The sequence below is a fragment of the Scyliorhinus canicula genome, chromosome 17 (genome assembly GCF_902713615.1).
Source record: "Scyliorhinus canicula chromosome 17, sScyCan1.1, whole genome shotgun sequence".
NCBI classification, from domain to species: Eukaryota; Metazoa; Chordata; class Chondrichthyes; order Carcharhiniformes; family Scyliorhinidae; genus Scyliorhinus; species Scyliorhinus canicula.
The window spans coordinates 90,599,765-90,671,853 of NC_052162.1; the positions used below are offsets into that span (position 1 = coordinate 90,599,765).

General features: G+C 47.7%; 1 protein-coding gene across 1 annotated transcript; it reads right to left on the reverse strand.

Annotated features, from left to right (window-relative positions):
• Positions 1 to 8,132: 8,132 nt before the first annotated feature.
• LOC119952047 (sodium- and chloride-dependent neutral and basic amino acid transporter B(0+)-like) lies at positions 8,133 to 52,036 on the reverse strand. Its single transcript, XM_038775541.1, has 14 exons — positions 51,843 to 52,036; positions 51,417 to 51,570; positions 45,341 to 45,472; positions 41,162 to 41,329; positions 38,255 to 38,393; positions 34,894 to 35,026; positions 32,598 to 32,738; positions 27,592 to 27,820; positions 24,983 to 25,108; positions 22,654 to 22,772; positions 19,701 to 19,800; positions 18,272 to 18,381; positions 17,994 to 18,164; positions 8,133 to 8,587 (listed from the first exon to the last, which is right to left on the reverse strand). The coding sequence occupies exons 1-14, from the start codon at positions 51,903 to 51,905 to the stop codon at positions 8,465 to 8,467; spliced, it is 1,908 nt and encodes a 635-aa protein (XP_038631469.1). The 5' UTR covers positions 51,906 to 52,036; the 3' UTR covers positions 8,133 to 8,464.
• Between the last annotated feature and the right edge of the window lie 20,053 nt (positions 52,037 to 72,089).

Sequence of the window (72,089 nt, forward strand, 5' to 3'; positions counted from 1 at the left end):
GGGAGATAATTACAATGTGCGATACTTGGCTGTGTTTCGTGTTGTTGTCGCCTGCTTCTCCCGGACGGGTCTCGCTGCCGTCCCGCGCTCGCCTCCGCTTCTGCTGCTCCTCCAGTCCTCCATCTTTATTTTCCTCGTTCCCCGCTCCTGGAGATGTCATGCACGTTTTGGCATCCTGTGCCTTCCGTCCGGCTCCCGTTTCTCTGCCCCCCCCCCCCATCCCGCTGGTTCTCCTCTCTTGTCCCCACCCCCACCACGGTTCACCTTTCTTTCCTCAGGTTTAGCAGTCCCCCCCCCCCCCCCCCCCCCCCCTGTGGTTCACCTTTCCTCAGGTTTAGCCGTGTCCCCCCCTCCCCTCCCTCCCAGTCTATCTCTCCCTTTCATGCCTTGGCCACCTTCCCCTGATTCTTGACTAATTTCCCCTGATTCTTGGCTACCTGGCTATTCTTCCTCTTGTTCATTGGCCACAAACAGGTCCCGGAACATTCGCGTGAATGGCTCCCACGTTCTATGGAAGCCGTTGTCTGACCCTCGGATGGCGAATTTGGTTTTCTCCATTTGGAGAGATTCCAAGAGGTCGGACAGCCAGTCTGCAGCTCTGGGTGGTGCTGCTGACCGCCAGCCAAACAGGATTCTACGGCGGGCGATCAGGGAGGCAAAGGCAAAGGCGTCCGCCCTCCTCCCCAGGAATAGATCTGGCTGGTCCGAGACCCCGAAGACCGCACTTTCGGGCATGGCTCCATCTTCACCCCCACCACTTTGGACATTGCCTCAAAGAAGGGTGCCCAGAACTCCACAAGTCCAGACCAGAACATGTGGGCGTGGTTGGCCGGGCCTCCTTGGCACCGTTCCAAGCTGTCCACCAGCTCCGGGAAGAACCTACTCATACAGGTTCTTGTTAAGTGGGCTCTATGTACCACTTTTAACTGTGTCAGGCTGAGCCTTGCGCACGTGGCGGTGAACCCTATGCAGTTCTTCGCTCCTGAGTCCCCACCCTATCTCAATGCCCAGGTCCTCCTCCCATTTCTTTCTTGTTACGTCCAGTACGGTGTCAGCCCTTTCTATCAGTCGGTCATACATATCACTACAGTTTCCCTTGTCTAGTATGCTTGCGTCCAGTAGTTCTTCCAGTAGTGTCTGTCGTGGCAGTTGTGGGTACGTCCTTGTCTCCTTTCGTAGGAAGTTTTTAAGCTGCAGATACCTTAGCTCGTTCCCCCTGGCTAGCTGAAATTTCTCTGTCAGTTCGTCCAGTGTTGCGAAACTGCCGTCCGTGTATAGGTCCCTGACTGTCAGTGTCCCTCCGTCCTGCCCCCACCTTTTGAAGGTGGCGTCAGTCAGTGCTGGTGTGAATGTATGGTTGTTGCAGGTGGGAGCTTTGTCCGACATTTTGGTCAGGCCAAATTGCTGACGCAGTTAGTTCTAGGATTGGAGGGTGGCTATCTGAAGCAACTGTGCTAACCACTGTGCTACTGTGCCGCCCTATGTACCAGGAGTGCAGAATATTTAAAGATAACAGTAGAGAAGACAAAGGAAAATAGGTCGATTAACGAAAAGAGAAGAGTCTTCTGCCGACCTGCTGAACTACAGCCATTGGCGACTCAACGCAACAACCGACAGTGAAGTTGGAGGTTTAAAGGCACTACACCAGCTTCAAGTCTAGGGTAAAGTAGATGGAAGCTGCCGTGCTTTTAAGCCACAATTTGGACTTTGTTTCAGCCCTTGGCCTGCAGGAACAGCCTCACAAGAAGGGTATTGCATTGCTGCTAACGGCAGCAGGTCGTCACGTAATAATAATAATCTTTATTGTGTTATGGGCCAGGGTTTAGAAAACTCCAAAGTATATCATGGAGTTCACCTGACCTACAATTGTTTATTGATTTTGGTTACGATGAGCACAAGGGCCTGCCTTTCAGGTGTTCTTCAACACAGGCCTTAAGCACTTTTAATCAAAAACAAACTTTATTCTACAAATTTAGTTAACATTTTTATAAACACACAGTAAGCATTTTTATCAACTACAAACATAAATACCCCACACAACTACAGTAATCTATGTATAACCCTTGATAAATTCCCCCCTTTAACTGTTCCAATTTAATAACAAGATCCCATGAACCAGATATTCCTTTACGAAGGTGTGGCCCAACACACGGCACTCTTACTTTCTTTAAGACTTGATATGGATACACCTGTTTCCCTTTTCAAACAGCAGGTTTGAATTCCTTCCAAAAAACAGTTAGCTGTTTTAAGTTATCAAGTAATCTTGTAACAGCTTTTAAAATGCAGACGGAGAAGCACTCCAAGATACTTGTCTGTCCGAGTACAGCAGCCAAAATGTGAAAATGAAAGCAAAAAACTCAGAACCACCAAAACAAGCCCCAAACCAAAACAAAAGTAATACCAACTCAGAGCCACAGCCCAGCTCCACCCACACAATGACATCACTGAAGCCATGTGATAAGACAAAAGCATTTTTTAAAGGGGCACTCCCATAACAATTGTCACAAGTAGGCTTACATTAACACTGCAATTAAGTTACTGTGAAAAGCCCCCAGGCACCGCATTCCTGCACCTGTTTGGGTACACAGAGAAAGAATTCAAAATGTCCAACTTACCTCACAGCATGCCTTTCAAGACTTGTGGAAGGAAACTGGAGCACTAGGAGGAAACACATGCAGACACGGGGCGAACGTGCAGACTCCACACAACAGCGACCCAAGCCGGGAATCGAACCTGGAACCCTGGCGCTGTGAAGCAACAGTGCTAACCATTGTGCTACCGTGCCACCCGTATAAAATAGAAATACACAATACTTTTTCGACAGGGATTTAGTATTCCAACAAAAAAGATGGCCATGATTTTAACTCCAGGCTGATTATGGGTGTTTGGAAATTTGCCCTGCTGCTCCAGGAATTAGGCCTCACCTATTTTCACTCCTGGGTGGGTTGGTGCCTGCATTTAAACCTAAACTACCTGGCAAGAAACTAATGGATTTGATCATCAAGCCGTTAACCTCCCACCATATTTTAGATTAAGGCTCTACTGGTAGGAAATAGGCAGGGAATCTAATTTCAGCATTATCTCACCAATGGGTTAGGTTAAAATTACTCCGCCCTCACATAAATCTGTCAATCAGCTTCCTGTTCCAGCTTCTGGATGGAAATTTCTCAGAAACAGGAGATTGCGTGTGACCCTGGAGGCCAACCAAGACACAAGGTGGCGGTTAGGTTTGTGTGTAAAGGGCATTTTGTAGGGATTTTGGATGCAGAGAGGCTTCTGTTTGGAGCAGTTCAGGCCCCAGAAATGTGAATAATGACCATTTGTTGCCAGTCCTCCCGAGCGCATCCCGTAGGTTTCCCACTCAGCTGTGAGTTAACGTTGCAGTGAACTCTTAACAATGCCATCAGAACTGGATACATAGATGGAGAGAAAAGATTCCTGTGGCTTCGAGTTGGTGCCCTGAGGGAGGTAGGCATCTGAGGGTGAAGGGAATTTAAATGTCCACCCATCTGGTTTATTTTTCAAAGTAAAGAAAGTAGGACAGGAATCAGAAACATTTGAGCAGGACTTTAGCCTTTTTGTGACTTGCCTTTGATGTTAGCGTCTGTTCGATCCACGGTAAGCAGCCGCGCGTAAACAATACAGTGCAGAAGGAGGCCATTTGGCCTATCGAGTCTGCACCTGCCCTTGGAAAGAGCACCCTACTTAAGCCCATGCCTCCACTCATTCTTGTAACCCAGTAACCTCACCTAAACTTTTGGACACTAAGGGGCAATTTAGCATATCCAATCCACCTAACCTGCACATCGTTGGACTGTGAGAGGAAAACTGAGGAAGAAACCCATGCAGACATGGGGAGAAAGTGCAAACTCCACACAGATAGTCGCCTGAGCTTGGAATTGAACCCGGTCCCTGGAGCTGTAAGGCAGCAGGGTTAACCACTGTGCCACCGTTTAGTTTAGAAAAGCGCTAAAGTTCAATAGTCGAACACCACCACTCCCCAGAGGGTCCCATCTCTGAGCTGCACCCAGGGTCGGGGCTTTAATACTAGACAGGCTACTCCTGTTAGGGGGATGCCCCGCCCATTACAAGGGAAGTTCATATTTCATAAATGCTTCACAGCTCCAGGGTCCCAGGTTCGATTCCCGGCTGGGTCACTGTCTGTGTGGAGTCTGCACGTCCTCCCCCTGTGTGCGTGGGTTTCCTCCGGGTTCTCCGGTTTCCTCCCACAGTCCAAAGATGTGCGGGTTAGGTGGATTGGCCATGCTAAATTGCCCGTAGTGTCCTAATAAAAGTAAGGTTAAGGGGGGGGGGTTGTTGGGTTACGGGTATAGGGTGGATACGTGGGTTTGAGTAGGGTGATCATGGCTCGGCACAACATTGAGGGCCGAAGGGCCTGTTCTGTGCTGTACTGTTCTATGTTCTATGTTCTATGTTCTATTCCCTGGAGGGCACGGGAAACCTGATGGTTTCTTTCCCTTGACCTCTGCCTTAGCTATAACAGTGTCAAATGGAAGACATGACCCTGTAACTGTGAATTAGCCACTTAATTGTCAGAGGCCAGGCTCAGAAAGACTCTAAAATCTGGAGGGACAATGGGAAGTCGTCCACCTTGGGAGAAGCAACAGCCTGCAATTCAGGTAAGAGATAGCGGGCTCCTCCTGAGGTGTTTATGCTGTCTATTTTAAATTATTTTAATTATAAAATGTCCTCCCTTCTAGAGGGGCTCTCCCTCCACAGGGCAGCGTGCTGCAGCTGGTGCACCCAAATGGGTGGGAAGAGTACCTCAAAGCTTGTCTTAAGCATTGGTCACACTTTGTTCCTACTCCAGTTGATAGCCTAGTCCCAACACCTCCGGTAATACCACTTAGTTTCTGACAATAGGCTTTAGTAAACACCAACCCTGCCTTCCAGAACACGGGGTGCAATTCTCCCCCCCCCCACGCCGGGTGGGAGAATTGCGGGGGTGCCGGGCGAGTCCCGCCATGCCGCCCCGGCACCCGCACCCGATTCTCCCACACCAAACTGGTGCACCGAGATTTACGGCTGGCCGCTCGGAGAATCTACGCTCGCCATTTGTAACGGGCGACCAGCGATTCTTCGACCCAGATGGGCCGAGCGGCCTGCCCAATACGACGTGTTCACACCGGCGCCAACCACACCTGGTCGCTGCCGGCGTGAACAGCGCGGGAACGCTACAGGGGCGGACTGTGGGGGGAAGGGGGGATCGAGCACCGAGGGGGGGGGGCGCTCAAAAGGGGTCTGGCCCGCAACCAGTGCCCATCGATCGGCGGGCCGGCCTCTCTGAAGGAAGCACTCCTTTCCTCTGCCACCCAGCAAGATCACTCCTCCATTTCTTGCAGGGCGCCCGCGGGGAGGACAGCAACCGCGCATGCGCGGGTTGGCACTGGCCAACCTGTGCATGCGCTAGTGACGTCATTTACGCGGTGCCAACCGCGTAATTTACACGGCACCACGTTTACGCGGCGCCAAGGCCCGGCGTGCGTAAATGACGCTGCGCCGCTCCTAGCCCCCCGTGGGTGGGAGAATAGGGGGCGAGGAGCGACCTCCGACGCCGGAGTGAAACACTCCGGTTTTCACTCCAGCGTCGGCACTTAGTCTCCCGTTGGGAGAATCCCGCCCATGATCCGGGAGCTAGATTGTGTTGGCAAACTGACATGCCGAATGACGTGCTCATCCTGATAATGGAGCAAAAGTCTCACCCTTTAATACATAGAACAAAAGCACAGAAAAAGGTTGACTTGAATTTATTTATTTTAAAAGTTGATTACATAAAATACCGTGCAAAAACAGGCCATTCAGCCCAACAGGTCTATGCCAGTGTTTATGCTTTACTTGAACTTCATTCTCGGAGTATAGCGTGGGAATCACAATGTTGTTACGGACACTGATTGAAGTTTATAGCTTAATTGGTGTCCATGCGGCCCATCTCGTCAGTACTGGCTCTATGCTAAAGACATTTAAACTAACCTCATTCTAAATTCCATTGTTTACACCATTTTCTCAGTTGAATTGTTACCAAAGTGTCAACATATTGCCACGCAGCAAGCACCACGGCGTTCTTTTAGAGTGACTGAAGACATCAAATTGTGTTTTGATTTTAAGAGATTTTTTTGCTCCATTGGGATGGCAGTCCACCACGCCTTCTTCCACAAGGAATTCTTAGGTATTTTCTGGTTCTAGGAATTATTTGAAGCGATTCATTTTTTTTTATGTCACCTGCCTGATAGTGACTGAAAAGTCATGGAATTCTGTCTTCATCACTTGGGAACTTTTGGCACTTTTTCAAATGATTTTTGGGGTGTGTTTCACTTCTGTTTAATTTTAATGCGGAAATTGTGAACTAGTTGGCTCTGACATTTACAGGTTAATGAACAATTCTGTCCAGTAATATGAGATGAGTTACATTGTCAAGTGTAAAATACAAATTGCATTGTTTGGCCTTCAAAAAGATATAAAAATAACTGCTTTCTACCAGGATCGAGTCTTGGAAGAAGCAGAGGAAACACTTTATGAACAAACATGAATAACATTTTCTTCACTTAGATATAAAAGAACCTTCTGATTCATATGGGAATGCACTTAACTAAACCAGCCTGACAGGATGTCAACTTGACCTGATCAATTGGAACGTGGAAAGCCACCAGGTTGTGAAACATGTGGCCCATCCAAATGTGTTGGTTTACTGCCAAGCGGAGTAAATTAAGATCACCCACATAATCGTGATATCATCTGTGTTCATCAGTCCATGAACTGAATAGTTCTAAACTGTACTGCAGTAACTCCCACGCTTGTTGCCCCATCATTTGTCAACACACCGTCCAGTCCTCTGGGAACTAACTTGGACGGGAGCAATACTGGGTTGTCAAAGAGCCTTTGAGTAATTTAAGGAATCTTGTGGGATCAACAGACAATGAAATTAGCTATCAGGGTGAGACCCTAACTCTGTAATGGCCTCCACTGGAGTTGACTAAAACACAGAAAAATAATTAAATGAGACGCACGGCTCAATGCTTCTCATACTAAGAATTGGAATGAACATTTGGAAAAGCAACCTTATATTATAATATTCGGGCTGGATTTAACAACCCAGTCACAGTCAATTTGTTAAAAAAAAGGAAGAATGTATAAAATGTGATAGTCGCGTTTCTGGTCCTTTCACACGTCTTGAACTTGCTTGCACAAACATCATTTTTACATTGGCATGTAGGCATCTCTCACTCCAAGATCAAAAGGATTTATTTGCATCACTAATTTACTGTCCTCTGCAAAATTGGGTCACTTTGCCCCTCACTGAGCGATTGCTACTCCCAGAAGCAGGAGGATGCTCCCAAATTGCTGACTTTGTTGCATCCATCGTGAATTGGCGAGTGCATTGTGACATTGGAGCAATGTCCTGACTGAATTGCAAACAAAATCAGGGATGAAGGAGATTATTGTTTAGCCAAGTAGGCAGTCAATTAAGCAGCTCCATAAACAAGGAATCCCAACAATTTAATTAAATAATTTACCTCCATTGTGTGAATTCTTTTACATTTAGAGTGGGGGATTTTGTGCTTTCACCTCCAAAGAATTATCAGTGCGTTAAATAGGAGCTTTTGATATATATGTGCAACACAAAATATGAATATTTTAGTCAGAAATATAGGCCGTAATTCTCCATTGCGTGTTCACCCTGCTACCGCTGTTAGCGTGGACGGAGAATTTGACACTCAGCGAAATCTCCCATTCACTGCAGCAGGCCCAAAGATTCCTGCTGCTGTGAACAGATGGAGAATCCAGCCCCGAATCTGTAACTCTTAAACAGTGTTGAAATTAAAGGGAATAATTTTAACTCTTCAAAATGGGTGTGTTTGGTTCAGGTGGAAGGATAAAATCTGGAATGGGAACAGCCTATTTTGAGCCCATCCATTTCTGGTTCCTGGGAGGTCTTCTGGCTGTTAACGATGGTGGGATCTTTCTGTCCCACCAGGCGCACACCCCGCCATGGGTTTTTGGCAACGGAAATTCGCATTGACTGCGACGGGCGGGACCAGAAGATCACATCCTCCGCCAATGACGGGCTCCCTCCTGCCAGTGGGAAACACATCATTGGGGGAGGGGGGGGGGGGGGGGGGGGGGGAGGGCAGAGAATCTTGATGTTTTTAAGAGTAAAGCTGAAAAGAGATAATTTTATGAATATATACTCCCAGTATAGAACCTTGCTGATTGGGAGTGTGCAATGGGAATTCAGCCAAGTGGCTCCAAACGATTTGCCATTGGAACACATTCCTATTAAATGCTCCGTTTTGGCAAAGCAGAATAATTATGCATTTTTAAAATTATCCCTGTCTTCTGAAAGATTTGCAGAGAGAAAAAATTTCCAGTTATTTTAAAACAACAGTTTCTTTTAAAATTCTTTGACTTTGAAATTAATGTGTAGAAATTGAACTGGAAATGTCCCCTAACGTTTTGCCATTTCAGGATTACAAGTAAAATCTTGATTTGTCTTGTCGTATCTTCCAGTTCTGTGTTGTTTCAGATATGGGCCCCAGTCTGGAGTGGGCTTAGAGGCTGCAACAATTTTCTGCAGAAAGAAAATTTACATTATCAACAACTCCTGTGTATTTTACAGCAATCACTAATGCCTAGCTAGAAAAATAACTTTGATCCTAATCAGACTGATAACAGATCTGCAGAGGTTAAATTATGAGGGCAGGTTGCATAAACTGGGCGTGCATTTTCCTCAGCCATAGAGGTGATCTAATTTATGTGCTTAAGGTGATTAAAGAATAGAGTATGGTAGACGGAGATCTTCCCAAAAGGGAACACTTGGCTAGACAGTTGGCTCATGATGCAGAGCAAGGCCAGCAGCGTGGGTTCAATTCCTGCACGGGATGGGAGTAGGCATGTAGATTACATATGGTGGTGGTAGCGGAATAATGGTGGAGGAGTGGGAAGACAAATCACTGCAAGTGTTTTTCTGGTTGTGACTAGTCAGGTCAGGAGGGAACCGAGAGAGTGCAGTTCCACCTAGCTGCATGAAAGCACACAGACTCTGCAGCAGAATTTCATGGTCAGGTATGTCCAAAGCTACATGCAGATTGAGAAGGACTCTTCCTTTGGAATATTGTATATTCTCTCAGTTTCTGAGGTGGAATTTATCACAGCTGTCTAAATGTGGGGCAGAGTTTTCAGAACAGGTTGTTGGATATGGATTAGCCTGAAGTCTCATCAGCAAGATGGCACCTTATACTGAAAATGTGTATTTTTTCAGCTTTTTAGCGACAGAGCAGAATGCAGGCAGGGGAAAGCCTCAGGGAAAAGCTGCTAACTTGTAATAATGTTGAGTTAATACAGTCTGTCAGAGGTATGTGCGATAGCAAGAGCCCTCTTCACTTGTTTACCGATGTCACAATCAACTAGGGCGCCATTTTGATTTTGCTAAGAGTTATAAATATTGAACTATAAATAATAAAAATCGAAAATTAAATTCGGAATATGTGACTTTAAAATTGTGACTGAACCATATTTGTTTACTTTGGTCCAATTATCATCTGAAGAGATGCCTCTTGCTTTTGATGCCCCAGATGCTACACTATGGGAGATGAGCTAACACATTTAAATGCTTTCAGAACTTACTGAATATGAACTATGTTTAATGCACAGAAAGACTTGGGGCACGATTCAACTGGAACATTTCTAAGTCATTTTGGGCAGGTTTGGCAGGGTATTTCTTGACAGCTGAGTTGGCAAGATCATCGCCCATATTCACTGGCACTTAGAGTTGAATATGAGCACCCAAGAGGTTCTCGCCATCACTGTCTGTCTCACCGTCTGATTCGCCTGACTCGTGCCTCAGCGCCCGCCGCTAACAATAGGGTGATGCTTTTAGACAGTCCCTCACCACTCACTCCCAGCCAACACACAAGCCTGGCTGCTCCTCGCTTTAGGGATGCAGACTGGTCAGGCTTCTCAATGCTGTGGATGTGAGGTGGGTCAGACGACCAACAGCAGGGTCAGCAATGCCACCTGGGAGGCAGTGCGAGGGGCTGTGCAGGCAGCATGACCAGGAGGACTGCCGCCCTATGTCGGAAGACGACCAATGACCTACACCGAGCTGCAAAGATAAGTTACCACCTCTCTTCTGGCATCAGTTCTGCTTGCCACACCTTAAATTCTGAAACACGCCCCCCCCCCCCCCTCACAAATCACTGGCTGACATCTCGCACCCTCCCCACATCTGATCTTCGTGCTTGTTCCTCAGAACCCACTTGAATCCACCACTGCACCTGAACCCCTTCATGTTCAGGTGCAGTGCCCACATATGCCACCTGCTACGCACACCCCTGACCCATCAGGTGTGCGACTCACAATGCCCTCTCTTTATCCCCACAAGAGATGATAGCCCATAATAAGTAGGAAAAGATCAAGATGCCACCCTGGGAGGATCCACTGGGCCAGGTGACCTGTCTCAAGTGAGTAGTTCATGTCAGACAAAGTAATCCTTTCCTCTCACCGACCACCTTTGTCCATTGTGTCACAGGATCTCCATCTGACGAGGTTGGGCCATCCAGAGTCGATCCCCTGTGCCAACAAAGAGACCACTTCAGAGAGCTCCGACAAGACCATATTCGAGGCGTCACAGCTGTAACCCCCAACTTCCACCAGCGCAGAGACACACACCTCAGTGCGCGACATTAGTGGACACAATATAGTTGGCACCTCACAGCTGCTGATACACATCAGATGGAGGCAGGGACATCCAACAGATACAGTAATCGGATGTCTGCTGGACAAGGTTCCCCCAGAGCTGATGCAGATGATAGGCCAGAGCCGTGACACTCAGGAGGGATGTCAGGAACTTTCTAGCGACTGCATAGTCGACTGGAGGATTCCCTATGACTTTGGTCACTGGTGATGTTGCATGACATCGAGGCCAACGCTGCTAGGGCGGCAACCACAGTGGAAAAGCTGGAGCTCTATGTCTGCGCCTTGAGTGGTGGTACCCAAGGCATGGCTCAGTCTGTGACGACCAGGTTTGAGGGCCTCATCATCATGTCCCAGTCGCTAAGACACACAGATGCAGTTGGACATTGCCGAGGTACTGCAGAGCATGCCCCAGTCACTGAGAGATGTATTTCAGATGCAGTTAGACATTGCCGAGGTACTGCAGAGCATGTCCCAGTCACTGAGGGACGTATTCCAGATGCAGATGGACATTGCAGAGACATTCCGGAGCGTGGCCCAGTCACTGAGGAGTATCGCTGAGGGCGTCGACACCATGATGCAGACAATGGGGATCCAGGACTGGCAGACCCAGATAACTCGGAGGCCTCTGAAGCTCACTCCAGCTGCCCCTCTGTCCCGTGGAGATCCCGAGGTCTCTTGGGGAGCCATCAAGGATGAAGAAGCACTGAAGGCAAACAGGGGGCCTACCTCAAAAAGGAGACAACGATACTCTCTACATATTCCGAAACCCCCTTGCTGCCACCGGGGCATCTCAAGGGTAGCAGGCAGAACAGGGTGGCATGGTGTCGCCTGTGGCATCTGTAAGTTGGCTGGGGCCCTCTCGTTCTAGGCCCTCGTGAGGACGTCCACCAACGGTATCAAAGGCCACAGGCCACAAGGTGTTGAAAGCAGCAGGCTGCCTCCACCTCTGATGTGCATCCTGGGGACACACCTAGACGTAGCAGTAGACCACAAATATCAAAAAGATTGAGGAGCACTGAGTGGGCTCTTGGGTGGAGGGGGGAAGGGGGGAGGGGGTGGAAACTATCTGTCGCTAGGGGGAATGGAAATATCAGATGTTCATTATTAAAACATGTAACAGTTGTCACGTTAATCCTCACAGCGGGCAGGCCTGCGCCTCCACCCCTGTTGCCCTCCGCTCCCCCCACCCCCCAGGCACAGCGGTCCAAGATCAAAAGCCCCCGATGCAGACCCCATTCAGAAGATGGGTGTGAGCGTACTGTCAATAGAAAGACAGGAGTCAGACTGCTGTAGAAGTTGAGGAGCACCAGAGTTTTACTCACAGCGAGTTATCAAAACTCTCCTGCCTTGTATAGTGACCCAATAACAGTGCCGACACAGACCCCCATCATCCTGGGCTGATGTTATATGGGCCCTTGGAGGTGGAACAGCGTGGTCGGGGAGGGGGGATTGGGGGAAGGAAATTGTGGGGAGGGGCATTGGGGGTAAGGAGTGAAATGGAGGGAGGGGTTGAGCTGATAACATCACCCTCATCTTATCTGAATCTGGTGAGGATGAGGCCTCGCTGGAACCTTGCCGCCACCTGTCCTCTAACCTTTCCGAGTCCACCTCCTCCTCAGATAAGGCCGCATGTCACTCCTCCTCCAGCATATCGCCCCTCTGCTGGGCCAGGTTGTGGAAGGGGTGTGGGTACTACAGGCGATCATGGGAATGGTCCAGGCATCAGAACTGCATTTTGAAGAGTCCGATGCAATGCACAATGACAGCAGGGTGGCGGCAGCATGTGCCTCATTATATCAGGTCTCCGCCTCAGTCTCAGGCCTCCATACACATGTCATCAGCCAGGACCACAGCGGATACATCTTGTTCCCCCAAGAGCCAACCCGTCATCTTGGAGTGGCCCTCGAAGATGCTGGGGATCTCTGAGTACCCCAGGATGTAGCTGTCATCCACACTTGCGAGGTAGCCTGCACACACGTGCATGATACAGAGACGGTGGTCGCACACAATCCGAACATTCAGCAGGTGGAATCCCTTCCTGTTATTGAAGGGCACGAACCCTGGAATTAACGCAGTGGCATAAAAGTTCAGGGCTGCGGTGACCTTCACAGCCACTGAACGCAGATAGACTCCTTCTCCAAAGGTTGCCGCGTCTGCCAAGGCATGGCACAGATGCCGCATTGTCTGTTGAGATGGAGTCTCCTGTGGCACCTGCTGTCGATCATCACATCAAAAGACCAACCATGACTGCATAACTCGGGCCATCACTGGAGTCCCTCTCTGGGTTCCTGCTCAGACTGATGGGCGGCCGGGTATTTAGGGTGTGGGGCAGCACCCTTTATATGGGTGACACCTTCAGCCTGCGTCGTTGCTGCTGCCTCCTCCATCTGCCTGCCATCGGCTCCCACCAGCAATGGAAGAGCAGCTGCAGCAGGACTGACACGACACGACCATCCGTTTTGCTACCTGCAAGAATTAGAGAAGCAGACACTCCCGCACCCATACCATGACAGTCCCACCTTCTCTCAGAGTGCCACCCAGCAAGCCAGTTGTGCTGGAAAACCTTGCTCTGCACACTCACGCCTGGTCACATCAGGCCCCCAGACCATTGCCGGGAACTTAGGGAGACGGTGCTCAGGTGTACTTCCCTGAAGCCCTCCCCTGGAGCCCAGCGCTTTAGTGTTTGATTCTTGGCAGCTGCCTCTATGGTGCTGGCACTCCGAGAGTTCAGGCAGTGTTCAGGCTTCTAAGTTTCCTTGGGATGCTGTGCACTAATCATCCTCTGAGGCACGGCATGTGTACTATGGAGCAGGTACGAGAGAGTTAAGAATATTTTGTTTATTAAACTATCAACAGTACTTTAGTACAAAAAGATGAAAACAAGCTACTAACAGTCCACATATCACATTAACCATTAACCAACAAGGAAAAGGCACCGTGCCATACACACAAGCAACTGTTTTTGCCACAAAATATCGGTACAAACGGAAATATACAGCAGTTCATGGCCAACACTGCAATAGTCACCAGCAATCCGAAAAAGCATTTCTTCGACACTTTCATCAAGTTGCTCATTCAAGGGCTGCATGCTGGCACAGTGGCTAGCACTTTTGCCTCACAGCACCGAGGACCTGGGCTCGATCCCGGCCCGGATCACTGTCCACGTTCCTTACTCCAGGCCACAAAAGCAAATGGGCGGCAGCAAAACAAACACACAGACTCCAGCCAGCTACAGCTACATTTGGATCAATCCGCCACTCTCTCCCCCTTCCTCAGCTACCAGCGGTAGACTCTCAACAGTGGAAAGTCACACCGACTCAGAGCATGCCAGCAGAGCGAAAGAGCACCCCTCATCCCTCTCCAGCACTGGTAGCAGGTCATCTTACATCCTCTCTTTCCTTACTCCAGGCCAGAGAAGCAAAAGAGGGGGCAGCAAACAAACACACGGCCTTCAGACATTTGCAGCTACCAGCAGGAGCAAGCAGCAAACACAACCTGCAGCACCACTTGAGAATATTTTATTTACACAAACCATTAAACAACCAGGAAACGTCACCGTTCCATATTGGTACCAATACAAAGCTATTTTCACGAAATAAACTTGGCATACGGTATCACCCCTCGCAGATTTCTCAACAGAAATGGAGGATAAGCCTGAGAATGTGTTATCGTGTCCAGGACTTTATCATTGTAATGATCTGTCCATCAATGTATGACTTGTTCCATCTATCAATGCCATTCTCCATCCAGGAATCAGAGCTGTGCAGGCCTTCTCACGCAGCCCAATTTCACTGGAACCAAATCCTGGCATCCTCACATTCTACTGGTGCTCAAGGTGCAGTTGAACATCCTTGTCTTCCAGTGCATTTAACCCACGGTGACGTGCCAGTTACATGCAGCACTCACCACGCCAGCAGCAAAAGCATCAGCAATCTGCAAAAGCATTTCTTCAATTGCGTTATCGGTTGTCCCATTTAGTTCAATGTCCGCAGCCAGTCCCGCAGAATTTTCTTGCTTCAAATGGGATTGCCTTCTGGACTCATACGTCCCCCTGAGTCCAGTGTTCCTGGACCCAGGTATCTTATAAAATTGTCCTTCTTTCTGTCTACTTGGGGTGGCATGTGGCCCAGTGGTTAGCACTTAGACTGTGGCGCTGAGGTCCCGGGTTCGAATCCCGGCTCTGGGTCACTGTCCATGTGGAGTTTGCACATTCTCCCCGTGACTGCGTGGTTTTCACCCCCACAACCCAAAGATGTGCAGGTTAGGTGGCAACGCTAAATTACCCCTTAATTGGGAAAAAAAAAATTGGGTACTTCTTTCTGGCTACAGAAAAGAAAGAGGGCACCAACAGCAGCTTCCAAGCATCTGCAGCCATCAGCAGGAGCAAGCGTCCAACGCAACTTGCAGCTCTGGAGTGCTTACATACTAACATTGCCGATTCCCCATTAGCCATAGCCTTTAGCTGTGCAGCTAGAGGCTGGTCACAGTCAAAGGGAGTGAAATTGACTTTCAGCATTGAAGCCACAGCAAGGTTCTGCCCTGGAAATGTTTGGTGGGACAGACAGGTTGCAGATTTCCCCTGTTGTGGGGCTGCACAATATTTAAAGATGGCTGAAAGCCTCACAGATGAAAAGCCCCTCACCATCTCCCAGCCCAGGGGCGACCCACGATGGCATGGAACGGTTCAGCGCCCACCTCCCCCACCTCCCCCCCCTCCCCTTGCCCAAGCCTATCTGAGTACTGGGCTAGCAGCTCCGGCGCCCTTGAGCTGCATGATGGAAAATGGAAATGGCTACTCACATCCTCACTTCTCCACAGCAGCCATTGCGCCAGTTTCACATTTTTAAAAAGGAGCACATAAACGACGCCTGTGTGATTTCTCACTGGCGAGTTGGATAATTCCCGGTAAGCCACTGTGAATTAAATCTTGCTAATGAGATTGAAATGAATGATATTCTCACTATTTCTGGGTGAGATTGGGAACTCACCATTGGAATCGGGCCAGGGGATTTACAAACCGGTTCGTACCTGACGCGAATCTCGATTTTGGCATTTCCAACCATTTTCTTTAATAAATTTAGATTACCCAATTATTCTTTCTAATTAAGGGGCAATTTAGCGTGACCAATCCACCTAACCCGCACATCTTTGGGTTGTGGGGGCGAAACCCACGCAGACACGGGGAGAATGTGCAAACTCCACGCGGACAGAGCCGGGATGGAACCTAGAACCTCAGCGCCGTGAGGCAGCTGTGCTAACCACTAAGCCACCGTGCTGCCCACTCCAGCTATTTACCTGGCGTACCCATGAGGATGTGAAGCAAGGGTTAATAGCCAGAAAGAGCCAGAATGACCGGGATATATTAGTGGAAAATCACAAATTAGAAGAATGTGTTGTTGAAGCCATTGAAGGAGAATGAATTTGCTCAGAGTAGAGGAATGTGTTATTGAAGCCATTGAAGGATGCTCAGAGAAGGGAGTGATATTTGAAGTCGTGAGCCGACTCATGACTATAAGCCAAACAGCCTTGAGAAACAAGGCGCATGGCCGGATGACGAGATATGAAATATGGGAGCCGCTTGCAACTATAGCTAACATTTATTAATTAAGCTAAAACTGCTACATTATCATGTGCCAATAGATAACCTCAAAGTCTGTAAAATCATGTACTGGAACTATTGTAATAACCAAACTATGCTTTGAAGTGTGGGCAAGCTCAAGTGAATGCAAGAGACAACCTCTTAAAAAAACATATAAAAAAGGGGTGCTTTGAGGAAGACTTTGGCACTCTCAGAGGTGTTTCTTTGGGATACCTAGAGAACGGCCCCGATCGCAATAAAGAATATTCTAAAGTACGAACGTGTTCGAGACCGTTTCTTCCGGACTGAGAGACAAGTGAATTAGAGACGCATTCACACCCAGATAGGTGCTGGGCGCAACGCGGTGGTTGAATCGCACCCTTAGTGGCAACATGCAGCATCCATGCAACTAACAGTCATGATTCAATGATAATGCTACCAGCTCAGAGTCTGAGGTCAGGAGTTCAAGTCTCAGTCTACAGACTTTAGTATACACCAAGCTTGCATTTCAGTATAATTCCAAAGGATTATGGCATTGTCAAAACTGTTGACTGTTTCATGGGGCAGAACACTATACCCTTCGTACATGGAAGTAACAGATCTCATGGAATCGCCCTTCTGGTGTACTGGTCAATGTGACTAAAAATTGATTATTAGTTCATTTATTCCATTGCTGTTTGTGGGACCTTGCTGTGTGTAAATTGGCTACAAGATTTCTCTACATTAAAACTGTTCTTCAATATAGGAAATGCTTTGGAACATTTTGATTTTCTGAGAGGCACTATAAAAACGAAAGAGTGCCCCAGTCAACTTGCACACTGCTTGAGTTTTACAGAATATAATAATGTTATTTCTCATGGGTAAATATAGAAAATTGAAGCAGGATGAGGCCATTCGGCCATTCGAGCCTGCTCCGCCATTCATTACGATCATGGTTGATCATCTAATTCAATAGCCTAATCACGCTTTCCCCCCCATATCCTTTGATCATCTGTACACTAAATGCTACATCTAACTGCTTCTTGAAAACACACATGTTTTGGCCTCAACTACTTCTTGTGGTAATGAATTCCAACCGCTTTCTGGGTGAAGACATTTCTCCCCATCTCTGTCCGAAATGGTCTATCGCGTAGCCTTAGACTGTGACCACTGCTTTTGGGCACACCAACCATCAGGAACATCCTTCCTGCATCTACCCTGTCTAGTCCTGTTAGAATTTTATAGGTTTCTATGAGACCCCCACTCACTCTTCTGAACTCCAGCAAACACAATCCTAACCGCCTCAACCTCTCCCTGTATGTCAGTCCCACCATCCCAAGAATCAGCCTGGTAGACCTTCGCTGCACTCCCTCTAGAGCAGGAACATCCTTCCTCAGATAGGGAGACCAATATTCCAGGTGTGGCCTCACCGAGGCCCTGTATACTTTCAGCAAGACGACAAGGATAAAACCAGGTGAATTTTCAATCCAGTGGGCCTGGGTTGTGGACCAGGCTCTCGCTTGTGGGCCTACAATGACAATGTCCAAAATTGGTGCTCAATTTTAAATTCCATTAACTAAAAGCACAAGGATGGGTGGTTGTATGTAAGTGAGTGAATGAGTGAGAGAATGTTAGAAGATGCTCTTCAGAAATTGTAATTAAGGCACAACATTTCTCAGGCTGATGCAACACTGACACCGGCACCTCAAAACTGTTTACATACCTGCCACAAGTTTGAACCCTTAGCCTGGACAATTTTCACGATGGCTATAATAGGGATCCACATTATATAGAAGATTATCATACACCAGCCAAGTGCTGTTGCCCAGCCAGGATACTCAACAAGTCCATATGTTGGAGGAGTGAATGTTGCCAAGGACCAGATTAAGATTGCCTGAATGAAAGATTGCATAAAATGAGAACAGAGACAGAATGAGCAACTATCTACAGCTTGATTGTTTTCAGTTTGAATCACAGTTTAAAAGATGCATATCTCCTTACCAGCAACAAAATTGGAGAGATAAAACCCCAACACGCCCTCCACCACAGCCAGAAGAGCCAATTCTTTCCCCCAATCATCATCTCAATGTCCTTGATGAATCTGTTCATCCCTGTGAATAACAAGAAAGCAATCACTTGTCCAGTCTTCAGGTCAGCTTGTTTACCGTGGAACATACAAGCCGATGAATCATGAGTTGAAACAGACCATTCAGCCCCTCAAGCCTGATGTGCCATTCAATAAGATTATGGTTGGTCGGACTGTGGCCTCAACTACACATTCCTGCCTGTCATCAATGTCCTTTGACTCCCTTGTTACTCAACAGTCTACCCATTTCTGCTTTAAAAATATTCCGTTTTCCTGCCACCAACTATCTCTCTGAGGAAGAAAATTCCAAAGATTTTCCTAATCTCAGTTTTGCATGGCAGACTTATTATTTTTAAATGGTGTCCTCTGGTTCTTTAGAAATTAGTCTTGTACTGGGTATCACTAATGAACAAGTTAAATCAGAAAAGGGATCATTTAGGATTTCAAACAGGTTGAGTAAATTCCCTGTCACTAAACTGATTATCTGTGAAAGTAAAATATTTACATAAATCCTGAAGAACTCACTTTAGGAAAGGCTCATATGTCAGACCTATGCTGAGAGGGGTCCCTGTTATCAGAATGGGGGTAGGATGTACAACCAAAATGAACGCTCAATCCTGTGCTGAGGAGTAAAAAATGGATTCCACTAACATTTCCAGCTGCCGCAGGCGTAAATAGGTAATGCTGGCAGAAAATCCCACGACACCACCAGAATCACAGATTCCCGACAGTGCAGAAGGAGGTCATTCAGCCCATCGGGTCTGCACCGGCCCTCTGAAAGAGCCCGCTACCTGGGCCCACTCCCCACCCTAATCCTGTAACCCCACCTACCCTTTGAACACAAAGCGACAATTTATCATGCCAATCCACCTAACCTGCACATCTTTGGACTATGGTAGGAAAGTGGAGCATCTAGAGGAAACCCACACGGGGAGAATGTGCAAACTCCACACATACAGTAACCCAGGCTGGAATTGAACCTGGGTCCCTGACACTGAGAGGCAGCAGTGCTAATCACTCTCGTTCGTGGATTTTCACCCATCACGGCAGACTCAATAAGGTTCCCACCCATCCTTAAATTGCATTTAATAAATTTAAGTGTATTTAAAGGGCTTCCTCGCCACATATTTCCTCCAGTTAGGGAATTCCCCCCATAATGGTGTTTGAATCTAATTGGGTAAGATTTGACTGGCAATCGGAGTACCTTAACTTTCAGTCAACATTGAAGATGAAATCCATATCATTGTGCCTTATTAACTTATCTTTCTTTTGAAAAGAGAAGGACCCAATAAAGTTTTATTTGAACTATTTAATTTGTTTCACTGCTTTCCTGCCTGCACTTACCATAGAGCCAGCTTAGACCAATGATTTCCACGACAGCAGCGATAAGAATTCCCCATCCAGCGGTGAAATGATCAATTAAATTGATCCAGTAAATCCCAGACTGAAAAGAAGTGAAAGATTAGAGAATAGCCTGTAAGAGAAGTCATTCTAATAAGACTTTTCGGGACAAGAAAAAGCTACACTTTTCTCAACCCGTAAACATGCCAGCCCTATAGTGGAATCTGACCATATTATTTCAAAGTGCCAGGCTCAGACTGAAAACTGGTGTGTAGCTCCCCAGCTGCACAGTCCAGTTTTCTCTCCAGATCTTGACCCTCCCTGAATGAAATAATTAGTGGGCAGGGTTTACGCCATCACTCTGGCAGGGGCGTAGCCTGATAGAACCAGCAAGGCCTGCACCACACACTCGGTTCACTCACTTCAACATACTCCACAGAGATGGGGGCACTATATCTAAAAGGTGGCTTGATCAGCAATAAAGTTCAACTCCGCCCATCGCAGAAGAATCGGGGTCTCCCGCTCACTCCGCGCGCCCCCCTCAATCCCGGACAATCATCGGGGGAAACCCACTTCCTCCCTACCACCAGACAATAATCTCCCCCACCCCGGATAATCATCGGGGGTTCTGTCCCCACCCCTGTGGAATTATCGCCAGGATTTCCCCCGTCCCCATCACTGCCAGCTGCCCCCCTGAACCGCAAGTTCTCCCTTCATTATTCTTTTATTTTATTTTTAAAAAAATTTATAATACCCACTTGATTTTTTTTTACAATTAAGGAGCAATTTAGCGTGGCCAATTCACCTAGCCTGCACATCTTTGGGTTGTGGGGGCGAAACCCACGCAAACACGGGAAGTATGTGAAAACGCTACACGGACAGTGACCCAGAGCCGGGATCGAACCTGGAACCTCGGTGTGATGAGGTAGCAGGGCTAACCCACTGCACCACCGTGCTGCCCCCTTCATTATTCCTTTTGTCTACTGTGGATTTACTGTTTTTCACTGTACTTCGATACATGTGACAATAAATCAATCAATTAAAAAAACTCTAATTGATTCAAAAATCAGTAGATTGAAATTCCTTTAACTAATCTCTGATGAAAACAAACTATTCTTTCAGCACTCAGCTGCCAATCACACTGCACACTTTAACTGGGACCCCATGATAATATTAGGTAGTAAAATACGTCATGTAACGAATCCTAATATGATAACCAGTGTTGACTTGTTGACCTATGTCAACAAACAGACTGAAATGTCAAAAACTGATTATGTTTTAAAGTATGACATCCTGAGGCAGTGCACAGTCAATTCCAGCCCCATTTTATCTGGAGTTGTAACACAGGTGAAATTAACTCTTATTTTGAAATACCCAAGGTCTTCGGCTGCCCAATAATTACAGTCACCAGGTTTGTAAATTTAAACACAATTAACTTTTTCTTATTAACAATAACTACAATTAAATAGGCAACAAATACAATGGATTAACTACCATCTAATCTTTAACTCCTCTCTTTAATTCATCCCAGCCTCTATACACGCATACACAGACACACAAATACAGAGGGGAAAGCGGGGTGTAAAATAATGATAAAAGTAAAAGAATAAGAGTCTTTGTTTCAGACGAACGTCTTCCAATTAGCTTCTTCTTCAGTTTAGACTTTCAGGTGGATGTCTTTCAGCTTGTAATGGCTTTCACTGTAGACTCACAGAACCAATAGTCAACTAGCATTGGAGAAAGAGAGAAACAGCTTCTTCTCTCGGGATCTAGAATTTTCTGTCTTCAGACAGCAGGCAGCAGAGCAGAGAAACAGAGCTGGGTATCTTCTGCCTTCCGACAGTAGACAGCAGAACAGAGCTTCCATCTTGAGTGTCCAGTGGCTTCTCCTGGGTTCTACCTGAAAAAGGCCACCTGACAGGAACCAATCGCTGCCGGTTGCTAGGCAGAATACTGTCCCTGGCCAAACCATTGGCCACCAGCCAAATCATTGGCCACCAGCCAATCAATTCAAACAAACCTCTACAATCACTTGGGTGCTATGAAGTCTGGGTTCTTCTGCCCAAAATTCAAAACTTTGTACTAACTACTGGTTTTGACCATTTGAATTTTTACTTCCTCTGCTTGACTTAAAGGTATGTCTCCATTAATTATCCATGGACCAAAAACGATAAAGACAAAATAAAAGAAATAGAAATGAAGGAAATCAACATGAAGAGCCCTTACAAAGACAACCTTTGTTTTCATTCAATTTAAAATCCAGCAGTTAAATCCATTGACAGATTTGACAGTTGTAATGAATTTCGACAGTTCTTTGATAGCTTTGATGATTCTTTAAAGCTTGACAGTTCTTTGACAGCTCCAATAGGTTTATGCACTTTTTAAGCACAATTGTATTTGCATTTGACAATCCAAAAGCGCACATTACCTTACCCAAAGGGCCTCAGGATCATATCCAAAGGACTATCCTGGCTATCCAAATGAATCCATCAAGATCAGATGAGCACTTAGCTAGTTTAATCTGCATTCGTTGGGTTTCTTACTCCTCACTTACCAAAATCCCACTTACATGGAGGCAGCTGTTGGTTTATGCAGCCAGCTGTGTCCCTGAGCTGAACTTATACGAACCCCAGCCTAACTCCAGTCCTAGCTGTGCAAAGATAGGAGGTGCCATGAACTGGGACAAGATTTCCGGGCTCGTCTGTTATTTTTGCCAGGTTAAGGAGGCTCTCCGTCATGATGAAAACCTGGGCCTATGTAAGTTTGATTCACCAGGTTCTATCGAAGGCAAGTTTCCGGGCTTTGGATTGAGTAACAGCAGAGAGGAAGGGACAGTCAGCCCCACACCATCCCTGCACAAACCTAAATAGCTGGAAAAAACAGGACCAATACACAAGATCCTTCCTCATCACAGAATCCTGTTAAAAGCAGCACTATATGTGGAAAGGCGACATACCTGTGTTACACAAACGAGGCCGAATAAAAAAAACACCAAGCAAGCACCAGATGTCACAATAATGCGCTTTGATCGTAGCGAATTAGGAAACTGGTCCAGCAACGTTGTTACGATTGTTTCTGATGAAAAAAAAAGTAAAATGAGTTCAGTGATCAAATAATAATTCCTACAGCCCAGTAAAACCCACCAATAATAGAACAGGCGTTGATGAGGAAATTGTCCCCGACTGTAAGTCCACTTTCTGAAGAATTGAAGAGATTGAATGAGGTTGCCAGCCCGAAGAGGCAGAATATCGGCACAAGACATGTGTGGGCTTAAGTTGTCTTTGCATCAAGAGCCCAGGAATAATTCTCTGTCCCTGGAGGAGATTGAGAACTCTGTTGCTTCCATTTCCATATCCATGCCTTGAGACCATTTACAGCGAACTCCTCTGAGAGGTTCATGCAGCTGTATCTTAGCCAAATGTTCAAGAATGTCTTCAGTGTATGGCATTGGAGCCTTCCATCCTGGTCACCAATGTCAATGGGGCTAGCTTTCCGTCCACAGATAGAATCATAGAATCATAGAATTTACAGTGGAGAAGGAGGCCATTCGGTCCATCGAGTCTGCACTAGCCCTTGGAAAGATCACCCTACCTAAGACAAACACCTTCACCCTATCCCCATAACCCAGTAATCCCATCTATCCTTTTTGGACACTAAGGGCAATCCAGCGATCCGAACGCGGCAACACAGTGGTTAGCACTGTTGCTTCACAGCACCAGGGACCAGGGTTCGATTCCGACCTCGGGTGGCTGTCCGTTTGCACTTTCTCCCCATGTCTGCATGAGTTTTCTCTGGGTGCTCCGGTTTCCTCCCACAGTCCAAAGATGTGCCGGTTAGGTGTATTGGCCATGGTAAATTGCTCCTTGGTGTTCAAAGGTTGGGTGGGGCTACAGGGCTAGAGCATGGATTGAGCCTAGGTAGGGTGTTCTTTCAAAGGTTCAGCACAAACTCGATGGGCCGAATGCCCTCCTTCTACACTGCAGGGATTCTATGAAAATACAAATCATGAAGAAACTAATGGCACTGAAGAGTAATACATCCCCAGCACAAGATGATTTCTACCTCAGGATATTAAAGGAACATTGTAGACATTTGAACTTTAATCTTTCAAAGTTTTCTCATTTCAGAAACCTCTCCTTTCAATTGGAAGACTGGGCAGAATTCCCCCATCTGGCGAATTCCGTGGAGGGATGGGAACCTGGAGCGAAGGCTGGTGGGAAAACACGCCTTATCTTTGGCCCTGACCACATCAATTATGCACTGTGCTGTTGCACTATATTCCTTGGTGTGGCTGGGCTGATGATGTGTCACTGTATCTGGTCGGTATGTTGGAAAAGCGCCAAAAATCACTGACCCACTATTGAAGAAAGCAGATGGGCTTCCTGAATTGAAGATGGATCTCTGGAAGAGCTCTGAATCTAGAAGATGGACCTCTTGAGAAAGTGATGAATCACCAGGGACATTGAGGCTCAAAGATGGACCTCCTCCAGCTCACCGAATGTGGAAGATCCACCCACTGCTATGCTATTCCACAATCCAGGGCTGTTGGTGGCCTCCAACCTGGACTCTGGAGACAACCCCAGGCATTGATCGGGTGTTCCGACATCTGCATGCCATATTGTTCCAGACCTGGTTTTCACAGGCATGTTGTCCAGCTGGCATCGCGGAGAGTTGGGCATGGGTGTTTGGGCATTCATCTGTATCTTACGAGCTGGCAACTGCAAGGAGATGGGTGAAGAAGACGAACAATGGATGGCAGAGTGAAGACTGAGGGGAGGGAATCTTGACCCTGATAGGCTGCACGAAAAGTTCACAAAGAAGGACGCCAAAGGGATACCTCATCGTTTAGTGGAAGGTGATGCACAGTGACTCCAGATGCAATGGATGTGGATCCAAGTGGAGCACGGATGCCTCTTGGGTGATGGGCTCAGGGGGAGGGTGCTTAAATTGAGGAACAGATTTTCCTCTGGGTTGCTGATATCCCGCATGGTCCAGTGAACACAGCTGGAGAGAGTGGTATGAGTGTGCTGGATTGGCATTTAGAATGGCGCCGGGAACTTTGAACCCTACCAGCACGTGGTAGGCAGACAGATCAGTAGGCAGCCCGCCAGGAGATTTTGAGGGGAACCCACCTGTGCATAATTAATGAAGTTCCAAGTGCAGAATCTGGCATGGGATCCTGCCATTCTGGCCAGCAGGAAATGCACGGCTGGAATCCCCCACCACCACAAAAGGACAGAGAATTTGCTCATGTTAGTTAGAAGTAATGTTATTTTCATTCTTACCGATACTTGCAAACTGACTGTCGAGTCCCAGAGTGACCAGCATGAAGAAAAATAAAATGGACCATAAAGGTGCCACTGGCAACTGTGCAAGGGCCTCTGGGTAAGCGATGAAAGCCAAACCGAAACCTACATTGGATTGAAATGGTGCAATTGAAGATGCTTAATAGAAAGATAGTGTAAACTGATGTCATTTATTTATAACTTATTAATTACTTTAGAATCCAGACTGTCAGAAAAGTATCTCATTTGTGTGTTCATCCTGAGACCTTGTGGTTTCTTTCCATCAAAATCAAGAGTCATAGAATTTACAGTGCAGAAGAAGGACATTCGGCCCATTGAGTCTGCACCGGCTCCTTGAAAGAGCACCCTACCCAAGCCAACACCCCCACCCTATCCCCACAACCCATTAACCCCACCCAACACTAAGGGCAATTTAGCATGGCCAATCTACCTAACGTGCACATCATTGGTCTGTGGGAGGAAAGCGGAGCACCCGGAGGAAATCCACGCACACATGGGGAGAACGTGCAGACTCCACACAGACAGTGACCCAAGCCGGGAATCGAACCTGGGATCCTGGAGCTGTGAAGCAATTGTGCTAACCACCATGCTACTGTGCTGCCCCAAAGGTTGAGTGATGTCAGTGATGGTTGGAGAAAACTCCAGTATTTATCACAGTTATCTGCAGAGTTATCACTCTATTCTATCCCAACAATGTGCCTGTCCGCACCCTCAGAAGAGCTTGCAGTAGTGGGATATTTTCTCATTGCTCAGCTATCCTGGAGTCCCTCCAATTAATGCGACTAATTCAATACTGGTCTTTATGACCTTTGTCCACAAGGACTAGGACGGAGAATAGCTAAACTTTTTCCAAGTAGGACTGTGACAGTCAGCAGTCAGGGAATGTCTGTCCCATCAATGTGAGCCTAATTTGTGCCAGTTCTGAGAACCAAGAATAGTATCTAACCCACTGAACCACCCAAGATCCAAAAAGAAACTGATATTAGAGCGGATGGTTAACACTCTGTGATGTGGTTGATAGTTTTCCCAGTTCTGGTTATTCCTGTTGGTCAATTACAAACAGCTTGAAAATGCTGTGTTTAAACTATAATATATTTATGTTAAAATTATTCAGTTCAAAACCACTGGAATTAGATTGTGGATTTGTTTATTGTCACGTGTACCGAGGTACAGTGAAAAGTATTTTTCTGTGAGCAGCTCAACAGATCATTAAGTACATGAAAAGAAAAGAAAAGAAAATGCATAATAGGGCAACACAAGGTATGCAACGTAACTGGCATCGGGTGAAGCCCATAGGGATGTAGTGTTAATGAGATCAATCCATAAAAGGGTCGTTTAGGAGTCTGGTAACAGCGGGGAAGAAGCTGTTTTTGAGTCTGTTCATGCAGTCAGACTTTTGTACCTCCTGCCTGATGGAAGAAGTTGGAAGAGTGAATAAACAGAGTGGAATGACTGAGTTGTTGAGCAAGGATAATTTTATTTTATACTTTTGGAATCATACTGACAGACAATAGAATAGAATAGAATAGAACAGTACAGCACAGAACAGGCCCTTCGGCCCTCGATGTTGTGCCGAGCAATGATCACCCTACTTAAACCCACGTAACCCGTATCCCAACAATCCCCCCCATTAACCTTACACTACGGGCAATTTAGAATGGCCAATCCACCTAACCCGCACATCTTTGGACTGTGGGAGGAAACCGGAGCACCCGGAGGAAACCCACGCAGACACGGGGAGGACGTGCAGACTCCACACAGACAGTGACCCAGCCGGGAATCGAACCTGGGACCCTGGAGCTGTGAAGCATTGATGCTAACCACCATGCTACCGTGAGGCCCCTTTTTTTTTTTTTAAATACAGCAATAGTTGGCACAATTCACCCGAAACATTTCTATGTCCAGATTTGGGACCGTTTAATAGGGTGTTTCTCTGTGGCTGCATCACAAAGAAACATCTTGCTATTCAACAGCACTTTGACATTTGTTTTGACCTTGGGGAGTTTCTCTCGGCCAAGGCCGCACTTTTAAGTCCTCCCAGATCAGAGTGCCATTTTGTCTGGCCATCCACCCTTTCAGGCTCCCTTCCCCCAGTTTTCGATCCCTCCCTCCCCCCCCCCCCCGTCAACCTTGGGGAGGCCTCTAGGAACCCACTACCCAGTATGGCAACCCCAAGGCCTGATCCCTGGCATTGCCAAAATGACACCCAGGCACCGTGGTACTGCCAGCTTTACACCATGGCAGTGCCCCTGCCAGCCTGGCAGTGCCACCCAGCGCCTTGACAGTGCCAGAGTGGTGCAGCCAGGTTGCCCAGGTGGCACTACCAGGGTGCCAGGCTGGCATTGACAAGGTGCCCGGGTGCCAATGTGAGTGCCAGCGTGCCACTCTGCCCTGTCCCCGACTGCCTGGCGGTCTCTAATCGCCTGCAAGACCTCGCTCGGGCACCGTTGAGTACTCGTCTACACAAACGTTTTGAACGTCTCAAATCTGCCGAGAGGCCTCTCGCGTGATTCAACGGTCTCAAGCCAACAACAAGTAGCTCGATGAGGCCGCTGAATCGCACCCAGTAAGTTTGACTTTGCCGTTACCTGACTTCGCAACCTCTGAAACAAGCTTGTCTTGTATATGAGCCATGTGTCCAAGGATGGAGAAGATGGCAAATCCAGCAAACACACTTGTACCGCAATTAATAACACAGACAATGATGGCATCTGTATAACAGTTATTGTGGAACTTGTTGTAGGATGACAGGGCTGTTAAACCTCCCCAAGCGACTGACAGTGAATAGAAAATCTGTGTTGCAGCATCTTTCCAGACCTGGGAAATAGAAGGTAAAATATTCCACTGTAAGAACTTTAATATGAGTTTGCTGAATTACGACAGTTAAAACTGCAATAAGCATGGGAAACAAAAGGAAAAATGCTGGAAAATCTCAGCAAGTCTGGCAGCATCTGTAGGGAGAGAAAAAGCTGACGTTTCGAGTCCGATGACTCGTTGTCAAAGTTAACAGACAAAGAAAGTGGGAAATATTCATACTGTGGGGTGAGAATGAAAGATGAGTCATAGCCACAAAACCCAGGGAAACTGGGTCCTAATGGCCACAGATACCAAGATGAAAGAGTATTAATGGCAGTCCCCAGAGAGGACAAAAGATCAAACAGCAGGGAAATTTACATCAGAGAATGAACTGTAGGTGTGGGGGGAGGGAAAGGGGGAAGCAAAGAGAAAGGTGCAGGAAAGGTGGGAAAGATTGAGGCGGGGGGCGGGAATTAAATGTGTATTAAGAAATAAAGAAATGGTAAAAGACAGTTAAAATGAAATGAAAACAATGGGTCGAGGTGGGGCTGATCATCTGAAGTTGTTGAATTCGATGTTCAGGCCGGAAGGCTGTGCATGCCTAACCAGAAGATGAAATGTTGTTCCTCCAGTTTGCGTTGAGCTTCACTGGAACATTGCAGCAGGCCAAGAACAGACACGTGGGCATGGGAGCAGGGTCTTTTGTTAAAATGGCAAGCAACAGGAAGGTCAGGATCCTGAATGCGCACAGACAGAAGGTGCTCAACAAAGCGATCACCCAGTCTGCGTTTGGTCTCTCCGATATAGAGGAGACCACATTGGGAGCAGCGAATGCAGTAGACCAGATTGAAAGAGGTGCAAGTGAATCGCTGCTTAACCTGGAATGAGTGTTTTGGGCCTGGAATGTTAAGCATGGAAGAGGTAAAGGGGCAGGTGTTACACCTTCTGCGATTGCATGGGAAGGTGCCATGGGTGATGGGAGAGGTACTGGGTATGGTGGAGGAGTGGACTAGATTGTCTTGGCGGGAACGGTCTCTGCGGAATGCTGACAGAGGGAGTGAAGGGAAGATGTGTTTGGTGATGGCATCACTCTGGAGTTGGCGAAAATGGGGGAGGATTATGCATTGCATACGGAGGCTGGTGGGATGAAATGTGAGAACGAGGGGGACTCTATCCTTGTTCTGGGAGGGAGTGGAGGGGGTGAGGGTAGTGGCGCGGGAGATGGACCGCACACTGTTAAGGGCCCTGAACACAACTGTAGGTGGGAAATCACGGTCGAGGAAGAAGGAACACATTTTCGAAGCACCATTTTAGAAAGTGGCATCATCGGAACAATTGCGATGGAGGTGAAGGAGTTGAAAGGGATGGAGTCCTTACAGGGTGTAGGGTGTGACAAGCTGTAGTCCAGAGAGCTGTGGGAGTCAGTGGGCTTGTAGTGGATATTAGTGGATAATCTGTTGCCGGAAATGGAGACAGAAAGATCAAGGAAAGGAAGGGAAGTGTCTGAGATTGACCAGGTGAAAGTGGTGGAGGGGTGGAAACTGGAAGCGAAGTTGATGAATTTTTCCAGGTCCGGGCGAGAGCATGACACCAAAATAGTCATCAATGTATCGGTAAAGGAGTTGTGGCAGGGGGCTCAGTTAGGCCTGGAACAAGGAATGTTCTACATACCCCATAAAAAGGCAAGCGTAGCTAGGACCCATGCGTGTACCCATTGCTGCACTTTGATTTGGAGAAAGTGAGATGAGTTCCCCCCCCAATCTTATCCACCTTTCCTGCATCTTTCTCCTCTTTTCTTCCCCCTTCCCCTCCCCCTCCACACCTACAGCTCATCCTCTGATGTTAGTTTCCCTGCTGTTTGACCTTTCACATCTTTTGTCCTCTCTGGCGACTGCCATTCACACTCTTTCTCCTTGGTATCTGTGGCCATTAGCACCCGGTTTCCCTGGGTTTCTGTGGCTATGACTCATCTTTCATTCTCACTCCACAGTATAAATATTTTCCACTTTCTCTGTCTTTTAGCTTTGACAAAGAGTCATCGGACTTGAAACGTTAGCTCTTTTCTCTCCCTACAGATGCTGCCCGACTTGCTGAGATTTTCCAGCATTTTCCCTTTTGTTTCAGATTCCAGCATCCGCAGTAATTTGCTTTTAAGCATGGGAAACACATGGGAATCAGCACAAGAGCCCAATGGTGATCTTTCTGAATGAAAATCCCTTCAGCCAATGGAGTCTCCCTTAAGTAGTCAGACATTCATTCTGTTTCCCTGTCTAATTCCTTTCAGGAGTTCAAATGTTTTGTCCAGCTGGGTGGATTATCTTCACCCCCCTCTCTCACCCCCCCCCCCCCCCCCCCCCCCCCCCCCCACAATGCCCCCCCCACACTCCACGGTTTGCTTTGCAGCGGTGGAGCCAGCCCACCATCGGCTGGTGGCAGGATCTTCTGCTCCCGCCTTTGTCAATGGGGTTTCCGTTGTACGCAACTCTCACCACCGTGAAACCGGCGCTGCGGGCTCGCCATTAGTGGGACCATAAGATTCCGGCTGAGGTATTTTCAAGCAATTTATGGTTTAATTTTCTTTATTTTGCCTTAGCTGAAAGCAGTACAAAGCAAAGGCGCGAGAGAAATCCATCAGAGTTTTGTTAAAATTAACAACTGAATTTCAATGTCAGCAAACTATAAACATGGAGACACAGAAAATAGGTGCAGGAGTAGGCCATTCGGCCCTTTGAGCCTGCTGATGAGCCATGGCTGATCCTGTAGCTCAAAATCATAGTCCCACAGTCTCCCCATACCCCTTGACAACCTATTTGGCCGAGAAATCTATTTCCTTCTGAAATATATTCAGTGACAGTCTCCACAACCTTCTTTGGTACAGTATTCCGCAGGTTCACCACCCACTGAGTGAAATAATTTCTCCTCATCTCAATCCTAAATGGTCTACCGTGTATCCTGAGCATGTGACCTCTGGTTCTAGCCCCCCCCCCCCCCCCCAGCCAGAGCAAGCAACATCCTTGCATTCAGTCGGTCCAGTCCTATTAGAATTTTAAACTGTTCAATTATATCCCCTCTCTAATTTTGTTAATTTTATTCGTTCATGGGATGTGGGCATGGCTGGCTAAGCCAGCAATTATTGTCCATCCAAGAACATTTAAGAGTCAGCTGCACTGCTCTGGATCTGGAGTCACATGTAGGACAGACAAGGTAAGGATGACAGTTTTCTCTCCCTAAAGGACATTAGTGAACCTGCTGGGCCTTTACGGCAATGGACAATGGTTTGATGGTCATCTTTAGACTGCTAATTCCAGATTTTGTTGACTTCAAATTTCACCACCTGCCATGGCGGGATTTGAACCCCAGTCTCCAGAGCATGACTCTGGCTCTCTGGATTAGTGGTTCAGTAATCTACCCAGTACTGCACCCCCAGGGCCATTCTAGTGAATACAAGCCCAGTCGATCCAATCTCTGCTCATATGACAATCCTGCCATCCTAGGAATCAGTTGAGTGAACCTTTGCTGTACTCCCTCCTGGACAAGAATATTCTTTCTTAGATAAGGAGAAGGTCCTGTACAGCTGCAATAAGACATCCTAACTCCTGTACTCTAGTCTTCTTAAAATGTTGACCAACGTACCATTTGCCTTCCAAACTGCTTGCTTTACCTACAAGATACTTTCAGTTGATGTACACCCAGGTCCCTTTGTGGGTCAACATTTTCTAATTACTACTCTGCTATTCTGTTTCTCCATCAGAAGTGGATAACTTCAGATTGATCTACGTGAAACTGCATCTGCCATGAATTGGCCCACTCACAACTTGCCCAAATCACCTCGAAACTTTTCAATATCCTCCTCACCACTCATATTCCCACCAAATTTTGTGTCGTCAGCAAACTTGGATATATTATATTGTTTCCTCATCCAAATCATTGATGCATATTGTGACTATTGGGACCCAAGCACAACTGCGTGACCCTACTGGTCACTTTGAAAAAGACCGACAAAAGATCCTACTCTGTTTCCTGTCTGCTAACCAACTCTCAATCCATACCAATCTATTATCCCTAATTCCACGTGATTTAATTTTGCACACCAATGTCTTACGCGGGTCTTTATCAAAAGTATTCTGAAAATTCAAATACACTACATCCACTGATTCACCCTTATCTAGCCTACCTGTTATGACCTCAAAGAGCGTCAGTAGCATTGTCAAACTTTACTTCCCTTTTGTAAATCCATGGTGATTTTGTCTAATCCTGCTGATATTTTCTAAGTGCCCTGTAACCACATCTTTTCTAATCATATGTCAAAATATTTATTGCGGACCTAATTGTTACTTTGTGATCTCTCACATAGATTGATAAAATACTTACATATTTACCCAACAATTTTATTAGTGGATTGTTTACAAGCCGCTCAAAAGAAATGGGAGGCATTGTATGGTGTTATAGTCTGCCCTGTCCCTTCCAATTCTATTATCTCCCATTTGATCCCATCATTATTTCATTCAGTTTTAGTCCATTTCGGCTTTCTTATTCCATTCCATCTACAAACATCTAAATGTTAAGTAGCATAAATTAAAATAATTAACTTTTGTTGCTAGGTTTCAGTTGTAACTTCCTTCTCACTCCATCTACTAATATGCAATGACTGAAATTAGTTTCCCCTTAGGTTAATAATACAAAACACAGCTTTTACCTTGAACTTGTTATAAATGAGGAAGATAAATAAAAGCAAAATATGAAGCAATTTGACTGAAGAGTACATTTGGAGTTCTATAGATTAGCCTGGTGTGTTTACCTCAGAATCTCTCAACTTTGTGATGTTAGACTGGCTTCCAATGTAATATTCAATTCCTTTATAAGCTCCCTCCAGGGTAGCACCTCGGACTAGGAGTATGATAAGAACCAAATAAGGGAATGTCGCAGTGAAATAAACCACCTGAAATGGAGAGTAAATTGTTAGATTTTCCTGCATTGCTGACACAACATTAACTGTATTGAATCCAACTGAGTGACAAACTAATAAAGCAGAGAATCAACCATAAATAATTGGAGGTCTAATGACTGACTGTTCTACAGACATATTTAACATTGAAATGAAATGAAAAATGAAATGAAATGAAAATGGCTTATTGTAACTCAATGAAGTTACTGTAAAAAGCCCCTGGTCGCCACATTCTGGTGCCTGGTACGGGAATTGAACCGTGCTGCTGGCCTGCCTTAAAAGCCAGCGATTTAGCCCAGTGTTCTAAACCAGCCCCGGTTGAATTATTGAATTAGATACTTAAATTGAACTTAAATTGAAACACGATATTTGGCTGGGCCTTGCTGTAAAAATTATATCTTAGTGACAGATATTAGGCTGGACTCACCATCAGCCGGATCCTCTGCTTCGCTGGCAGCACACTCACACCTGCAGATTTTCTGACGGTGCAGGGGTGCCCACAATGGGAAACCCCATTGGCGGGCCGGCGGGCCAAAGGATCCCGCTGCCGGCGGGGGCATGCCGCACCAGAAAACAGATGTGGCGGAATGGAGACTCCCGACCACCTATTTTAAAAAATGTTACCAATTAAGGGGCAACTTAGCGTGGCCAATCCACCTACCCTGCACATCTTTGGGTTGTGGAGGTGAGATCCACGCTGACACAGGGAAAATTTGCAAACTCCACACAGACAGTGACCCGGGGCCGGGATTGAACCCGGGTCCTTGGCTCCATGAAGCAGCACTGCCATCCACTGCGCCGCAGGGCCAGACGCTGACATTTGTGTGCAAATCAACCAGCAAATTCCAGGATAAAGAGCTGTTCGAAATCTCCCAAGCTAAGATCAATTTACCCGATTCTACTATTTGTCTTCCGAAATGCCTTCTTGCCTGTCGCCTCCTGCCTTATTGGATTTGCACATTTATTGCACATTAGAAATAGGACAAATTTTTATCTTATAATTAAGCACCTCTAGAACAATGTGACAATTTGTTAATCCAGTGCCAATGAATCTTCCTGACCCTGAAATAGAATAATTTGAACTGCGGAGTCTCTCCCTAGTTGATAAATTGTTCTCAGAAATGTAAAAACAATATTGGTGGGATTCTCCGTAACGCCAGCCATGTTTCTCGGTGTGGTGCCCTCCGCCGACAACGGGATCCTCCGTTCTGGCAGCCGGCCAATGGGGTTTCCTATTGTAGCCATCCCACGCCATCAGGAAACCCGCTGGCGCGGGTGCAGTGTTGCCGAAGTGGAGGATCTAGCCAACCGAGAATCCTGCAGATACATTTTTAAACTTTTTTGTTTTCTTAGTTCTCTGTCTTTCTCTTTCTTCTTTTTCCTTTAATACTATCTTTCAATGGGTGGTTAGCGCTGCTGCCTCACAACACCAGGGTTCGATTCCGGCCTTGAGTGTGACTGTTAGTGTGGTGTTTGCACTTTGTCCCCGTGTCTGCATAGGTTTCCTCCGGGTGCTCCAATTTTCTCCCACAGTCCAAAGATTTGCAGGTTACGTGGTTTGGCCATGCTAGATTGTTCTTTTGTGTCCAAAGGTGTGCAGGTTAGGTTGTGGGGAGTGGCCTCATGAGGATGCTGTATCAGAGGGTTGATGCAGATTCGATGGGTCGAATGGCCTCCTTCTCTACTGTAAGGATTCTATGCTTCTCTCACTTCCTTTATTTCTCATTTAATTCTGATTCAACACTCTGAATCATTCTCCGCCTTAGTTGACCCCGGAGATGTTTTCTCAATCTTAAATCGTACTGTTTGAGAGACGCATTTTTTTCTCCAAAATTCACAAAGGTGTCCTATTGCCTTTGGGATGCTGTCATCAGCTCACAATTCTCACAAGTTACAGCACAAAATTACTTTTGAGGCTTAGGGTGCAGAAATATATCTAATCAGTTCCTTCCCGCAGGAGAAAAATCTTCACATTCAATTCAGGCTTCCAAGGTTCATGAATTATGGATCTCCCCACTCCCAAACAGTCACTGTTAACATCGCCTATGAGATAAACCAGGCCACTTCACAAACGGTCTCTCAATTTGGGTTTTACAGAAATTATTACTTTGCCACTAAGTTTGACTCCAATCATCGCCAATCATGTTACCTTTCCTGAAGATTTGATTCCTTTAGATAAAGCAAACCCAACTATTATCCAGGCCAGAAGCAGACAGAGAGCCAAATACCAGACAACGTCCCCAGTCTCATCGATTGAGCTTGAACGCCGCAAAGCCACTTTACTAAATAAAATTAAAAAAAGAAAACATTTCATGTCAGGATACTGCTCATGACACAAAGTTTGGGTTTTAGACAATTATACATGATCTGAAAGATGAAGAATATCAGCACTCTTGTTAGAAGTGAAATGCAAGAAAATTAGGTTGAATTTGGTACTTTGTTCCTTCGTGTTTATGGCACGCAGGATCGAGAAGGAACCCAATGAATATAAGAATTGCGAGACAAGGAAAGGGCAATATCAAAGCAAAATACTGTGAATGCTGGAAATAAAAAGAGAAAACACTTGAAATACTCAGCAGGTCAGACAGCATCAGTGGAGAGAGAGACAGAGTTAATGGGATGAATTATTTGTCCACCAATTGATCCTTAAGTGGACAGTTAATGGAAACATAAAGGCCTTGTCCTGCCACCCCTCGCATCAACCCAGCTACTGTTGCCACATACAGAGCTTGGTCGCTCTGCAAGCATGAACCTCTCCTGGTGGCACTGCTACGCAAAAGAGACAGACCATCAGGTACAGGAGCAGAATTGGGCCATTCGACCATTCGAGTCTGCTCCGCCATTCAATCATGATTGATATGTTTCTCATCCCCATTCTCCTGCCTTCTCTCCATAACCCCTGATCCCCTTATTAATGAAGAACCAAGGGCAGCACGCTGACGCAATGGGTTAGCCCTGCTGCCTTACGGCGCCGAGGTCCCAGGTTCGATCCCAGCTGTGGGTCACTGTCCGTGTGGAGGTTGCACATTCTCCCCGTGTTTGGGTGGGTTTTACCCCCAGAACCCAAAGATGTGCAGGCTCGGTGGATTGGCCATGCTAAATTGCCCCTTAATTGGAAAAATGAATTGGGTACTCTAAATTTATAAAATGAAAATCAAGAACCTATCTATCTCTGTCTTAAAGACTCTCAGTGACTTGGCCTCCACAGCCTTCTGCGGCAGAGTTCCACAGATTCACCACCCTCTGGCTGAAGAAATTCCCCCTCATCTCGGTTTGAAAGGATTGTCCCTTCAGTCTGAGGCTGTGCCCTCGGATTCTAGACTCCCCTACCAGTAGAAATATTTTCTTCACATCCTTTGATCCCTGGTTGGCCAGAAGCACTCAGTTGGTGGGACCTCTGCCCCTGGGGTTCTGACCTGAGGGTAAGCCCTGCCGGAGGCCTCTCAACTGCCTAATTTGCTTTTGGTTCAATGGGCCTTTACCAAAGGTGACAACCCTCCTGCTGGCAGGTGAGACCCCTTCTTACATCACTGAAATTGGCTCTTCTACAATTGAATGTTAAACCAGAATGTGCTCTACTCACTGTTTGTTAGATGATCACACCAGTTTGCCCTGCTTCATTTTCTTTTTTTTTTCTTTTTTAATAAATTTAGAGTACCCAATTCATTTTTTCCAATTAAGGGGCAATTTAGCGTGGCCAATCCACCTATCCCGCACATAAGAACATAAGGACCAGGAGCAGGAGTAGGCCATCTGGCCCCTCGAGCCTGCTCCGCCATTCAATGAGATCATGGCTGATCTTTTGTGGACTCAGCTCCACTTTCCGGCCCGAACACCATAACCCTTAATCCCTTTATTCTTCAAAAAACTATCTATCTTTATCTTAAAAGCATTTAAAGAAGGAGCCTCAACTGCTTCACTGGGCAAGGAATTCCATAGATTCACAACCCTTTGGGTGAAGACGTTCCTCCTAAACTCAGTCATAAATCTACTTTCCCTTATTTTGAGTCTATGCCCCCTAGTTCTGCTGTCACCCGCCAGTAGAAACAACATGCCCGCATCTATCCTATCTATTCCCTTCATAATTTTATATGTTTCTATAAGATCCCACCGCATCCTTCTAAGTTCCAATTCTAATATACAGTTGCAGCATAACCACCCTAGTCTTAAACTCCATTCCTCGAGTAATGAAAGTCAAAACTCCATTTGCCTTCTTTATCACCTGTTGCACCTGTAAACCAACTTTTTAGGTTGTGGGGGTGAAACCCATGCAAACATGGGGAGAATGTGCAAATTCCACATGGACAGTCACCCAGAGCCGGGATCGAACCTGGGACTGCAGCGCCGTGAGGCAGCAGTGCTAACCACTGGCCCTGCTTCATTTTCTAGAATGAAATCCAAAACTGCGTCCTTCCTTGTTGGACTGATTCAGAAAGTTCTCCTGTGCACATGCAATAAATTCTTCTCCTTTCTTACCATTAATTCATATGATCTCAAAGAAATTTAGACGAGGAGATTTAGCGCGGAAACTTTGCAGACTTTGGCAGTGCCAGACTCAGACAGAAAACTGGTGTGTACCTCTCCAGTTGCACAGAGTATTCTTTAAAATATGGAGCCTCTTTGGGAAAAATAATGAGTGGGCGTGGTTTATGCCATTTCTCTGGTGAGCGGGGCCTGATAGAGCCAGCAACCAACGTCACAGAAATCAGGAAGGGTACCCCAATCAGCCCTGCAGCCTAATGGGCCTGAGCCCCCATCACGGTGGGCCCAAGGGCTCTTCCCCCACCCCGACAATCCTTTCCGGCATTCCCCTGTAGAAGCCAGGTATTTCTAATACACCTAATATAGGTAAAAGATGTTTAAGCGTAAATATTAAGCCCCAGTTTTAAATTAAGGATTAAAAAACACATATTCTGCAAATTCATTGACATAGTTTTAAAGTTACACCGAAGTCTGATAAAACAACACACTTTTCATTACATTTCTCCAAGGGCAAGGGCTGAATCCATGACAACAAGGTGGCAGGAGTAAAGGCTCTATTGTTCTCATTTCACGCCACGCGTGATAACAGCCTGAACCACATTCCATAACTTATACAGGCTGAAACATTTTAGACTATTGATGGATTTTTAAAATGGACAGTTTATAAAACATCGAATCAAATATATTTGATACCAACATTCTCAAAACATAACAATTTCATAGAAGCAGCATAATTCACTTTACTAGACGTCTTTGGTTCTAATATGGACTATGACCTCTGGTTATTTCCTTTCTACTCACAGAATATCCTGCATCCGGTCAGTGATCTGCTTTCTCCTGTCACGCTGGAGGCAATATGCCATTTGGGAATCACAGTCGGTGAAATGCCTGTCTCTGCCCCAAACTATCAAATTCCCTGTGACTACTGCATTTTAAATGGGACATTCATCCCATTAACATTCCCAAAAGGAAGCTGCGAGTAAAGCTCTGCATATTAAAAGTGTAGCTATCTGTAGCAATTTACTTACTCCCAGTATTGCTCACTTGGGCCCAGGTGAGGAAAAGTGATTTCTGATCCATTTGGACAAGTTTCATTGTTTACATACAGCCATGTTTTATTCACGATTTCAAAATATCCATTATCCAGAGTGAGATTGCAGAGTGGATCTAGAAAATGGGGAATTTGAAACACAGAAAGATTTGAATTTATATAATCGCTGGTATCCCAGAGTGCTCTCCAATTCAGTACCTTTGGAGAACAAAACATAGAGAACGTAGAACATACAGTGCAGAAGGAGGCCATTTGGCCTATCGAGTGTGCACCGACCCATTTAAGCCCCACTTCCACCCTATCCCTGTAACCCAATAACCCCTCTTAACCTTTTTGGGCACTAAGGGCAATTTATCATGGCCAATCCACCTAACCTGGACTGTGGGAGGAAACTGAAGCACCCGGAGGAAACCCACGCACACGGGGAGGATGTGCAGACTCTGCACAGACAGTGACCCAGCAGGGAATTGAACCTGAGACCCTACCGCTGTAAGCCACAGTGCTATCCACTGTGCTAACCTGCCTCGTCACTTCTCTAATGTGTTTATTCACCTCCCCTCTGAGCCTTCTGTATTCCACTTTGTTCTGAACTGTATTTTCTACTGACGACTGCCATGAGCACACCTTTTCTTCCTTATCTTCATTTCTATCTGCTTTTGCAACCAGGGAACTCTGGATTTGTTTGCCCTACCTTTCCCTTTTAAGGGAATATACCTTGAAAGTATTGAGATCATTTCTGTTTTGAAGGTAGCCCATTGTTCAGCGACAGGTTTTCCTGCCAACCTTTTGTTCCAGTCTATCCAGCTGAGCTCTGTTCTTGCTCTGTTGAAGTCAGCTCTCTTGCAGTTAACTATTTTTACTCTGGATTGTCTATTTTATTTTTCTCTCATCATGTTAAACCTTACCATACAACGATTGCTGTCGCCAAAAGGTTCCCCCGAATGTTCTCGGTTCCATTTATTAAACACAGGTCAGGTTGGAGTGGGTGTGAGGAGTGTGTATTTTAATGAAGAGTACAGAAGGAAATAAAATAGGTTGCTCTGCAGTCAATAGGTTAACTAATGAGTTTCTTAAAAGTATAAGTGGCTGTTCTGTCCAGGCATTGTAATTCTGTACACCAGAGTCAATTGAGCATACCTGGTGCACCAGTGTTAATGACAGAGAATATGACTGATGATGTACTTTCTTTTTTTTTAAATTTTAGTGTACCCAATTAATTTTTTCCAATTAAGGGGCAATTTAGTGTGGCCAATCCACCTAGCCTGCACATCTTTGGGTTGTGGGGGCAAAACCTTTGCAAACACAGGGAGAATGTGCAAACTCCACACGGGCAGTGACCCAGAGCCGGGATTGAACCTGGGACCTTGGCGCCGTGAGGCTGCAGGGCTAACCCACTGCGCCACCGTGCTGCCCTGATGATGCACTTTCAACATTAACAAACCATTTCAACATGGCAGCACTTGTTTGCATGGTCTTCAAAAGCAGACAACAGCCAACCTGCTAATTTTGCAGAACTGGGGTCACCCACATCCCTATTCAATATATTAAAAGTCAGATATCACCCCTAATCTATCTGTTCAATATTACTGTATTGGAATCGGGCAATCCGCAATTCCAAAATTGCACAATAATTTTCAGATGGTAATTAAAGAAGATTATCTACATGGTGTGCATGATAGAGAGTGCTAAGGAGAATATAAACACAATACTATTCATATAGGTATCATGTTGAATGAATTTCTATTTATTTCAACTTTTGTGGGGCAGGAAAGAAGGAGGAAATATAATGATTGGAGAGGGGATTGAGAGGGAGATGCCTTGGCTGATATAGATGTTGAAGATGATAGTCTAGGTGAAACTGAGAGATATTGAAACCCGATTGCTGAGTTTTTAAAAATTAATTTATGGGATGTGGGCATCGCTGACTAGGCCAACATTTATTGCCCATCCCTCGTTTCTCTTCAGAAGGTGGTGGTGAGCTGCCTTCTTGAACCGCTGCAGTCCCTGAGGTGTAGGTACACCCACTGTGCTGTCAGGGTGGTGAAGAGAGAATCTGATGTGAAAGAAAACCTTGTTGAAGAGTTTCCTTCTGGGTTCTGAGGTAATTTTGAAAAATGAAATAGTTCATTGACTTGGTATTTTGCCAACCCTCTTTTGTGACAAAGTGGAAAAACCTCAATCGGGAAGGCACCAAACACATGGAGCGAAATTGTTGGGGACGTGCATAGGTGAAGTTGGGCTGTTGGAGGGAACACTCCAAACAATCCACCTACCCAACCCTTCAGGCACCACCTGTCTTGCAGGTGGCAGAGGATACAGATTGTGCATTGGACTTAGCAACCATCTCAAAACCCAATTGAACTATAGTGGAGCCAATCATCCTCGATCGTGAGGGACTGCAAAGAAGACTATGAAAAGCTTCTCTCTCAATTGTCCACTGTGACCCACAGATCTGATCAGTCTGTGCCAACCACATGATTTTTAAGATATTGTCGAGCACACAGTAAGCAGGAACAAGTCACTGAGTTTCCTAACACTTGAAGTGGAAATCCCTGTCTCCCTGCTCGTAAGCCCATCCCCCTAAATCAGCACAAGGAGAATGCAACTTACTCGAACCATCTTGGGTCTGCTCTCACCTTCTGAGTGTAAATGATATTGTCTTTCATATAGACACAGCAACTCCTCATAATTTTGCAAGTGTCTATCCTTAAGTTGAGATTTAGATAAATGTTCTGTAATACATGCGTAAAATTAGTAGAAAACTCTATCTGGCAGTAGTTCGAGCTACTGCACAAATACGAAGCTTCCGGAAGATCTTATTCAGTCTCTGAAAGTGATGAATAGTCGGTCTCCATACTCTACCCAATAGACATTCAGACAGTACCTTTGGGAGTCTTGCTACACGTTTCATCTGCACCCCACCAGCTGAAGCAGTCTGTCCACGGCAGAGGGAATTGGAAGGAGGCGAACAAGTAGTACAGGCTGTAGGCGATGATGCAGTTGTAGTAAATGGTCACAAGTGTTGACACAAGGACCATGGTAATGCCCACACCTTTCAATGGATTGAGAAAGCAATGTAAATTAGAAGGTATTCTCTTGAATTAATTGTATGTATTCAGCTGGTCAGACAAACATATTTTGTTTCTTTACAATTATTCTACTTGTCTAGAACTCAGCGAGAAGGAAAAGAGTGACAAATTGAATTGAGGATGAGGGCGGGGAGCCAGTGTGAACTGAGAGAGCAGGAGGAGAGCATCTCAGTGAAGGAGTGGGAAGCTGGATGGTGTATGGAGTCTTTGTGATTTGTGGGGAGGGAGTTGGATGGTGTACAGAGCTCACGCTATTTTCTACATTTAAATAATACACCAGATTATCTCACAGCTTTACGAAATTGCAAAGCAACATAGTTAACTGAGTCTCAGTTCACAGCACTCCTGTCTCGGAATCAGCGAGTTGTGGTTGAGCATAAAAATATAGACAGACTTTCCGATGCAGTAGCATGAGATTGCTGCAATATTGGAGGTCTTTTTTTTGGGTAAGACATTAAACTGAGGCCTATATTCACTCAGTTGGATGCAACAGATCTCAGGGCACTACTTCAGATATCAGGAGAGTTATCCCGGACATCCTCGCCAATATTTATCCCAAAGTAAACGTCACGTAAAAAGATTATCCAATTATTACCACATTACTGTTTGTGGGAGCTGGTTGTATGCAAGCTGACTGCTCTGTTTCCAACATTACACTTCACAAGTGCTTCAATAGCTGAAATCAAAAGTTTTGAATTCAGCATAATTTAGATGTTGCAGTGTCACAAATGCAAAGCGATCCAAACAAATATTATTTGTAAAAATGAGAGTCAAGAGAAATACCCTGCAGTTTTTCTGAACTTGGAGAGGAAAGCAGCTTCCAATATCAATGGAAATAATGATCATAGAATTGATCTCAGGATGTTATTCAGAGGAATCAGCCACCATTCAGTCACAGCATCTGTCTAATCTGCTGAGCCTATTTTGCCAGATCTGCTGTTTACGCAGCATTTTCTGTTTTCATTTCAGATTTCCAGCATCTGCAGTGTTGTACATTTGTCTGCCTATTGATTGCACTCAGACATTTTGACATTAGCACAGAATGATGCTCCAGGGTCTCCAGTCTTATAAGTCAAAACCTTGAATTTATATAGTGTGGTATTTTTAATAGGATAGGCTTGCAGACTTCCAAGGTACAAACAAACAAGAACTTTATTCGAAAGGTGTTTTCTCACAGGCCGCTAGAATAGGCCAATTGTTAGCCTGCCCAAATTGACGATGGCATCATCAGTATGTCACTTGATTTAACTCTTAGCGTGACCTTGTTCCAAGTAGGGACAAACATGAATACACAACCTTTAACTTCATAAAGGAGAAGAATGGGGGGGGGGGGGGGGGGGGGGGGGGGGGGGGATCTCATAGAAACGTCTGTGCTGCTCTAATCATGATCTATTAACTGGGAGTGACTAACCTGTTCTGAGTTATCCTAAAAGTCCGTAAAACCATAAGAAGTAGCAGCAGAAGTAGGCCATCCGGCCCTTCGAGTACGTTCTGCTATTCAATGAGACCATGACGGATCCGCAGTCATAATCCTCAACTCCTTATCACCATAACCCTTGATTCTCTTACTGATTAAAAACCTGCCAACCTCAGTCTTGAATAGACCTCATGACTCAGCCTCTACAGCCCTCTGTAGTAAAGAATTTCACAGATGCACTACCTTCAGACAAAATTTCTCCTCATCTCTGTATTAAATCGTGACCCCTTACTCTGAGATCAGGCCCTCTGGTCCTAGACTCTCAGCATGTACCCTGTCAAGCCCCCTGAGAATCCTAGATGTCGCAGCAAGGTCTCCTCTCTTTCTTCTAAACCCCAATGATTAAAGCCCAATCTACGCAACCTCCCCTCGTAAGAAAATCCCTCCATATCCAGGAGTAACCTCGTGAACCTAGAATTTGGCTCCAACTCCACCTACAAGTCTGCTGATGACACAACCGTAGTGGGTCGGATCTCGAACAATGATGAGTCAGAATACAGGAGGGAAAGAGAGAATTAAGCGGAGTCGTGGAACAACAACAATCTCTCCCTCAATGTCAGCAAGACTAAAGAGCCTGTCATTGACTTCAGGAAACAAAGCACTGTATTCACCCGTGGCTGCACCAGCAACGCTGAGGTGGAGATAGTTAACAGCTTCAAATTCCTGAGTGTGCACATCACCAACAATCTGTCCTGGTCCACCCACATTGACGCTACAACAAAGAAAGCACAACAGTGCCTATACTTTCTCAGGAAACTAAGGAAATTCAGCATGTCCACATTGACTCTTACCAACTTTTACAGATAAACCATAGAAAGCATCCTTACTGGCTATATCGCAGCCTGGCATGGCAACAGCTCGGCCCAAGACCGTAAGAAACTACATAGAGTTGTGAACACAGCCCAGTCCATCACATGAACCTGCCTACCATCCATTGACTCTACACCTCCCGCTGCCTTGGAAAAGAGGGCAGCATAATCAAAGACCCCTCCCACCAGGCTTATTCACTTTTCCAACTTCTTCCATTGGGCAGGAGATACAAAGGTCTGAGAACACGCAGTCACAGCCTTTTCCCCGCTGTTACCAGACTCCTAAATGACTCCCTTATGGACTGAACTGATCTCTTCACACATCTTCTCTACTACACTCCTTTACTTCACCTGATACCTGTGCCTATGTATTTACATTCTGTATTTAATGTTTGCCCTGTGTATTTTCTTTTAATGTATGGAATGAACTGTCTGAACTGTACGCAGAACAATACGTTTCACTGTACCTCGGAACACGTGAAAATAAACAAATCCAATCCAATGTTAAACTAACTGGCAGAGAGTTACCCATTTGTTGTCTCCCTTTCTTTTTGAATAAGGATGTCCTCTTGGCAATTTTTCAATCCTCTGGGACTTTTTCAGAATTTAAGGATTCTTGGAAGATTATTACCAGTGCATCCATTATCTCTGTAGTCACTTCCTTTAATATCCTGGAATGCAACCCATCAGGTCCAGGGGCCGATCGTCCTTCAGCTCCATTAGTTCCCGAATATTTCTTCTCCAGTGATAGTTATTGGGCACGATATAAACAAATTGCAACAAAGTGCATGATGCGTGCGTTTAGCCGGGTGTTTCCTGGCGCTCACAGCACCAAGAAAGGGGATTTTGTTGCAATCCGGAGCCTCGGTGGGGAAAGCCCTGCCAAAGTCGCGCTTATTCCCGTTTCCTGCACTGAGGAGCTCGCCAGAACACCTCAGTGCTGGAAGAGATCAGGCCGTACTTTTAAATGGCATCCCGATCTCTCGACCCACTCCCCCCCTCAATAATATCAGACTATTTGGAAGCACAGACAGGAAGGTAAGGGAGGTGGTGTAGCCCTGATATTTAAGTATGACATCAGGGCAGGGCAATGGGATGGAGAGGAATACCTTAGAGGAGGGGGGACCTCTGATGGATACAGGTGAACAAGCAGGAGGAACCCCACCCACCTGGTCAGGATGTCACTTAGGTTTCACCTCACTGACAATTTGGCACATGGCACTGCCCACCCTTGCTATGGGAAAAATCCCAATGGACAGCGGGGGGAGTCCCTTAAGTTCCCATTAATTGGAACGAGCAGGCCACTGGGTACCCCGCCCCCACTGCCGGTTTAATGCCCGTGCGAGTGGGTAGGCGATCGGCACACTGCACTGCCACGGTGCCAAATATTACATTCCCCATATCTCCCAAATCACTCTTGGCCGAGATTAAAATCCTGGCCTAAACTTCAGACAGAGTTTTACAGGTGTAGAGCGTAAAATCGGACTACATTTGAAATATGGAAAACAAATGTTTTACTTTGTGTACATCACTTCACTGCCTTCGCAAAAGTGGACAAAGAAAAGCGGTGAAACAGCACTTCAGTAAGGCTCACTTAAATCTCCAAAATATAAATCAAAATATATCCAAAGTATAAATGTGAATTAAATCTGTATTAATTCAACTTGTGTTGCTAAAAAAACATTAACCTTGGAGAATTGGCACGGCTTTCCACACTGCAACAGGTCCCAGGCTGGCAAACTGCCCGAAAGAACATTCCAGGAAAAACAGGGGCATCCCAGCAAGTGCCAACATGATTACGTAGGGAATAAGAAATGCACCTGGAAAATATAGTAACGTTTAGAAAGATTGTATGGATGATCAGGCTCATTGATACAGATTGAGACTGAACATCAAACAATTAAATGGACTTTTTCATTTTAACACAGGAACTAATTATTGACATTAACAGAAAACATTTATTGCAGACTGTATTCAGCATCTAAATATAAAACAACTACAATGAACATTCAGGCTCTTATCCTATTGCTTCACTCCCAACACTCCAGAGATGGATTCTCCGTTTCTGACACTAAGTGTTGACGCCGGCACAGTATACGTGAACTTCCACAACAGCAAAACTAATGCCGCACCTGAACTGATTCTACTACTGTTGAGTGGCTAGCACCAGCGCCATGTGGAACACAATCGATTCCAATGAGAAACGGTGCCGGTTTCACGATTCACACTCAGGAGGCTGACAAGCTGCAGCCGCATATAGACACTGTACTCCCTACACACACCAACCCAGCCAACAAGATGGCAGCAAAATGTGCAGGCCAATGCTTCCCGTATGCCGAGCTGGAGACCCTCCTGGACGCGGTGGAGGACAGGCGCATGGCCCTGTACCCCGGCCTGGGAAGGACACCATTCACCGTGCCTGTGCACAAGTAACAGAGGCGGTGGGCGCTATGGGCAACTCCATCTGGACTCGCCAGCAGTCCTGGAAAAATCTGCATGACCTCCTCAGGGTGGCCAGGGTGAGTAGGCAGCACTCTGCCCTGGCAGTATTCCCCTTCCCACACACCTGTAATCTTACCCCTCCACGCCGGAGGATGGCAGGACCCTCACCACATGCCGGCACCCATACTGGCTGCCATGGCCGGATGTCCTGGCCACTGAGGCAACCAGCACCCCTCCTCCCGCCTGCCAGGAGAAGGGCGGCCACAACCCCCGGGAACGGGGGAACAGCCAGACTTGCAGCACCTCATCATGATGTAGCAGAGGGGACTGGATGTGGTTGGGGGCCCAAAGGAAAGGGGGGTCGCCGGGGTGGTGTTCGGCCGCGGGCGAGGAAGTGAGAGCCCACTGAGTTGCGATTCCCCATGACACATGTATCAATCCTACCAATACCACCCGCACACCATGATAACCCCCACGACACCCTCACCCCCACACCATCCTCACCCCCACCGTCACCCTCACCTCCACACCACCCGCACTCCCTCGCACCATCCTCACCCCCACCTTCACCCTCACCTCCACACCACCCGCACTCCCTCGACCCCCGGCCCGCGGTCTAATCATACATCTTGATTTGTCTCTTGCAGGACCTGCTGTGACGGGGCGTGTCCATCTGGTGCCCCCCCCCCCCCCCCCCCCTCCCGCCCCACGCCAGTGCCACAACCGGAGCCCCCAGTGAGCCGGGCACTGACGCGGAGAGCAGCTCAGTCACCAGACCTCCACCCGAGACGCAGGATACCCCGGAGCTCGAGTCTGAGGATGACATTGACTTCCCTTCTCAGCTGCCTCCACCATCACCTCGGTTGGGCACTTTAGTGACAAGGTTCCTGGGACACTATTTGGTGCGCACCACACAGCTGAACTGGTTCATCAGGTGGAGGTTGGAACACCCGAAGGGGCGGAGGGTCTGAGGGCGAGTCGATACCAGATACGAGGTGCCGTCCAGATGGGTTTTGGACTTCTAGAACGGACAGTCTCATCTACAGTGGAGACAGTAAGAGGTCTCACAACACCAGGGTAAAGTCCAACAGGTTTGTTTCAAACACTAGCTTTCGGAGCACTGCTCCTTCCTCAGGTGAATGAAGAGGTATGTTCCAGAAACATTTATAGAGACAAAGTCAGAGATGCCAGACAATGCTTGGAATGCGAGCATTTGTGGGTAATCAAATCATTACAGATCCAGAGATAGGGGGTTCATGTCGCATTACATTCACCCCCCAACATCTGGCCTGGGCTTGCAAAATCCTACCAACTGTCCTGGCTTGAGACAATTCACACCTCTTTAACCTGGGATTACCCCTATCTCTGGATCTGTAAGGATTTGATTACCTGCAAATGCTCGCATTCCAAGCATTGTCTGGCATCTCTGACTTTGTCTATATCTATGTTTCTGGAACATACCTCGCCATTCACCTCGGGAAGGAGCAGTGCTCCAAAAGCTCGTGTTTGAAACAAACCTGTTGGACTTTAACCTGGTGTTGTAAGACTTCTTACTGTGCTCACCCCAGTCCAACGCCGGCATCTCCACATCATGGCTACAGTAGAGATGCAGTCGTAGAGCCAGGGACTACATGAGGGGTTGTCGGCAAGAATCCAGTGTCTGCAGATGCAGTTGGAGGAGTCCAATCGTGTGCAGGAGCAGGAAGTGGTACCGACCATGCATACCCACCGAGGCCAACACCGCACTGGTGGCATCCACGGTGGAGGCATTGGGGGGGGGGGGGGGGAGGGCGACGATGTTGGGTGTGGATCAGCATGTCCAAGGTCTGGGGCATTCTGTGCAGGCGCTGGCTGAGACCCAGCACAGTGTTGCCGCTTCACCAGCAACCTTGTGCCAGTGCCACCTGGAAATTGCAGTGGCGCTCCTGAGCGTGGCCCAGTCACAGCAGGCCATGGCTGGGAACGTTGGCAGCATTGCCCAGGGCCCTGTTTCATCTTGTGGGCAGTGGGCGTAACAGGATGGTACCACGCCACCTGGTACACCCAAGCAGCAGCCAGGCCCATCCAGGCCCAAGTGCCCCAGAAGATGCCTGTCAACAGGGACCCAGGTCACAGGATGGAAATCACAGCAGGCTGCCCACACTCCTGCTGTACCACCTGAGGATCCACCAAGATGTAGCGTTAAGGTCCGTAAGGCCAGAAAGTTAGACAGTAGTTAAGTTTGCACTAGTGCAGGGCTCAGTTTAGTTATAGGGGCTAAGGCACAAATCTGTATATACATTGTCACACTGTTTACACTGTTTCAATGTGTCTTGGTGCTCTGTCAGATTGGTGTGAGGGGTGGGCTTGTCTGGGCTGGCCAGAGAGGGGTGGGAACATGGGCGGCTGTTGTGGATGGCCTGGGCTCCCTACCCTTACCTTCTCCCCTCCTTCCCACCCCCCAACTGTCCCCATCACCCCAGGGATTTGTTGGGTCCATGTGATGGAATAGCCAGCTCACATACAGGGATCACCTATGTGGTCGGTGGAAAATGCTGGGTATCTCGAACATGTCAGGAATCGCCAAGTGGGTCTGGATGAAGGCATCGTGCACACTGCCCAGGTATTGGGTGCAGGCGTGTATGACGCACAGCTAATGGTCACACATCAGCTGCACGTTCATCGAGTGGAAACCCTTTCAGTTTGTGCAGAGCACCTGTCATCTGCAGGTGGTCATACGGGGACATGCACCCCGCCGATCACCCCGTGGGCCTGGGGCATCCCGTCGATGGTGGCGAACCCCTCTGTTTGGGCATCCTGGTGGACTTGCTCCATGTCGCCATATTGAAATGGATGTATTGAGTCACCTTGGCAGATAGGCACCTGTGCACCAAAGTCTGTGAGATCCCGGAAAGGTCCCCCCTCAGTGCCTGGAAGGACCCGGACACGGGCAGCGGGTGTCTTCCCCAATAACCCCGCGGGGCCAGCTGCGTCATGATCTGGCAGATATGTCGCACTGTCTCCCTGCTCAGCCAGAGTCTTCAGCGGCATGCCCGGTCCGGCAGATCCTCAAATGGCAGTCCCTGCTGGTACACATGAGACCACATGTGGCGTCTCCTCGGCACCTCCTCGGTTTGTTGGGTGGCCAGCTCTACATCCTGGCCAGCTGCCTCCTGTCCCTCTGCGGCACGCGCTGCTGTTGCCTGCTCCGCTGCTGCAGCGTCCTCCTCCTCGAGCAGCGCCAGCTCTTGCAGCCGCAGTGCATCCCCAGGGCTGCCACAACCAGCAGAAAGGCCACCATTGCTGGTTGAATTCCAATATCTATTGTCTGCAGGGGGCGAATGTCCGACATGTTATCATGGTACATATCCTGGTGCCCAAACAGGTCTAATGGGCTATATGGTGGCCCCAGCTGGCGCTTCAGGCTCTGCCCCACATTCCCCCCCCCAATCCCTGCACCCCAAGGCCCCATCATTGCCCGGCACCATGAGGGCCTCTGGCCCTGCAGCCTTTTCCCTGAAGCAGGGTTACTGTCGGTTGGCTCTGCCCTTGCCAGCGGTATGCTCCATGGCCCTGGGTGGGACGGCCTCAGCACATCTCCTGAAGGCCCTCCCCGATGGCCCGCCCCTGATGGGCCGAGTTCTCGACCGCGCGGTTAACTTGTGGTCTCAGCTGTTGGGAATCCGGCGTGGCGGCTGTGGACTGTGTCCAGCACTGCCATTGTCAAGCGGAAGCCTTACTGGCGACCGGTTGGGCTGCTGCGAGGGCTTTGGGGCCTGGTGAGGGTGGGGACAGGGGGTGGCCAGGGGGACACTATCTGGAAAGTCAGATCCATGCAGTGCCGGCACCATGTTGTATGGCGCGACGGCTGCAGGTTGTCGCCAAGCGCATACGCGGCCATGGACCCGGACATTCTCTGGCCGTTTATTTCATGGAGGCCGGGAGGTTTACGTAGTGTGGCTGCTCGCCCGCCACCGATTGCAGGTTCGGTAAGGGTGGGGGGGGGGGGCACCGATTTTTTTCCCACATATTTTTGCCACTGATCCTGCGCACTTAGCCTCAGAATCGGAAAATCTGGCCCCTCAAGCCTTAATGTTTTGCCAGGAAATTAAGGTTTGAAAGCATTTAAGAGATTATTACAATAACAAAATTAACCTTTACTTCAGGTAAACAGCCAAGTAAGTTCAAATCTCCAGGCAGTGTAATTAACAACTTAGTGAAAAGAAAAAGTATTTCCATTATTTGGCAATGGAAAACTTGAATCTTTAATACATGAGATGTTTTTTTTCCCCTTTGGATGTGATTAAGAAAGACTAAAATGCTACAGACACTAACCTGCCTGGATTTGTAAATGTCCTTTAAGTCACGTTTACCTTGACAGGGTTATCATTATATTCTTATGAGATACATTTCAGTTCGTAAGTGTGTCACGGACCACAGGAAATTAATTTCACATTCTTTCCAAGTGAGGTAACGAGACAGGTAGTCAAACTTCACGTAGCACAATCCAATCAGAAATTGAATATTAGTCAGCACTACATGCAGTGATCTATATTGCGGGCAGGTATCTGTGACCTGAAGTATCGTGTGGGAAGGACAATTGATGGGAAAGGTTTTCATGACAATTTCTAGGAACCTTCCCATCGTTTGCACATCCTCAGCGAAATCAAGGACGCGGAAGCCTGATCTGGAGGAATGTAGGCAACACAGCTCGTTTTCTTTCGGTAATTATACAGTTACAAACATCCTGTAACCCGATTCCAAAGGGCGGGTCTTGGTTCTAATGTTGGAGGAGTTTCTCAGCAACTATTTCTTGTTGCACAAGAAACGCGCGAATTAAAAACCGATTAAAGATCCTGATGAATAAAATAAATGGTGGAAAGGTCTGTGCACCATCCCATTAGTTGTCCCTGAGACAGTGCATGGACCAAGCCGGCAGAAATTGATACTTCCCCCTAATTGCCAAGAAAATTGAGTAAACGATTGAAATTAATCAGGGTAATTGTCCACCTTGTAAATTTCGGCCTCTGCAACATCGAACGTGACCAGTAACACCCTTCATATTTTTGTCGGTATAACTCAGGAAGGGATTGGTGGATTAATTTCTTTATTGATTTTCTCTTTACCTCATGCGGATGGTTCATAAACCCTCACTAGAATGTCAAGGCCGTGCACAGTCTAAAGCTGCACTTCCTTAGATCAACATGGTTCAAACGTACATTATTTATCTCGTACAATAAAGGGTTCCCTGGTTCATTGAATTTAATGTTCTTTCATAATTCAATAAATAGTTCCCTTTAATTTCTGTCTTTTTCTCCCCTGCACTTTGAATTTACTAAGTACCTCCTCCATTTTTGTAAGCCAGGTAAGGGAATCTCCAGACGTTGCCCAGACCTACAGCATAACCGATCATTGACAGCAAGTAGTCAGTCTTCGAGGACCAGTTGCCCCGCTCCACATTCTCGTCACTTTCATCCACCTGTTCATCGGTGACAGCCTGGGGGGGGGGGGGGGGGGGGGGGAGAGAGAGAGAGAGAGAGAGAGAGGGAATGACTGACTCAGAAATGAGACTCAGAAATGAGACTTTCTCAGACAATAACTCAAACATAAACGTGTTTACCCACTACAGAAACATTCTCCATTCAGCAGTAATTGGTTTGCAGTTTGAACCACCCTGAACAGCACAGAGAGACTCTGTGATTCACAACAACCAAAATCTGCAATCGTCAAAACGTCTCAGGATTTGATGTAAGTTTACTATTTACTCACTGTGTCCTCTGGAAGATGATTATTCTTTGAGAGTCCAGGTAAAGCTATCCCACTCTTTTCCATTTTTGGACAATGATGAATGATTCTTCTGTATATGGGGGGTGAGATGGAAAACCCGGGAGTTTTATTGTCCAAAGATCTTGCTTTGTATTGCTCAGGGACTCTTGTTAATGTTTCAGTCAACTCCACAACAGGTAATGACTCTTGCAGTCAAATCCTAGTTCCTTATATGTAATTTAATAGGGGAGTATCTCTATTTACTCAGCTCATGATGACATCCAAGTTCCAAGTATATTTTTACTATTAAGATTGATTTGCCTGCTGTAAATGATCAATTGTCGGGTATTTGTTTGAGTTCCAGAACAGTCAGGACCAAGTGTAGTTATGCTGTTTTACAAGTTTTGCAAAGTTAACTTTTTAAAGGGAAAGCATCAAGTGTACCTGCTGCAATCACAGTGCAGCCAAAGCAAAACTATTTGCTTTAAAAAAAAAGGCAATAGAAACTGAAAGGAAATCCATTGCTGCCTGAGTTCTTTGTAAACTTCAATTTTTTTTCATAATCTTTATTGTCACAAGTAGGCTTACATTAACACTGCAATGAAGTTGTCAAAAGCCCCTAGTCACTACATTCCGGCGCCTGTTCGGGTACACGGAGGGAGAATTCAGAATGTACGAATTACCTAATTGCACGTCTTTCGTGACTTGTGGGAGGAAACTCACGAAGACACAGGAAGAACGTGCGGACTCCCCACAGACAGTGACCCAAGCCGGGAATCGAACCTGGGACATTGTCACTGTGAAGCAACAGTGCTAACCACTGTGCTACCATGCCGCCCATTAAACTCCTGTTGTGTTCCAGGTACTTTGAATCTCCTGGCTTCACCTTCAAGCAATCTCACATCTACCACAGGGTGTACATTTGGAATTTATGGTGTGTCACAGGATGAACAGTATAGTTGCATTGTTAACTCAAGGAGTTTGGAGCCAATTATCCTTAGAATTATGTCAGTCATATTAGTTGACAGAAGATTTTGCAATTAATTTGAGGTACCTCAAGTTAACTCATTTATGGTAAGATAAAATAGAGACCAGTTCACCAAATGATTCAGATGTTTCATCACAAATATCATCAACCGTAATTGTTAATGGATTGTGTAAAGTACTTGGTGTTTAATGGAAAGATTTCATTGGGTTTAACAGATGTCCAACAAAACTGGCCTTTGTGTAGTTGGCTTTTAGCTCCTCCAATTATATTTTGAAATTGAATCCCATCTCCAAAATATTTCAGGGAAATGATTGAAGAAACAATCATTAATAAATAAGGTCAATAGTTAATTCTGTGTTTTTATAATTTTCTAATGTACCATTCAGACATTAGTGTCTGAGCTGAAAACCTCCACAAAGGTTTCTCTGTCCAGCAATGCGGGAATCGGGAAATGCGATCGGGTGGAGAATGGCACATCAGCTGAAAATCAAGACCGGTGCCAGTCGCCTGATGGAATGCCATGCTCCGGTGCCTCAACAGCGGCGTGAATGCGTTCCAGCATGGGTATGCAAATTGTACAGTAAATGCCGTTGGCATATCGTTAACAGGCTCAACCTGGCAATTTCTGTGCACCCCACGATGTTCTGCCTCCGCCAGGAGGCATTACTGATGGCGAGGTTTACTTGTGATCTTTAAAATAGAGAAACAGATGCCGTGGCTGCTTAGGGAGAGTGATGTGGGTACGAAAAGTGTCCAACATTGCTACAGTGTGCTGACAGTTGTGCTGCTGGCAGGGGCCTTCTGCCAGGGCCGGGAGGAGTAGTGGGGGCAGCCAGGCGGTGGGCCGCGCGGCCGGGGTGAATGGGCACGGAACACTATTACCGCAGTCTGCAAGACTGCCATGCAGTTGTGTGACTGCTGGCTGCCCACTGTGAACTTAGTGCCACGGGTCATCTGGGTGCCTCCCCAGGCAGCACGGTAGCACAATTGCTTCACAGCTCCAGGGTGCTAGGTTCAATTCCCGGCTTGGGTCACTGTCACTGTCTGCAAGTTCTCCTCGTGCCTGTATGGGTTTCCTTCGGGTGCTCCAGTTTCCTCCCACAGTCCAAAGATATGCAAGTTAGGTGGATTGGCCATGCTAAATTGCCCTTAGTGTCCAAAAACGTTAGCTGGGGTTACTGGGTTACAGGGATAAAGTGGAGGTGTAGGCTTCGGTCGGGTGATGACTCGTTGGGCCGAATGGCCTCCTTCTGCATTGTAAATTCTATGATCTATCCCCCTAGATACCCCCTGGCCCCAGCTGACCCATCAATGGGATGGGCATGCTCCAGTGCAACGAGTGCCATCTTCTTGGCATTTATCTCAAGAGGGTTGGAATATAAAAGCAGCGATGTGCTACTGAGCCTTTATAAGGCTCTGGTTAGGCCCCATTTGGAGTACTGTGTCCAGTTTTGGGCCCCACATCTCAGGAAGGACATACTGGCACTGGAGCGTGTCCAGCGGAGATTCACACGGATGATCCCTGGAATGGCGGGTCTAACATATGATGAACGGCTGAGGATCCTGGGATTGTATCCATTGGAGTTTAGAAGGTTAAGGGGAGATCTAATAGAAACTTACAAGATAATACATGGCTTAGAAAGGGTGGACGCAAAGAAACTGTTTCCGTTAGGCGAGGAGACGAGGACCCGTGGGCACAGCCTTAGAATTAGAGGGGGTAAATTCAGAACAGAAATGCGGAGACATTTCTTCAGCCAGAGAGTGGTGGGCCTGTGGAATTCATTGCCGCGGAGTGCAGTGGAGGCCGGGATGCTAAATGGCTTCAAGGCAGAGATAGATAAGTTCTTGATGTCGCGAGGAATTAAGGGCTACGGGGAGAATGCTGGTAGGTGGAGTTGAAATGCCCATCAGCCATGATTGAATGGCGGAGTGGACTTGATGGCCGAATGGCCTTACTTCCACTCCTATGTCTTATGGTCTTATGGTCTTATGAGGATGTGTGGGGAGTGGAGTGCCTGTATGCAGCTCCTGTTTGTCAGGTTCTCCAGTGCCAATCCCAACCCTGGCGAATCACACACAGCTTTTGTTGGAATTGCACTAGTTCCACATGGTTCTGGTGCGAGCACATTAGGACATCCTAAATCGCTCCAGGACCAGTGCCGCTTCCAGGGCTGTAGAACTCACACGATTCAGTCCCCCCGTCAGCACTTAGTCTCTGAAACAGAGAATCTGGCCCATTTCCAGTGAAGTAGGAATTCCCCTGAACCTTTTCCAGAATAGATTTTCTCACGTGCCAGCTTTTTATGGGTGATAAAGATGGGATCCGGCTTCTCTCTTCAGTAAGGCCGCAGACATTGTTATGTATGAGTGTGACGTGTTCAGTAAAAGAAGATGGGCGGGATCTTCCGTCCCGCTGCACCCGTTTTCTGGTGCGCCCGTCCCCCACCAGCAGCGGGATTCTCAGTCCCGGCAGCCGACCAATGGGGTTTTCCCATTGAGGGCACCCCCACGTTGTCGGGAATGGGAGGATCCTGTCGACGAAGAATCCAGCCCGATGATTGTGACCTTGAGTAGCATGAAAGCACAGCACAAATTCCATGCATTATGGCTTAATAAAATGCTAACTTACTAATAAAAACGGGCACAATAAACAGAACTTCAAGGGTAAGAAATTGAGCATTCACAGTTGGCTTGAACTGTCACGGGAGAACAACAGCTACAATTTAGAAAGCACCTTTAGTGTAATAAAACATCCCATGGTGCTCCATATGAGCAATGTATAAGGGTCTTTCCTGTTTGTTCCCTGTTTATTCCCGCTTCTTTTATTTTTACTGTTACATTTTTTGATCCATGGATGTTTAATCGACCTGTGACTTTAATCCAAACAGGAAGATCCAGAGGCTGTGCTGTTTTAGACTGGCATCAGTGATGACCCGGATTGATTGATTGATGTGGCTGGTGGCCAATGAATGGGTCGGGGTGATGATCTGCCCAGAAACATGTGTATTGAACCTAATCCCACTGAGATGTTTGTCAGAGTCACATGGCTGGTTTTGCTTTGCTTTCAGCGTGGAGTCTGGAAGAGCAGGCACGAATCTGATATAACCCACTCCAGAAAGCTGCTAAAAGTGGTGAATACTGCATTCTTGAAACCACAGAAAATATGACCGAATTGATCAACAGGAAAGTCATCACAGGTTGTAGACAAAGACAAGGGGCGGATTCCCCATCAGTGGGATCCTCCGCTTCACTGGAAGTGCACCTATGCTTGCAGGTTTCCAAATGGCGTGGGGGTGGCAAGAATTGGGAAACCCCATTGGCCAGCTGTGGGAAATAAGAATCCTGCTCCCGGCGGGGGCTCGCCGCGCTGGAAAACGGGGATGGTGGGATGGAGAATCCCACCCAAGGTTTTACTTTTTCTCCAAAGAGACTGAGAGTGTTTATCTATGTAACCACAGGTACCTGAATGAATATACAGGAAAAACCTTGAACTGAAGGCCGGGATTGAAGCAAAGATACTAAAGAACTTGCAATCTGAAGCAAAGAATCTTCTCCGACCACCCCACCGGATCGGAGAATCGGCGGCTTGAATCCTGCCCCCGCCGGCTGTCGTATTCTCTGGCGCCGAGGTTTTGGCGGGGGCGGGAATCGCGCCGTACCGGTCGGCGGCCACTGGCAGTGCCCCCCCCCCCCCCGGTGATTCTCCGGGCCACGAGAGGCCGATTGCACGCCCGTTTCTGGTGGGTCCCCCCTGCGTAAATCACAACAGGTCCTTACCGGCGGGACCTGGCTCCACGGGCGGCCTGCAGAATCCTCGTGGTGGGGGTGGGGGCGGGGGGGCTGGCGTGGAGGGATCTGGCTCCGGGGGTTGCCCCGACCGTGGCCTGGCCCGCGATCGGGGCCCACCGATCCGAGGGCAGTCCTGTGCCGTGAGGGCACTCTTTCCCTCCACACCCCTGCTGTCAACCTCCGCCAAGGCCGGTGCGGAGAAGAACCCCCCTGCACATGCACTGGGATGCCGCCAGCACACGCTGACGCTCCCGCGCATGCGCCAATTTGCGCCGGCTGGCAGAGGCCCTTCAGCGCTGGTTGGCATGGCGCCAAGCCCTTCCGCGCTGGTTGGCATGGCGCCAAGCACTCCGGCACCGGCCTAGCCTCTGAAGCTGTGGAGGATCCCGCACCTTTGGGCGGCCCGACGCTGGAGTGGTTCACGCCACTCCTCAGCGCCGGAGTGGCCCGCTCCGCTGGTTTGTGGAGAATCCCGCCCCTTAGCGTTTCAATTTTATCTTTTTATTTTTCGCCCTTTCCTTCCCCTCTGTCTGTCTTGTGTGTGGGTAGAGGGTGGTATAACAATAATTGTGTTCAAACTTATAACCCTGGTGACTAATTATTGGGCAACCAAGGGACAAAGAGTTGGGGGTTTTAAATCAGAATTATTGGTTAATTCAATTAAATGTGACTCCGGCCCACAACAGCGCCACTCCCGACGGCCCCGGGTAGATACTCAGGGAGTCCGTCAATAATAGCTAGAGAATTTAGAGGCAGTTTCGCCAGCACTTCAGGTTGGGGGCAGGGTCAAGGGAAATGCCGATTCGGGGGAACCATAGATTTGAGCCAGGGAAGTGGGATGGAAATTTTCAGAGATGGGAGGAGAAAGGAATGAGGACACTTAAAGATTTGTTCCTTGGGGGTCGGTTTGCAGGATTGAAGGAGCTAGGAGCAAAGTATGGGCTGGAGCAGGGGGAAATGTTTAGATACATGCAGGTTCGAGACTTTGCCAGGAAGGAGATACAAAGCTTCCCAGTAGAGCCGGCTTCCACATTGCTGGAGGAGGTGCTGACGCCAGGGGAACTGGAGAAGGGGGTAGTATCGGCAGTTTCGGGGCTATTTTGGAGGAGAAGGCACTGGTAGAAGGGATCAAGGCAAAGTGGGAGGAAGAATTGGGAGAGAGTATGGAGGAGGGGTTCTGGTTTGAGGTGCTCCAGAGGGTGAACACCTCCACCTCGTGTTCGAGGTTGGGACTGGTACAGCAGAAGGTAGTTTATAGAGCACACCTTACAAGGGTGAAGATGAGCCGGCTCTTTGAGGGGGTACAAGATGTGTATGAATGTTGTGGGGGGAGGGGGGAGAGGGTGGGGGAGGGTGGGGGGGGCGGGGAACACATTCATATGTTTCGGTCATGTCGAAAGCCGAAGGATTACTGGAAGGAGGTTTTTAGGTTAATCTCTAAAGTGGTGCACATGAAACTGAACCCGATCCCTCAGGAGGCCATATTCGGGGTGTCGAACCAGCCAGAGTTTGAAATGGGTGCGGAGGCAGATATTGTAGCCTTCGCCTCGTTGAACGCCCGAAGGCGGATCCTGTTAGGGCAGAGATCAACCTCTCCACCCTGGCGTGGCAGGAGGACCTGCTGGAATTCTTGACGCTTGAGAAAGTCAAATTTGAACTCAGGGGAAGGATGGAGTGGTTCTTCAATGCATGGGCGTTATTCATTATGCACTTTCGAGAATTGGATTACATCGAACATTGGAGGGGGCGGGGGGGGGGGAGTGCTGGTCAGGTTGGAGGAGAGGGACTGCATGTGTTAATGGTGATTATGGGTGATTCCTGATTCTCTTTGTCATTTGTTTATGTTAACATGCGGGCTAATGTTTGGGGTTTGGTGGGAGGATGGGATGGTTGATATTGATATGGGGATTGACATTGCATTTGTTACTGACTATTATTTATTGTTGGGTGTAAATTTGGGAGAAAATGTGAAAAAGGAGGAGAATAAAAATATATTTTTTTAAAATGTGACTCCGCTGCACGAGGGGGAAGAATTGACTGTGCACGTGCCCAGGGTAGCGTTAAAACTTTAATACAAAACTAGCCACACAACGAGATATTAGATGTTGACCAAAAATGTAGGCTTTAGGGAGCGTCTTTAAAGGATAAAAATGATGTAGATATAGAATGGGCATTGCCAAGCTTAGGGTCGAGGCAACTGAATGCACAGTCACCATTGGAGCAATAAATAAAATAAGTATTGCTCAAGGGATCAGAATTAGAGGAGTGCAGATATCTCAGTGGGCTGGAGGAGATTACATAGGGTGGGGGGAAGGGGGTGAAGGTGGGGACATGAGGGAAAATGTCCCAGTGAGCCAGTGAGCACAGGGATGAATGAATCTTTAACCATGGGCAGCAGAATGACCTCAAAGTAGAAGCAACAGATGAACTGAGACAGGAGCAAAGTTGGGTGATGTTACGGAGGTGGAAATAGGTGGTCTTATTGTTGGCATGATTGAGGTTAGATTTTCATATTGGGGTAAATTTGACACCAAGGTTGTGAACAGACTGGTTTCATTTCAGTCTGTTGCCAGAGAATTTCTGTATAATGATCCTGGAGTTGTCAGGATTACTCAGTTCTAATTACTTGCCACAGATTATTTCGAGTCTGGTTTCACCCCCTGGTTTCACCCACTGGCTAAGTTGTCTGTCTCAGAAATTCCAGGGCAGAACTTTATGAGACTCTAATACATTCAGATACAGACATTAGCACCCAAATCAGCTTCCATTCATTAAAATTATTGGATGGAAGATCATGCAAATCGCAGATCAGAGACAACAACCTTCATATTCAAATTTCTACACCTACTCCAGTTGTAAGGCTAGAAGCACTAAATTACAATGCAATGCCTGTGATCATCAAAAACAGAGTCGATGATGCATTTTCAGGTGGGCTTGTCAATGATGCATTTTCATTCTACATTTAAACAACTCATTTGATATGAATAACATGTACAGCCCAATGTATGTATGCAGAGTTGAACATACTTTGAACCTCTGGAAATGCTCTGAAAACAGTAGGTTGATCTAGTGGACAAGGTGAACGAGACAAAAGCATAATGAGTTGAAGTAGAGAAACCACAGGAGAAGAACCACAGTGCTCTACACAGTAGAGTAGAAGAAACGGCACCAGGTCTAAGGCTCTGGGTAGACTAGGGAAAGCTTAAGCTTGAACAACTTCGCCATTGATGTGGTAGTATGACTAGAGGAACTACGGTACCTGGGAGTGTGAGCTACCATTGGTGGAGAAGGCTCGCTACTCATTGGCCCAAGTGTTGCTTTCTCATTGGTCAAGATGTAAGGTAGCTCTGCCCAATGAGGCGGGGTATAAGAACCCGTGTTTCCCAGCAGCCATCATTCTTTCTGTACTCAAGCTGACTTCACCTTCCTTTGAAGGGATGAACACAAGATTTCCGGCTGATAGAAGACAATGCCCCAACACAGAGTTTACTGATGGAGAATTAGCGGCCTGGATGTCACTGAGCAACAGCGCCTCAGGTCTTTTTGGAAGGTCATTGTTGACATCTACTGCCTCCTGGTGCAAGATGCCCTTCAAATTGATCAGTTGGGCAGGCATTGTTAGTGGTTGCCAAGATCAATACAACTCTGGATTTGTTCACCATCAACATCTTCCAAGGATTCATTGGTGACATCTGCCAGATTTCATTATCAACTGCCCACAAGTGCATACCCCAGGTAGCTAACCACACTTTTGCCAGATCAAAACTTTCATCCACTTTGCTGATGATGAGGCCAGTCAGAATGAGGGTCTTCAGATTGGTGCAGTAGCTGGATTCCAAAGGAACTACAGGTCATAAATTGTGGCAATCAAGACCCTCTCAGACTAATCAGCAATAGAAGTCAAATAGTCAGCTGGTGTATAACCCCATGAATGTTCTCATGTATGTTGTGTAAAATATCCTGGAAACTGCCATGATGTCTTCATTTTTCACCAGTCACATCTCCCACAGATCTTTGGGCATTCAAACGGAGTTAGTATTGGAGACCAAATTGACCATCTTAAGGACATTTTGATGACATCTGTGAGAAACCCGACCAGTGATGAACAGGAAAGGTACAACAAGATCCATATGAGCACGTGAACAGTCATTAAGCAAGTCATTGGGTTACTGGAGATGTGACTTGTATGCCTAAACAGATCAGCGGATGCTCTTCAGCGCCAGGGTCCCAGGTCTGATTCTCGGCTGGGTCACTGTCTGTGCAGAGTCTGCACGTTCGCCCTGTGTCTGCGTGGGTTTCCTCCGGGTGCTCCGGTTTTCTCCCACAAGCCCCAAAAGACCTGCTTGTTCGATGATTTTGGCATTCTGAATTCTCCCTCTGTGTACCCGAACAGGCGCCGGAATCTCGTGAAGAGGGGTTTTTACAGTAACTTCACTGCAGTGTTAATGTAAGCTGACCTGTGACAACAATAAAGATTATTATTATTATGCACCAGCAAAAGAGTCCACATTAGTAGCGGTTTGAGGAAACAAAATTGCACAGCAGCAAGGATGGAAGCTGCAAAGGGAAGAAGCTAATAACCCATCGACGTCCTGGGAGGAAGAGAAGAAGGAAAAACCTCATGTGGTCAAGTTTCCTTCAGACTTTCAGTTAGCTGTCAGAGATGCTCATGCCAAAATCACTTAAGCATGATTTAGCTCGGCTAAGGCTGTGAAGTCATATGTCACAATGCTGAACCCACTGGGTATCACCCTCTGAGAAGGAATTCCTACTATCAGTAATCCTGCCATCTCATTGACACTTGTTTTGCAATTTTTACTCTATTCAAACCAATTTTATGAACACCGATGGTCACTTGGAGCATGAGAGTCAACAATGGAGATGCATGATAAGCTCTGATGGTAACTCAATAAAAAGCTCTAGAAAGCAGGTCTTGATTTATTTGACTCCAAGTTTATTGTGTTCAGCAATAACTTGAAATGAATGAAATGAAAATCACTTATTGTCACGAGTAGGCTTCAATGAAGTTACTGTGAACAGCCCCTAGTCGCCACATTCCGGTGCCTGTTCGGGGAGGCTGGTACGGGAATTGAACCCACGCTGCTGGCCTTGTTCTGCATTGCAAGCCAGCTGCGCTCAACCATCCCTAACTTCTTCAATAACATTACAATACTACCTGTATCCCCTTTTTATTTGGTGCAGTCTATTAAACAATTTAAACGCCAATTCCATCTTAAGTAGTAGGGAGCAATAACTCTTTCTGAATGGCCTGGCTAGCAGGGCCGCGGAGTGCTTCTTGCAGCTCTGGCTGCGGATACGGGGCCCTGCACTTCCGTTCGGGAGTCCGTCCATATGGGACATGGTGAACTCGGACCTAAAATTCAAGCTCCCACCCGAGCTCCCGTGCACCCACGGATCGGTGCTGCCCGATCGCCCCCCTGACCATCCATGAGGCCCCCCCCCCCCCGGTGAAATATCCCCCCGGTGAAGGATCCCTCCCGGTGAAGGATCCTCCCGCCTCCCTCCACCAGGGCGGCCACAGACTGAGTCCGCAGCCGCCACCGGCTGTTCCCGACAGGCAGAATGTGGTTAGAACAATGACGTCGGGAATACGGATTCACAAACCCTCGGTGAATCACGGGGGGGGTGGGGGGGGGGACCTCTGTCAATGGCCTCCTACCTGCGTCGCGAAGACGGCACACGCGGGATTCGCTGCGATTTTTCGGGGACCAGAGAATCGCAGGAGCGGCATCGGACCGGATTTCGTCGTTGACGTCCATTCTCCGCCCCCGCGCCAATTGCGATTTTCCCGCGGAGGTTCGGCAATCCCGCCCATGATTCTGTTTGACCTTTGTTTTTATTTCTTACCTGGGGCTGGATTCTCCATCGTCGGGATGCTCCATTTTACCGGCAGCCCGACGGCGTGGGGCTGCCCCACAATGGGAAACCCCATTGACCAGCCGGTGAAATGGAGCATTCCTACGGCGTGTGCACCAGAAATCTGGCCGGGCGAGACGGAGAATCCCACCCCTGGTCTTTTGGTTCTCGTGTCGTCAGTTCATTGCTTCAATCTCCACCATTGAAAATACATCCGTAGGGTGAAAGATCTGTCTTCTTTCTCAACTCGACACAATATGCTGGTGTCTGCTTTGCCTTTGCCAAGAATTTACAACCTCAATGATTGAACTTCACCCATTTCCTTTCACCTTTACCAGTATGCCTGTCATTCTACAAGGGCAATGCCACCTAGTGGGCAAAGTTAGAAACCAGCCCGAAAACCTGCACAGCAGACTTCAGATGAGGGGCGGGATTCTCCAACCCCCCGCCAGGTCGGAGAATCGGCAGGGGGCGGCGTAAATCTCGCCCCCGTCGGCTGCCGAGTTCTCCGGCGCCGGAGATTCGGCGGGTGCGGGAATCGTGCCGTGCCAGTCGGCGGCCGCTCGCAGCTGCCCCCCCCGGCGATTCTCCAACCCTCGATGGGCTGAAGTCCCGCTCGTTCTATGCAGGTCCAGCCAGCATAAATTGGACTAGGTCTCTTACCGGCGGGACCTGGCAGCGTGGGTGGGCTCCAGGATCCTGGGGGAGGGGCGCGGGGCGCGGGCCGATCTGGCCCCGGGGGTGCCCCCACGGTGGCATGGCCGGCGATCGGGGCCCACCGATCCGCGGGCGGGTCTGTGCCGTGGGGGCACTCTTTCCCTCCGTGCCGGCTGTGTAAGCCTCCGTGATGGCTGGCGCGAAGGTGAACCCCCCACCCCGCGCATGCGCGGACCCATGTCGGCTGGCATAGTCCCTTCGGCCACGGCTGGCGCAGCACCAAAGGCCTTCCAGGCCGGCCGGCGGGGCGCAAACCACTCCAGCGCCGGTCTAGCCCCTGAAGGTGTGGAGGATTCCGCACCTTTGGGGCGGCTCGACGCCGGAGCGGTTCACGCCACTCCGTCCCGCCGGGATCCCCCGCCCCACCGGGTAAGGGAGAATCCCGCCCGAGGTGTAATTGATGGTCATCAACAATAGTGTAACTTTGATAGCATGACACACATTGAGGAGTACAATCTTAATATATTACTGATTGTGCTCCTCTGCCAGTGCATATGAAAATCGCTAATTGTCCCAAGTAGGCTTTAAATGAAGTTACGGTGAAAAGCCCCGAGTCGCCACATTCCGGCACCTTTTCGGGGAGGCTGGTACGGGAATATGGCAAATTGGAAATACGATCCAACAGAGGCCGTGCGTGTGCATGAGAGAGAGCAGCACCTGATAAATTGCACCGATTACATTTGTTTTTGTAACTTTCTATTTTGTATTCCATGAGCTTCTGAAAACTCTGGGGCGATGGTGGTGTTGTGGTAATTCACTGAACTAGTCATCCTCAGGCTCTGGGGACAAGGGTTCAAATCACACCATGGCAGCAACTGGAATTTAACTTCAATTAATAAATGATGTAAAACCCATCTGGTTCACTAATGTCTGTCAGGAAATCTGCTATCTTTACCTGGCCTGGCCTGCATGAGATTCCAAGCCCTTAGGCTGACTCTTAAATAGAACCGTGCAGCACAGTACAGGCCCTTCGGCCCACGATGTTGTGCCGAACTAGTCTGAAACTAAGATCAAATCAACCTACTCCCAATCATTCTAATGCACTCCAGATGCCTATCCAATAACCGCTTGAAAGCTCCTAAAGTGTCCGAATCCAGTATCATAGCTGGGAGTGTGTTCCACGCCCCAACCACTCTCTGAGTAAAGAACCTACCTCTGACATCCCTCCTATATCTTCCACCATGAACCCTATAGTTATGCCCCCTTGTAACAGCTGCATCCACCCGAGGATAAAGTCGCTGAACGTCCACTCTATCTATCCCTCTCATCATCTTATCCACCTCAATTAAGTCACCTCTCATCCTCCTTCGCTCCAATGAGAAAAGCCCCAGCTCCCTGAAATGGCCAAGAAAGCCACTCCCGTGAGGTGGCACAGTGGTTAGCACTGCTGCCTCACGTCACCAGGGACCCTGGTTCAATTCTGGCCTTGAGTGACTATATGGAGTTTGCACATTCTCCCCGTGTCTGCGTAGGTTTTTTTTTTACAGGTGCCAGTCTTCCTCCCACAGTGCACATACAGGTTGGTTGGATTGGCCATGTTAAATTTCCCCTTAGTGTCCAAAGATGTGCAGGTTAGGTGGGGAAGTGGGCCTTGATGGGGCGCTCCTTCAGAGCGTCGGTGCAGACTCAATAGGCTGAACTGCTTCCTTCTGCACTGTAGAGAGGCAATTAGGGGTGGGCAACAAACACTGGCCTTGCTGGCGACACACATCCTGTGAGAGAAAGGAATTCAGCAGACTTTGTGATATGTTCATTACAAGTTTTATAAGAACATGGAAGGTTACATCAACTAAATTACACGGGTCAGTGACCCTTGGCTCAGGGACCTAACTACACTGGAGAGTGATCTGAGGTCTGGCAGCAGAGGGATTTGTCTCGGTTCCAGCAGCACATTAGTTGGTTCTAAGACATTATGAACTCTGGGATCTGGTTATTTCAAGGACAAAGGCGGCAGGTCTTGGAATTTACAACACCGGAATAAGAATTTTATAATAATCTTTATTGTCACAAGTAGGCTTACATTGACACTGTAAATAAGTTACTGTGGAAAGCCCTCAGTTGCCACTCTCCGGCTCCTGTCCGGGTACACACAGGGGGAATTCAGAATGTCCAATTCACCTTACAGCACTTCTTTTCGGAGCACCCGGAGGAAACCCACGCAGACACGGGGAGAATGTGCAGACTCCGCACAGACAGTGACCCAAGCCGAGAATCGAACCTCGTTGACCCTGGAGCTGTGAAGCAACAGTGCTAACCACTGTGCTACTGTGTTATTCTATATGTGGTGAAAATGTGAAGTGATGCATCACACCTAGGATAATAATTCTGGGTTAAGGAAACCTGCTTATGGGATAATGAAGGAGAGGAGTCCTCAGAACAGAAGTGTGAACATCTGGAGAGGGGAGCCTTGAGGAAATGAGACTGGTGGGGGTGGGGGGGGGGAGGCGCGTTTTGGCGCATTAGAACATAGAACATAGAACAGTACAGCACAGAACAGGCCCTTCGGCCCTCAATGTTGTGCCGAGCCATGATCACCCCACTCAAACCCACGTATCCACCCTATACCCGTAACCCAACAACCCCCGCCTTAACCTTACTTTTATTAGGACACTACGGGAAATTTTGCATGGCCAATCCACCTAACCCGCACATCTTTGGACTGTGGGAGGAAACCGGAGCACCCGGAGGAAACCCACGCACACAGGGGGAGGACGTGCAGACTCCACACAGACAGTGACCCAGCCGGGAATCGAACCTGGGACCCTGGAGCTGTGACGCATTTATGCTAACCACCATGCTACCGTGCTGCCCCTATTGATGGATGAGGAGTGGATGAGGTGTGGGATCCAACAGTATAGAGGTTGCTGGGACCCTGAAGTATTGGAAGTTGCTGGGACTTGTCAGTGTTTGGAACTGCAAGGATGCCATTGTATCGAGTTTGACTGTTGCTGGGATCCTGCCGAATTCGGTGAGTCGGGTCTTAGTCTGTGGGAGAGAGTGGCCCAGGAGAATGGGATTCAACGTGTCAAACACTCCTCTTGAACTATTAATTCCCAGCATTCCATCATGTTCCCAAAAGCCAGCTTTCACCTCTGATCCATGTGAAGCTTGGACTGTGGTCTGTGCTCCCTCAAGACTTACCCATAAGTTCCTGCCGTTATGTTTCTACTTTTGGAAGCAGCCTGGCCTTTGAACAAAAAGATGTGGGTTCAAGTCCCTCTCAGAGACTTGGATACATGAACAGGGCAGACAACTCAATACTGAGGGTTACAGTTGCCATCTTTACGTGAGACATTACAATAAACCTCCGTCTGTCTCTGAGGTAGATATTTAAAAATACAATTGCAAAAATATTATTTGAAAGGACAGTGGAGTTCATCCTGATGTGCTCTGGCCTCAGGTGGCAGTTAGTCACTTGGTTCATCATTCAATGGTGGAGGCAGGTTCGATCCAGGCGTCCAAGAGGGCATTCGATAATTATTTGAATCAAAGCAAAGATTCAGAGGTATGGGGAAAAGACAGGGGAATGGCACTCAATTATGATGGGTGTTTGATGGGCCAGTGCAGGCAGGATGGGCCAAATGGCCTCCTTCTGGGCTGCAACAACTCTGTGAATCAATCTCTAGGTCCAGATTCCCCACAGCCAACACCATTATACTCTTGCCTCCCCCGCGGCCATGATACCGAGGAAGTGCAGCTGATGTATGAAGGTCTACCACTCGAACAAAGAGTTGGCAATGAAGAAATAAGAAATAAAATTGAAAGAAGGTAAAACAGTTGGATGCTTTTTGGATCGGCAGGTGGTATGCAATTATGATGTTCCCAACCTTTCGTACTAGGACCCCTGGTACTTTTGATGTACATTAATAACTGAACTTGGGGATACAGGGTATATTTTGAAATCTGGAAATGACATGGAACTTGAGGGTGTGATTTACCAACCACCCCGCCGCGTGTTTTTCGGTGTTGGAGGAAGCCCATCAATGGGATATACCGACCCCGCCATTGTCATTGGGATTTCCCGGTGACCACACCCCTCATTGCCAGAAAACCCGTGCGCCTGCGTGGGACCGGAATACCACGCTGGCCTCAACAGCTGGTAGATCGTGCCCTGAATGTGTAATAAACACTGAGGAAGATAGTAATAGACTTCATTCATTACTTAAAGGGGACAGAGGCAGACAGGTGGAGTGGGTAACACATGGCAAATGAGGTGATACATTTTGGGAGCGGAAATGTGGAGAGACATTAAAGTTGAACCATTTAATATGTAAAGCGATTGTAATAAGAGCGAAATATTGGAGTGTTTGTGTACAAACCTTTGAAGTTGGTGGACACAGGAACAAAGCAGTTAGTGAAAGAATTAGGATCCTTGATTTTATAAATAGTGGCAGAGTTCAAAAGCCACAAAGCTATGCTGAACCTGTAGAGGTAATATTAGCTTTGCCCGAGTTAGAACATTGTGGCCAAATCTGGGCACCGATTTTCAGAAGGATGGGAAGGCTTTGTACAGAGTTCAGGAGAGATGTAGGGTGTGATTCAAACACCGCGTTACGCCCGCCGTGGATCTGGGTAAATAGCAGAAAAGACCAAAATTGGGATTGACACCCTTTGTAATTCACCTGGCCCACTCCTGATGCCGAGTTTTGGATCTCGCCCAAAAATGGCGAGAATATCATTAACCCACATTTGCATTAACTTCAATCCCCATAGCGAGATTGAAGTTGAATGCAGCGGCCTCCCGGGAATTACCCGACTCCCCAGTGGGAAGTCACGCGGGCTCCGTTTAATACTCAGTTTTAGCATTGGGTTGAGTTGGGTTGGGGAGTTAACAAACAACATGAAGGATTCTTTGCCGAGGTTGCTGAGTTTTTCCAGCACTTTCTATTGTGATCGCTGATATCCCATAGCTGGACGGAGCATTGTACACCATTCTGGTCACCACATTACAGGAAGGATGTGATTGCACTCGAGAGAGAGTGCAGAGGAGATTCACCAGGATGTTGTCTGGGCTGGATCATTTCAGCTAGGAAGACAGGCTGGATAGGCTTGGGGTCGTTTTCCTTAGAGCAGAGAAGGCTGACGGCGGGGTGGGGGGTGGGGGGGGGGGGGGGCACCTGACTGAGGTGTATAAAATTATGAAGGACATAGATTGGGCGGATAGGAAGTGACGTTTCCACTTTGTAGAGGGCTCACTAACCAGGGGGCCCAGTAAGAAGTCTTACAACACCAGGTTAAAGTCCAAGTCTAACCTTGACTAACCTAACCTCACTAACCAGGGGGCATAGATTTAAGATCATGGGCAGGAGATTTTAGAGGGATTTCAGAGGAAACGTTCACCTGGAGGGAGGCAGAAAGCTGGAACTCACTGCTTGAAAGGATGGTAGCGATGGGAACCCTCACAACATTGAAATAAATATTACGATGAGCACTTGAAACGCCTTAGCATACAAGGCTACGGACGGGGCGGCATGTGGCGCAGTGGTTAGCACTAAGACTGCGGGGCTGAGGACCCGGGTTCGGATCCCGGCCCCTGGTCACTGTCCGTGTGGAGTTTGCACATTCTCCCCATGTCTGCGTGGGTTTCACCCCCACAACCCAGGTCAGGTGGATTGGCCATGTTAAATTGCCCCTTAATTGGAAAAAAAATTATTGGGTACTCTAAATTCATTAAAAAAAATAAATCAATGTTACGAACCAAGTGCTGGAACACTGGAACATGGGATTAGAATAGATAGGTGCTTGCTGGGTGGCACAAACACGATGGGCTGAAAGGCCTCTTTCTGTGCTGTAAAATGCTATGACTCTAAAAGCGTGAAGCTGGCTCAATGGCTGCTGAGGGAAAGTGAGGAGGTGAGTAGCCATTTCCATTTTCCAGCATGCAGCTCAAGGGCACCGGAGTTGCTGGCCCAGACTTGTTAGTTGTGAGGGAACTTCACACTCAATTCTCAAGTGTCTACTCCAGGGCACACATGCCATGCCTCTGAGGATGACTACAGCATCTCAAGGAAAGTTGGAAGCTTGAACAGTAGGCCTGAACTCAGTGTCAGCACCATAGAGGCAGCTGCCAACAAACAAACACTTAAGAGCAAGGCTTCATCACTGGGAATCTTCTTGTGGCCAAAGGGTAAGTGTGTGGCTCAGGGAGATGCACCTAAGCATCCTAAGCATGGTCTCCCCAATGTTCCGGGCAGAGGTCTTGGTCTAGGGCTCCTGATGTGACCGGGGAAGAATGCGCAGAGCAAGGTTTGCCAGCACAACTGGCTTGCTGGATGGCACTGTGAGAGACGGCAGAATGGCCACGTTTAGGGTTGGGGGTTTGTGGTGGAGTTGGAAGGTGGAGCTTGTGGGATTTGAGATGGAAGCCCAAACTGATTTTCGGTCTCTCAAATTCTTTACAGATATCAAAATGGATGTGTTGTCGGGACCGCAGAGGATGCCCTCGTGTTGCTGGTGGTTGGAAGACACAGGTTGGAGTCAACACCCCATGTCCAGGAGGCTGCTGTACACCCTGAAGGCCCGGAAGCCTATCAGGTAGAGCAAGAACCCAGAAGATGGCCCAAGGTGCATAGGCATCATTGTTCTTTCGATGAGATTATGGACAGCTTGTGCCGCAGGAAACTCCATCTCAACAAAAAGAGAATATGACACCTGTTCCACTGGCTCGCAGACATGTCAGCCGGTGAAGAAGGAGGAGGACACCCAGTCCCAGTGGCTGTGAATGTCACGGCAGCCCTGGACTTTGATGCAACCAGCTCGGATTTGTGTGTGCATTTCTTAAGCTACAGCCCATAGGTGCATCCTGGAGGTCACAAATACCCAGGCAACAGATTTTACCACCTTCAACCTGGGCGAGGCCCACCAAGCTGCACGGGCTGCAGGATTGATGCCCTTGGTGGACGTTCTTTGGAGGGACAGGAGTCGCAGGGCCCACGGCGTATTACTGTGCAGCATGTGTTGCCATGCCTCACAATTGTTCCCTTGAGATAAGCCGGTGTCAGAAGGGGTGGATGGGAGGGGGAAGGGAATTCAGAAGAGACCGATGTTGTCACCTAAGTGGCAGGCTCCAGGATGGCCTCCAGTGCATCCACTTCCCTGACAATGCCTGGAGGACCCTGTGGGGGTAGCTTGAGTAAGCACCAGAGACCTCTACGTCATTTGGCTCTGCCAGACCTGGCAGTTCTCTGTTGTCTGCACCGTGGTGTCAACGCCAGTGACTGGGCCATGCTCTGGAGTGACTCGGCAATGTCCATTTCCATCTGGGTCATGTCTCTCACCAACTGCGACATGCTCTGGAGTGCCTCGGAACTGTCCACTTGCACCTGGGACAAATCCCTCAGTGACTGGGATAAGATGCTGCGGCCCTCAGCCACCGTCGTCACAGACCAAGCCATGACTTGAGCCCGGCCTCATCAAATGGAGATCCTGTGACACAATGGATATATGGTCAGTGAGAGGGAAGGATCATGTTGTCTGACATGAACAATTCACTTGAGGCAGATCATCTGTGTGAAGGGCAGTGGATCCTAACCTCTGTTACCTCTGCAGACCAGCCTCGATGTCATAGAATCAATGGGCGGGATTCTCCGACCCCCTGCCGGGTCAGGAGAATCGGCGGGGGGCTTTGGGGCGGCCCGACGCCGGAGTGGATCACGCCACTCCTTCCTGCCGGAGTTGCCCGCCCTACCGATTCCCGCAGAATCCTGCCCATAGAATCTACAGCGCAGAAGGAGGCCATTCAGCCCATCGAGTCTGGACTGGCCATTGGAACGAGCACCCCATTTAAGCCCACACATCCAACCTATCCCGTAACCCAATAACCCCACCCACCCTTTTTGAACACGAAGCGCAATTTAGTATGGCCAATCCACCTAACCTTCACGTCTTTGGATTCGGGGAGGAAACTGGAGCACCCGGAGGAAATCCAGGCAGCCATGGGGAGAACGTGCAGATTACCCAACAGGAAATGGAATCTGGGATCCTGGAGCTGTAAAGCAATTGTGCTAACCACTGTGCTACTGTGCTGTCCACTCTCCTACTGTGCTGCCCACTCTCCTCAGTCAACCCCGCAGGCTCCAGGGCCCGTTCCTCAGAGGGTGTGAGGACTCAGATATCTGGGGCTCTGACCCCACCTTGGCTCTTTTCTTCTTATTATGGGCTATCTTCTTTCGGGACAAAGGGTGGACATAATGAGCCGGATGCTTGATGGGTCAGGGGGGTCTACAGCAGGTGGCATGTGTGGGCACCGCACCTAGACATGAAGGGGTTGTGCTGGCGAGTGCCAGAGAATTCAAACGAACAGGAACGAAGATCGGATTTGAGGAGGGTGTGAGGTATCAGCCACTGATCTGTACGGGGTGGGGTTTTGGGAATTTGCGGGGTGGCAGATGGAAATGATGTCAGGCGAGAGGTGGAAATTTACCCTTGCATCTTGGTTTGGGTCGTTGGTCTTCTTCCAACTTCACACTGACAGCCGCTGCCAACAGGATGTCCCGCCTCGCATCCACAGCGCCGCGAAACCTGGCCAGGTTGGCATCTCCAAAGGGAGCAGCCAGTCTGCGCACTGCCGTGTGTTGATCGGAAGTGAGTCGTGAGGGAGCTGCGGCGAGCTGCTTTTCGGATGCTGCTCGGCCAATGGATCGTACCCTTAAAATGTTCTGTTTGAATTCCTCCACTGTTTATATAAATTAGTTATGTGGCAGAATGTGTGACTCCACGGCACCACCTACAGGCTTGTCAGGTATTAGGACAATTGCTGAGCTCGGATAGCTCAACCTCTCCTTGCAGTTCCAGGTGGTGCTGGTCTGCAAAAGATGACTTGAGGAGGATGATGTTGAAGTTTTCTTGAGAATACTTGAGCAGAGAGCGAACTGGAGTTC

Excerpts from the sequence above, each read along its gene's own strand:
- LOC119952047 (XM_038775541.1), bottom strand. The coding sequence starts at position 51,905 with ATGGAAAAGAGTGGGATAGCTTTACCTGGACTCTCAAAGAATAATCAT. Across the intron at positions 38,394-41,161 it reads GTGTAGCAAGACTCCCAAAG|ATCCACTCTGCAATCTCACT; the intron begins GTACTGTCTGAA and ends CCCATTTTCTAG. Across the intron at positions 8,588-17,993 it reads AGGGTTCAAACTTGTGGCAG|AAAATTGTTGCAGCCTCTAA; the intron begins GTATGTAAACAG and ends TTCTTTCTGCAG.